Source organism: Silene latifolia, chromosome Y, assembly GCF_048544455.1.
Source record: "Silene latifolia isolate original U9 population chromosome Y, ASM4854445v1, whole genome shotgun sequence".
NCBI lineage: Eukaryota > Viridiplantae > Streptophyta > Magnoliopsida > Caryophyllales > Caryophyllaceae > Silene > Silene latifolia.
Window position 1 is genome coordinate 311352045 of NC_133538.1, and position 72089 is coordinate 311424133.

The 72089-nt window shown below is 42.2% G+C and overlaps 1 protein-coding gene across 3 annotated transcripts; it reads right to left on the reverse strand.

Moving 5' to 3' along the window:
* Window positions 1–10602: 10602 nt before the first annotated feature.
* On the reverse strand, window positions 10603–22092 carry LOC141633468 (1-phosphatidylinositol-3-phosphate 5-kinase FAB1B-like). Of its 3 annotated transcripts, none has more exons than XM_074445930.1 (12): window positions 21771–22092; window positions 20194–21083; window positions 19014–19763; window positions 18756–18909; window positions 18078–18422; window positions 15835–16683; window positions 15224–15555; window positions 14789–14912; window positions 14548–14712; window positions 12284–13777; window positions 11874–12140; window positions 10603–11228 (listed from the first exon to the last, which is right to left on the reverse strand). In XM_074445930.1, the coding sequence occupies exons 2-12, from the start codon at window positions 20796–20798 to the stop codon at window positions 10908–10910; spliced, it is 5406 nt and encodes a 1801-aa protein (XP_074302031.1). In that variant the 5' UTR covers window positions 20799–21083; window positions 21771–22092; the 3' UTR covers window positions 10603–10907. The 3 variants fall into 3 exon arrangements, with proteins under 3 accessions (XP_074302031.1, XP_074302033.1, XP_074302032.1); XM_074445932.1 differs by having other exon boundaries at window positions 20194–21166; window positions 21771–22048; XM_074445931.1 differs by lacking the exon at window positions 21771–22092 and having other exon boundaries at window positions 20194–21543.
* Between the last annotated feature and the right edge of the window lie 49997 nt (window positions 22093–72089).

Below are 72089 nucleotides of genomic sequence, written 5' to 3' on the forward strand. Positions count from 1 at the left end.
GAAAGAAAAACAAAACGAAATAAGCAACTCATCGAGGTGATTTAAGTCTATTTTAAAATTCATTTTAAACATGTAGACTCTCGCACTTGCATAATTGATCTCCCTCAAGAATGATACAAGTGATCCCAAGACTCAATTTCTGTAAATTGATAAGCCAACTGTTTAGCTAATTCTTCCGGAAGAACTCTTGGTCGATAGATTTCCGTAAATCCTATCTATAGTCCACCATAGTCACAGGATCGTACGAGTGACCATAGTGTTGAGATAAAATAGGTCAATCGGTTCCAACTTACCCGACGTAGAAGGGGTCATATTATGCCTACCGACGAAGAAGGGACTCATTGGAGTTTGACCTATAAAGACCGTTCTCAATTTTTGTTTATACGAGGAAGATCCCATCAACTAAATTATAATTCATATTAAGTGAACGAATAACTAGCGTCTGCGTGAATGAATTAATTTGGGTGATGGCTTATAAAAATCGTGTGACATACGAATGTCAATGAAAACTAACTCGTGACCTCTATATGTGTCAGTTTTCATGCAATAATTAGGTGGTTTGGTTTTTAGGCGGAATATGATGCATACTATCGTTACGGAAAATAAATAAAAGAATGCAATACGTAAATAAAATTTCCTAGTGTGGCCTATCCTAATAAAAAGAACAAAATACAACTTTGGAATCCACCGTTGGACCCAAGAAGCTTGTCTTGTTGTTCCATCTTGATCCAAGTAGCGGGAGTGAGCATCTGGTCTCCGTCTTTGGTCTTCTCAAAAATTACAATTAAAATTACAAAATATAAACCTAATTACATTCTAATAAAAACTGTAATTACAAGTGAAAAATCCAAAACGGAGATACGAGATCTCAAAATACAACCAAGACCGTGTTCCATCATTACGGTAACACGTTCTACTAAGGCCACACTAAGTTACAACCGTTTGCAAAATAAATAAATACGTAATAAAAGGCATTCAAGGCATTCAACAAAACGATAAATAAATGCATCAACTAAAAACAAATTCATTCGTGACATAATTCCGTAATTATGTTAAATTTATCCAAACCACCTTTTAATGATTAAAATTCATGTGATAAAACCGCTTCTATCATTTAATTTTAATCCATTACAATCCGTTACTTTAAATACGCTTTAAAATAACTTAATGGTACGTGTGTGAACCGTTTCACAATCATAGCGAGTGTACAATATCCGTATAATGTACATTTTTTAGCCAAAAGAAAATTTAAAGCAAAAGGAATAAATTTTCAAAGCTGTTAAAACGGAAATCCCTCGATCCAGGGACACAAGTGCTCGATCGAGGAACAAAAAGAGCTCGATCGACCTGAACTGCAAGTCGATCGAGAAGGTTGCCAAACAGAAAGTGCTCGATCGACTAAACTGGTGGTCGATCGAGTACCTTTATCAACAAATCTACTCGATCGAGTACGAGGACAACTCGATCGAAGTAGCAGGTTAAGAAAGGGTCGATCGAGTACAACGGGGACTCGATCGAGTAAAAACTAGACATGAAACTACTCGATCGATTAAAAACGTGGTCGATCGAGTGCAAAAGTCTCTGAAAACTTAAAACCCTCGTGAAAACAGTTTTGATGAAATAAAGCATTCGCAAAATTGATCAAAAACACATCAAAACAATTTTATAATTTGCCAAGACATGACATATTGTTATAATTTCCGTATAAAACAACAATATGTAAAAACAAATCGAAAACAAAAGATCAGCCGTGTGTAAACATGACACGGTTTAAAAAAAAAACAGAAAACAACTGAAATAAAATTCCAGCCGCACGGTTTTCTAGACAAAACATGATCGTCTCAAAACGTTTTATGAGAAACACATAGAAAATTTACGTGGCCTCGCTCTGATACCACTTGTGGGTATACATCCGTATAATACCCTTTAAATTTAGGACTATAACGTAAATTTAAACATGTGATTATGGTCATAAAACATAAATACAATAGAAACGATAAGGAACAAGAAATAACCTCGGGTCCTTTGATGCACGGCGTAAAGAACAGAAATCAAATGAGATTCCCTCCTAATTGTTGCACCCAAGACTTGTCCGAGATATGCCCTTGTGCTAGAACGTGTTCTCCGATTGCCTTGCAATATTGGGAGAACTTGTTGTGAGGTTTTCGAGATGTGAGATCTGAGTTTCAGAGAGAAAGTGTCTCCAAAACCCTAGTTTTCTGTAAAATGAATTGTCTAGGTCAAAAGGAGAGGGAGTCTCTCCTTTTGTTTGGTTCGGCTGGACCGACGGTTTGCATGGGGAAGTGGGCTTCCACTTCCTCTTAATTTTAGCTCGAAGTCCAGTTCGCCAAAATGCTAAAATGTATATGACGGGTTTGTATTATAAACTGTTATCGGTTATCGGAAATTAAGGCATCAGCTAATAATACAGGTTAGCTGAATTATTAATACGTGTCCGACAAAACAATATTGTATAATTATATTCAATATACATTTAATTAAATATAAAACGCTTATATTTAATTTTACGAATTAACTGGTTAATTCGCCTTAGCCCATGATATTTAATCCGTATTAAATATAATATCTCAACATCACATATTTGACTAATTACTAGTCAAATAACTCGGACTAACTGATTAGTCAGATTTGGCATCTACATGACTGTATTTTCATACCGTCACATCTCTCGAACGTATCCTATAGGTGTGACTTTTAGGGACCAGTTGATCACCGCCATCTGTATGACAATAACGTCAAACTTATCTAGCAAGCCAACCGTTATTGATAAACGTGGATCAACTGATAATAATACCAAAAGTATGCCCTTTGATCCTTTTAGAGGTTTATAAGTCCTTGCACTAACTGTTAAGGACACCAACCCCAACACTAACCGGGGAGGTCGGAGCTACCAAGGTGGAGGTAACTGCAATGGCGGTAATTCCTATCACAAACCAGCTACGAACAACAACAACAACAATCAGGGGTCGGGTGCTAAGCCGACCACATCAGTCAGTACTGTCCAGGGAGGTGGACGAAGACCAGTGGAAAGTTGTTCATGATGGACAAGAAAGCAGCTGAGGACGATGCACATGTTATCACTGGTACTTTTCTTGTTAACGGTATTCATACCTTTGTTTTGTTTGATTCGGGGGCGTCTCAGTCGTTTGTATCTTCGAGTCATGTTAAACGGTTGGGTTTGAGGGTATATGAGTCTGTAAGTGAGAAAGTTTTTATACCTTCGGGTGAGTCCGTATCATGTGGGAGGTTGTATAGGGATGTATCTATGATAGTTGGGCAAGTTGATCTACCTGTAGATATGCTAGAGTTTCCTTTTAATGGTTTTGAGATAATAGTCGAGATGGATTGGTTGGGAAAGTATAAAGCTAAGATAGACTGTCATCAAAAGAAAGTGTCTTTGAGAGGTCCTAAGGGCGTTAGTGTGTCTTATCGTGGGTTTGTGGTCAAACCCAAAGTTAAGTTGATTGCAGCTGTTACCTTGAAGTCCTATTTGAGGAAGGGATGCCCTTTGATCTTGTGCCATGTGAGAGATGACCGGATAGAGAGTCCGACGGTTGATAAGATACCAGTGGTGGGGGAGTTTGCAGATGTTTTTCCAGAGGAGATTCCGGGGTTACCACCGAAGAGGGAGATAGATTTCACGGTTGAGTTGAAACCGGGGACGGGGTCAATCTCTAAGGCACCATACCGGATGGGTCCTAAAGAGATGGAGGAGCTCAGGAAACAGTTAGATGATCTGATAGAGAAGGGATACATTAGACCTAGTGTATAACTGTGGGGAGCACCGGTTCTTTTTATGAAGAAGAAGGATGGGAGTTTGAGGTTGTGCATAGACTATAGGGAGCTGAACCGAGTGACGGTGAAGAACAAGTATCCTGATCTGTCGAGTGGGCCTTACTCTGTCGAGTAAGGGTGTTTTGCGATTTAAAACAGTTTCTGACCTGTTGGGTACTCGATCGAGTAACCTCGATACTCGATCGAGTAGGCGGCACTCGATCGAGTATGCCAGGTACTCGATCGAGTAGCCGGTTTACGGGGGGATGATTTGTCGGGTTTTGTTAATAATGCGATTTAATATATAATCACTTCCGTCACTTTCTTAAGACACTTTTACAAACCTAATTACTTTCAAAAGAGAAAACAATCTACGTTCTTCGCATCAATCGCATTGTTGGCGAATCCCGGAACTTGGAAGGTCGGAATTCGTCTTTCTTTATACCTTTTTAATCCTTGCGTCGAGGGTAAGATCTACGTACTGTTTTTATGGTATTTCGTTAAAGTTAGTTAAACCCTAATTTGGGGATTTGGGGGTTTTGTTGTATTTCTTGTTTGGTAGTAATTGTATGATTGTATGTTAGGAGGAGGATTCGTAGAAGAGGCCTTTTAATAACAGCTATTGAGATCGTCTGACTGTATTGCTTTCCAGGTAGGGTTTCCCTACTCAGTATTAGTCCCATAATGTGTTGGTGGTGATTTGTGTTTGTTGATTGTTATCATACGAGTATTGTGACGGTTGTTGGTGTTGATTGTTGTTTAGTAGTTGTGATTGTTTGCATCTGTCTGTGTTCTTCGGGGCGCGTCCCTGGCTGAGTGGAGTCACTTGCGGGAGTGGCTTCATGCCCATTATTCGCCTTATGTGGAACCCGCCACAGAAGGGATGTGCACATTAAGGAATTTGGGTTTATCGCTCAACGGAGATGAGCGGGGATTAGGTGGGAACGGCTGCGGTCCCCCACTGGCGGCGTGGAGTGACCTGTTGCGATGGGCACTCTGGCAGGGCTACACACTTTATTGTGTAGTCAGTATTGAGGAGTTGGGGATGGAGTTTGGAGTATATCTGTGACGATTGAGCTGTGTTGTTTGTTGTATTGTTGGTTATATAAATTGTGTGATTAGTACTGACCCCGTTTATTGTTTTAAAAATTGTGGTGATCAATTCGGGGATGGTGAGAAGTTATTGAGCAGGTATGAGTCGAGTTACATGGGATAGCTGGGATGTGCCACTTTCAGATGATAGAGTCTTCCGCTGTAGCCTGAGTAGTTGTTAAACATTTCATTAGTTGAGTAGACAGTTGGTTTTGAGAACATGTAACCGTATTTTGGTATTTGGTTTTGGATTGTAACCTTTCACTTAACTTTATACTATTTAAATACTGTTTCGTTATTGTCTTATGATTATCATTGTCTCGGGCAACCGAGATGGTAACATCTTTATACCTGAGTGGTCCTGGTAAGGCACTTGGAGTATGGGGGTGTTACAGTTTACGACAACATTATCGCAGTGCCTCAATGACACTACCTATGGTGGCCTGACATAGACAATTGAGTCAGACATACGCTGTCTTACCCCAAGTGAATACTTGCACCAAGAAGCGAGTTGTACTTTTGTTTCATATGAGACGGTTTTATGATAAGTATACCCCGTATCTTGTAATCTGCAGGTTTTCGAAGATCATGCAACAGACATAATTTGCTACAAGGATGACAGCGGGGAGATCATATGTGAAGGTTTAGATGAGGGTCCTCGACTTCTTCAGCCGCGTCCTGCAACACAATATGTTGGGTAAATTATCCAACACAAGTTACACAAAGAGTTTTAATTAGAAGTGTTACAATGAACATGTAACATTTTGTATTTATGTGATGTTAAATGAATGTTAATTCATTTGTTTAACATTGCGTGAAAAACATATGAATTGTGTTAATTCATGTGTTGGTAACGTGAAGTGATTTATGATGGTAAATTATACGTCACTATCACATGACTATATAAAGGATGGAAAATCCTTTGGAAAAATATCTCACAAAATGTAATCAAACAAGGTGACTTAGCTTGGTAGAAAGCAAGTCGGGGTTTGAGGGTGAGAGGCAGTATAACGGGTTTTATACAATAACTTAGGAGGTTACTCTAGAGGTAATATTGGTGGCATTTACTAATATTACTACAGGGCTAGAGGTTGTTATCTTATATTATTGTGGGTTCCGAATTAGTATTTAATTCGTGACGGTTACGTTGTACTGGTACTATATTATTATAGTGGATTCTAGTCGATTTGGCTAGTGGGTTTTACTTCCGTTTGGAAGATTTTGCCCTGGGTTTGACCCTAAATACTGTCTCATCTTATTATTGCTTACAATTATTTACTTTTACGGTTTAATTGTCAATTGGTTGCTTCCGTTGTGCGTGGGAGTTTGGCGCTAATTTCCCAACAGTGGTATCAGAGTCACTAGGCTCGGTCTGGTGGCTGGTTTAATTGGCAACGATGTCAAATATGGAGTCTCAATTTGCAGTATCAAAATTTGATGGTAAAAGTAGTTTCACCCTTTGGCAAAGAAGGATGAATGATCTCCTGGTACATCTTGGCTTGGCTAGAGCCTTAAAAGGAGATGATGGTAAGCCGGAGAAGATGAGTGATGACAACTGGGAAGAGGCTTGCACTAAGTGTGCAAGTACTATTAGGTTGTGCATCTCGGATTCTGTCATCAATTGTGTTCTTGATGACGACTCTCCATCAGTGATATGGGAAAAGTTGGAGAAGCTCTACATGGCGAAGAGTTTGACCAACAAGCTGTTGTTGAAGCGACGGTTATATAGGTTGAGGATGGACGAGGATGAAAATTTAATTGGACATGTGAATTTGTTCAATGGACTGTTAGACGAGTTGAAGAAGATCGAAGTAAAGCTTGAGGAGGAAGATAAGACGTTATTACTCCTCAATTCTCTCCCGGACACATATGAGACTTATGTGGATACTATTCTGTGCGGGAAAGACACCATCACGATGGAGCAAGCGCAGACAGCTTTACTGTCCTTTGATACGAGGAAGAAGGATAAGGCTGGAATACGGAGCGCGACAAAGGGTACAATTGCGATTCACGGGATGGGGAGAGGTCGATCGTTTAACAGGGAGGATGGATCGAAGCATGGCAGGTCTCGGTCAAGGAACGCTTCTAGGAATAATGATGTGAAGTGTTTCAAGTGTGGTGACCTTGGGCATATTAGGCGGTTCGGTCCTAACAAATGCGGGAATGAAGAAAACAAGGGCGACACCAACTTGGTTGCCGGTGAAGGAAGTAGTGGTTGTTTCCTTACCGATGATAGTGACATATTTGCGGTCACGGATGTGAACGACGTGTCTTCCAAGGAAGAATGGATATTAGATTCTGGTTGTGTCAACCACGTTTGCACCCGGAAAGATAATTTTGATGAGCTCCAAGAAGGCATGGCTAGGAAGTTGAGTTTGGCTGATAACTCAACAGTTAATGTCATGGGTGTTGGGGTGGTAAAATCAAATTGTCAAATGGGGTGGTGCACACTTTGGACAAGGTTGCCTATGTTCCAAAGTTGCGGCAGAATTTAATTTCACTTAGTCAACTAGACTACGAGAGTTATGGGTGTAAAGCTCATAGGGGAGTAATAAAAGTTACTAAGGATTCTATGGTCCTCATGAAGGGGGAGCTACGTCGTGGTTTATACCGTCTGGATGCATATGCAGTAAAAACCTCAAAGGATAGCTGGAAACGGAAAAATCGTGCACGTGTTTCGTTCGTGGAAGAGGCGACGAAGGTAGATTGTTTTCAGGTTGCAGACGGGCGCAAAGGTAAAATTCCTGCTGGTAGAAAGGTGGAGAGTAAGAGGTTTCTCTCCGGAGTCAAGTAACGTCATTGACTGGGTTTAGGCTGTACACGGTGCATTGGCCGTGATAGTGAGTTAGGGTGAGGACCGGATACTAACTCGTGTGTGCAGCTGGTGATTTCAAAAGGTCAATGGTTGATTCCTCGGTGGTGTTCACTTGTGTTGGAGGGGGAGATTTGTTGGGTAAATTATCCAACACAAGTTACACAAAGAGTTTTAATTAGAAGTGTTACAATGAACATGTAACATTTTGTATTTATGTGATGTTAAATGAATATTAATTCATTTGTTTAACATTGCGTGAAAAACATATGAATTGTGTTAATTCATGTGTTGATAACGTGAAGTGATTTATGATGGTAAATTATAACGTCACTATCACATGACTATATAAAGGATGGAAAATCCTTTGGAAAAATATCTCACAAAATGTAATCAAATAAGGTGACTTAGCTTGGTAGAAAGCAAGTCGGGGTTTGAGGGTGAGAGGCAGTATAACGGGTTTTATACAATAATTTAGGAGGTTACTCTAGGGGTAATATTGGTGGCATTTACTAATATTACTACAGGGCTAGAGGTTGTTATCTTATATTATTGTGGGTTCCGAATTAGTATTTAATTCGTGACGGTTACGTTGTACTGGTACTATATTATTATAGTAGATTCTAGTCGATTTGGCTAGTGGGTTTTACTTCCGTTTTGGAAGGTTTTACCCTGGGTTTGACCCTAAATACTGTCTCATCTTATTATTGCTTACAGTTATTTACTTTTACGGTTTAATTGTCAATTGGTTGCTTCCGTTGCGCGTGGGAGATTGGCGCTAATTTCCCAACACAATATCCTTATAGGCACGTTCATTTCGAGCCACGAGATCACTTCTTTTTTCGCCATTTTTTCATTAATTCTTATTATAGTTTGTTATATTGATGAAATTACAGGGATGGTGATATGGTCGATCGCCTTCAACAGAGATGGTTGCAAATTATTGATGGACAATCAACAAGCAGAGCCTTTATTATACTATTATAGTAAATCAAAACTATTAATTGGAAACTCTCTCTCTTTCTCACTCAAAAAACTCTTTCTAAAAAACCCTAACCTCCATCATATTATACAGGGGGCTCCCATCAATTATCAATCGATCGATGGTAAGCCCCAAAATTGTTTCAAATTTCAATCAATAGTATGCGTATCTATATTTTATTCAATAAAAGTCTTCCTTTTGGTGAGAATCGTTTTTCCGTCCCTTATTTCGGGGTTTTTCCATTTATTCATGAGGTTAGTTTCATCAATAATATAGTCAAGAGTAGTTCGTTGATGGTTTGCAGCGTGTTCTTTCAAAGGGTAAAAGTGATTTGTCAACGATCTTTGGAATCAGTCAGAGGTGAATTTTATCTCATAAATCAAACGAAGGATCCCCTCAAAAGCTACATGAAGATAGCGATAATAGGGCCAATAGAATTATGGAGATCTTTGTTTTGAGATCCCTAGTTTATAAGAAAGTTATTTTTCTTTGGTTTGCATTAGATTTGTTTTCGATTATAATTATTCTTTGTAAGTGCCGTATGGCGTTCTATTAATGAATTGTTCTTTTCTCTCAAAAAACTAGCAGAGCCTTTTTTATGGGTTTAATACATTAGAGCATCCTCAACCATGAGGAATAGAGTCCTTGAAAAATTGAGGAAGAGCAAAGTTGAGGAACTAAAACTCTCCAACCATGCATTTCATTCAGCGAATAATTGAGGAAGACAACGCACAGCGAAAATGCGCGGAAGTAAACACACAGCGTAAGGCCAAATTCTACTGCAAAATATATTATTTTTTACACAATTCTAGGTTTTCAAAGTGGGGGACCTACCTTTGTGGAGGATTATTTTAATTAAGTTAGTATTTTGTTAATTATTTTGTCCTCAAAATTTTATTTTCCCTAATAATTAATATGTAATTTGTTTTTTTCAAAAAAATAATTACACCGTAATTTCTATCTTTTTTTTCTCTACAAATAGGTAATAATATTCATATATATCCACACACTTTTCGTACTCTTTCTTCTTTGATTTTCTTACTCTTACATATTGTTTTTTTAATGGACGTTTTAAGAATTCACAATTTTTATCTCGAGTTTTTTTTGGATATAATCTCGTTCTTATTTTTGCCACGGATATTCTCTTAAATTAAACAAAGATAGGACATAGTAAATTACAAAACTAAAATACAACAAATAAAACGAAATGCATAATTAACATAAAGCAGAAAGTATGTCCTTTATGTTTTAGAAATTGTCTTAGGAAGTATGTTTTTTTTAACGAAAAAACAAGTTTTTCTTATAATAAAACCGAAGTCGTAAATTATCGAGTTGAAAACCCGGACAAATTATCTCAAATAGATTTTTATTATAAAAAATGTGTAGAGTATTTTAAAGTAAGAGAGATAAATGATGAAAGAGAGTGTGATGAGGAATAAGAGTAAATTATGGTTGGAGGAGGGTTTTGGTTGTAAATTGAAAAGTTGAGGAATGATGAGGTGGATGAGTAAGAAGTAATAAGAGAGAGTGGGATGAGGAGGAGAAATATTCATTGTTGAAGATGGTCTTACATTGACCTTAATCGGAAACTTTAATAATCATCTTGTAAAAATGTCTCTTCGTGATCGGTCAATATGATATGCAGTTTGTTAATGAACTTGACACTGGTTTAGTTGGTAAAGTCGCAGAGCATGACATTCAGGAGTTCAGTTTGAACTTCAAACCCGTCAGCATAAACTAACCTTGCGACTTTTACCTGAACAAAATGACCCAAGATTGCGAAGTGATAAAAAATGATTTAAACTTTCGAATTCTGCTCAACCAAGAAAAATCTCGAGATTCATTCACGTCTCGTGAAAGAACAAGATTATAACAGGAATTCCTTCTAAAAAAAACGAGACCAGAATTTCTTGTGAAAAAATTTTCCCAACTAAATACAGTATGCTTTTACCAAAAAAAATTCAAAAAGAAGCATTTACAAGAGTTGGGGTAGACAGTAAAAAAAAATATACACCCCCTTGGATTGAAACTCTCAAGGCTTCAATTTGGCTGAATCTTGGTAAATACTACGGAGTAATACCTAAAAATAATTAAATATAGCTCATCTATTTCCAATATAACTACAAATGAAGTTCACTACACAAAAGAATGGGATATAATGGAAAATTTGGGCAAAGAATAATAATAACTATGATGGGGTAAATTTCGGCTACGGCTACATATATATTATACTCCAATACTTTGAGCAGTTTCGTCACATATGTTCATTTGTGATTGGCTTGGTATGATGGTCGGTGGCGACCATTGATCGGGGACCATGAGAAAATAGGTAGTCATGGCCTTCCGGAATCTTTTCTTATATTGCTTTGGTGAAATTACGGTAGGAGACACGTTTTTCGGTCCACCAAGGATGCCGGAAGCCTTGACCCAGGTTTCGAGATGTTTGTCCCAGGTATATTGTCTCATGAAATCAATGATTCCGAGAACTAGTTCATGCTTCTCTTCATCAACACCGACCAGCAAAGAATAGTCCATGACATCTACTGACTGCAATGTATCACCAGTGTTTAGAAGACATGCATGTGGAGGGGTGGGCACCGGTCCAAAACCGGACCGGACCGGAACCGGAATCGACAAAATTCATGGACCGGACCGGATTACAAAAATTCCGGACCGGGACCGGACCGGACCGGTTGGACCGGAATTACCCACCTTTTCAAATTTCGGTCCAAAAATTCCGGTCCATTGGACCGGAATAAAAATACAATTTTAAGAAAAAAAATGCAAATAACAATAATTCCGGGCATTCCGGTCCAAACCGGTCCGGACCGAAAATACCGGTCCCCGACCGGACCGGACCGGAATCTTGGAAAATGGTGGACCGGAGACCGGACCGGAATTTTTAATTCCGGTTCCGGTCCACTAGATTCCGGTCCGGACCGGTCCATTTTTCCGGTCCGGACCGGATTATGCCCACCCCTTGTGATGTGGTTTGTATTTCTGAGCAATATAGAAAATGGATGCAATAATAGGTCAAAGGTCTCATTTCTAATCTATGTTATTTTAACGCAGGTGATACGGATACACATCGAGTATTGGTACGAATTTTATATCAATTGTAGCCGGAAAAAAAGACTTGAGAGTTTTGATGAATGCTGAGAAATTGATAGAGTTGAGAGTTAAGGAACTTACGGCAAGGAAAGAAGTATCGTTCCAAACAGCCCGTTCCAATAAGCGCTTTGCCTTGTTTCCGACAAAGATTGGAGATGTGGGCATTGCTTCAATCAGGTTTTGATCTAAAAGAACCTTATTAGCCCCGCTAGAGTCTGGATTATATCTTGATCTTGAAGATCCCTTTAGATCGTAAAGCCTAGTGACATTCCTTTTAAACAAAAGATTTTCCATAACCAACACATCCATCTTTGTTTCTTTTCCTCCTTTGGAATTCTTTGTCGTAACCTGAAAGTACACCATCAAAAGAAAAATTACACAGAAAAAAAAAAAAAAAAAAAAAAAAAAAAAAAAAAAAAGTGATAGTGGACGTTCATCAATTTCACAATAATGAATTTAGATGAAAAAATAATGAATCCAGCAAGAAATACCTGATAGATACCCAGGACTTTCGCTAGACAGGTCGGGCTCTTTGTGCTTATCGCCTCCATCAAGTACTTAAAGTACTCGGGAGCAAATTTAATAAATGATTCAAGCTCAGTCTTTGTAACCTGCTTGATGATAAACCTGTCATCTAATGTTTTTGCGAAGAAGACATTACTTTTACCACCCTGTGCCCCCCACTTCTTACATCGACTCAACGACCTAACAAAGTCCTGTTCCGATGGACAGCAAATCTTCCTCATGGAATCAAAGTGCTTGGCATAGTAGCAAGTAACGGTATACTTCACTTTATCAAGAGGACCATTATCAGTAAAAGAAACTCTTATATGCGATGATTTCGTGGATGATTGTGAATCTGACATAAAGGAACGGGGCCCTGACGATAAGACACTCTCATCGATTGAAAGACTTCTACATGCTTCGGACATTGACTCGTCAAATGAGAGAAAATGGTGAAAGCTTGCTGATTCATGTAACGGCAGTGAAAAAGCAGACTCAATGGCTTCTCTTGGTCTATCACCGTCCTCAAAAAACTGAACATGATAATCTTGTGAGATCAATGCATACGATATTATGCTAGTGGGCTCGTCGTCATGAATCGGAATAACTGTTTCATTTAAACCTTCAGGGAGAAGCCACTTGGCCCCACCTTGGAGCTCCAACTCCCTAACAGAGGACAAATACATGGGTTTGTAGCCACTAAAAGTATCAAGCTTTTCTTCGGTTCCAAGGAAGTTCTTATTCAGGGACCGATAGAAATTGACAAAGGGCATGCCCAACCAGCTTATGGCGTCTTCTGTGCTATCAGAGCCTTTTGAATTAACAGATGGTATTGGTGATGGCGATAGGGGTAACTTGACATTATCTATAGCCCGCTCATCAACCCGACTCTCCAGGGCCAACCTTTCGGACACTGCAGCCAATGAAGAATCAACTGAAATCGAGCCTGTCAACAGAAAGCTGTTATCTTTTGATATAACAGCCCCAGGTTGACTATTACCTGTCCATGCAGCATCGAGGGTATCTGTCAAATGGATGAACTGGCTATCAGATACCGCCCTTCGCACAGTAGAACCACATTCCAACGGGTCGGGTAGTTCAGAAACCTTAGTGCAAGAAGAGAGGTTACTTTGGTCTCCAATGCCGTGACTAAGGTCAGGACTTACACCTCGTATTTGATGAGTCACTTTTGACTCCCCTTCCTGCTCAGAACTTCGGAAGGATTTCAAGTCCACGACTAGAGATTCATCACAAGTAACAGCATTGTTTTTTGTGAGAACGTTTGTTCCGGGTACATCACCACTAGAAATGGGTTTCTCTTCAGAGCATGCCACAGAGCCAGTCACCTCGCCTTGGACATTGTTGTCATCCAAACTGGCAGCATGAACTAGGCGATGGTCCCACATGTAAGATTGGAAGAGGAGCTGCCTCCTTACCCGATTGATATCCAGAATATCTGTGGCTGATTTTTTTAGCAATTCCTGAGAGATGGAAATAATAGTTGATTATTGATGGTCAAAACTGAAGAAAAGGCAACTGACTCCACATTCCATGAGAAATTGGCTTAAGAAACAACACAGCTTCCCCACCGAAATTAACATATCGTTGCGTTCCAGCATGCAATAGATACATGAATACACATTTTGATACGGGATACATATGCATTCAACTAGTGGCAAATACAAACCAACAATTTTATAAATGGAGAAGGCATGATTTTCGATTGGACTCCCTTGCAATAGGATCGTTTTCATTTACAACAGAGCCAGAGACTATTTCTTCAACGATACTGTAATGAAATAGAGCAAATGGCTCACTAAACAAATTACGCTTCATTTTATTGTGAAGTAGTCGATATTTGTTCAATTCTCACAAGTTATGTTTAGGGGAAAAATCTCTTACAGTGAACAGAAGGGTAAGGCTGTTACATTTAACACCCTCCTACCACCACCCCCACCCTACCCAATCCCGCTATTTGGGAGAGCTGTCAGGGCATTGAGGTAATGTTGTTGTTTCCTTATAACATAAGTACAAATAAGAAACATGAAGAAATTCCATCAGCACAGAAAAAGTGAAACTTGGACTGATATTTAGTTAGGAGCAGGATGAAATTTGATGTCACAAAGCTACTCTCATCAAATGTAATTAAGTACTCCGTACTGAATTTGGACAGATCAAAGCATTCAACAAAGAATGCATCAAAATGGATGTAAAATATGCGGGTGATTCTGATTAAACTTTGGCATCGCACCTTATATTCAGCGACTTCATTATCTAGAACTCTTTTCAGTTCTGCAATGTGGTGTCTTGATTCAGAGGATGTCATACCAGCATGTGATCCACCATATTTTTTCTGAGAAATTTGTTTGATGGCATTGCCCACCTCAGAAAATAGAGCATCTGCCCGTTTAACAACCTGCCACATTAAATACTTTCAGTGCTCCAACAAATTTTAAAATATTGGCAAAAAACTATTAAAAGAAATTCTGAACCTCATTGGCTTCTTTCTGAATCCAATCTTGAATCTCGTAGCTAAAGTCAACTTTTGCAGGTGGAAGATAAACTGAATAAACATCAATTGATGCATAACGAAAGCAAGCCACCATTTTCCCGCACCTGTAGAGCGACAAATATTAGATGGACAACATAGCACAAAAACATGTGAAAGCCTTAACTTTGGACAATTGATTATCATAACGAATATCACCAAGTATAGTAGTGGCAGTAGTAAGAAGTGTCTCACCAATGAGCTTACTGAGTATGATAAATGATGCATCGAACAGCTCATTATCATTTTGATGAAATATACTCCGTATAAGATAGATTAGTATTCAGGTTATCAATGGATATCTACATGTGAGCAGGTGAAGGAAACAAAAGGCTTGCATACAGCAAAACAATTGTAGAGATATACGTCAAAGACATACCCATAGAACCGAAGACAATCCCTATGTAGAGAATGACCACAACTAGCAACCCTGCTTGCGGCTGCATGATTTGAAAAGCTAAGCTCCAAAAACTTGCCAAATGATAAACCCCAAGCAGCATCGGACATTACAACCCTTCGAGTTGCTGGGGGGAAACCATTAGTTCTGGGGCAACGTAAACACCTGTGCCACATCCATATCTTTCCTTCTCTTTCACCAGGCAAAAAAATCTCCAGTATTTTCTTCACTGAGATCGTGAGTGTGCCTTGGCGGTGAGTATAACATTGGACATGCGCCTCAGATGGCAACTCACAGGAACGGCATCTGTAGCCCTGTCAGAAACAGAACACCCTTGTTGTAAAATGCAGAACATCTACTCCCTCAGTGGTCCCTCTGTAGCCAATAATTTACGTTTGCTTTAAATCGTTTTTCATGTAAGCACAAGCAAGCGGGCTAGGGAGTCCCGCAATAATTTTCCACCTCACATAATATGGCTAAAAAGAAATAGTAAACTATTGGTGGCGATGGACCAAAATGAAATATGTAAACTATTGGCTCAGCCAGTAATCATTACGAACATTCACATGAATATGCAACGGTTCAGCGTTTACCTGGTCAAATAAATGGTCTTGAAGGAATCTCCCTAAGGGCTTATCAAAACTTCCATAGTATTTAATCCTAAAGAGATGGGATCTCTCGCACACCGTCCCTTTCCACACACATCGAGAAGATAATGAAACTAGAATGCTCTGACTGTCAGAAGGGGATGGAAGGAACTCCTCTTTTGAGGGCCCAGACTCATCTTGAATCAGAATTTTATCATCTTGTCGCTCTGAATAATCTGTTTTAGAGAGAACAGCATCACGGGCATTCTCAGAAAGATGTTCATTTTCCCTAGACTGGAATGGTTCAGAATAATCTCCTTTAGACTGATCGTGATCAGTGACTGCAGAAGCATCTATATTCATACTTTCTTCCATATACTTTTCGCTGTATACTCCCGATACAAAAGAAACATCATCACCGATAGGTTCTGAGCCACATCCACTGCCTGGATGTTTAAAGGTGAAACTGGTTGCAAGGCTGGAGCTAAAGGAGGGCCTTGCTTCTTGAAGAATGGCATCCACAGGTAATGACAGTGTTTTTACCAAATCCGTTTTTTGCTTATCAGAGCCTGTTGTTGACGCAGTCATTAAGGAGACAGGATCTCGGAAGTCTTGTTGTTTACCATCAGTAGGAACTGATAAACCAGGTATCATTGAAATGGATCGGTCAATAGTTACAGACTTATTTGGAAGAGCTACTGTTATTGATTCGTTAAATAGATTCTCTGGCAAGGAGGCTCCTTCATCTGCAAGAAAAGATGTCTCCAACGCCAAGTGATAGGCTGCAAAAATTCCATATTGGACTACATGCTTCACTTTCTTCAGTTCATCCCCATTCGCACCTCTAAGTAAAATCTAAAACAAAACATAAAAAGTGAGTTAATAATAAAAAAATAAAAAAATAAAAACTCCAATTCTTTTCAACAAGATAAATGGAGCAAGAGCAGTGGGAAATGGTAGTCATTAAAATTTATCCACGTGGTTGCAGCGAGCCTTCCCAGACCAATAATAGCCGGCACCTTCCAAGATCTAAAATTGACTTTTCACCGTCTACAGACTGTAGAAATAAAAGCCCTACTGAGTATAATACTGTACAACATTGACTTGGCTTGATATATCACAAGTACGGTCAGCCAAGACTACAGTTTGTGAGTTGCAATGGTAATACAGTCACAGTCATAGTAAGGCCAGTAGAACCTAGAATAAGCAGAGACTACTTTTAGTAGTTGTATCTTGATAATTTAGTCCGAGTTTTATCCGAATCTTGAGGATAATAAGCACTTTGATAGCAAACATTTTCAAATACTGGCTATCAAAACCGACTTGCTTCATGATCCTGAACTCTTTGGAGTATGTGTTGCAATCATTTCAAGATGTGATCCATTGTTTTCTACTTTCTGGTTGGTCATTGAAAGCCTTGATATTTATAAAAGTCTCAGATGAGTTCTTACATTTAATCATTCAGTATTGATGTCAGTGTTAAATGAGGTCCTATATATTGTGGTATTGGTCGCGATCGCAAATCACAATCACGCACTATGATGCAATGGTGCAATCAAGTGTCATGGTTTATCACAAGTTCACAACTTGTTACTGTATAAGTCATGTTAGCTGCATCGGTCTAGTATCAGCAACATTCGTCTAAAACCAGATTATCAATCAAATATCGGCTAAAAAACTGGCGATAGAAGGCAGCCTCTTTATACAATGCCTACAGAGATGACAACACTAACAAATACAAGTACAAATCTTTGAAAGAGGACATAAATTGATATACACACTGCTAATCAATGCTGCAGTCAAATTTTGTGAAACTAAGAAGCAGTCCTAGTATTTCCTAACAATGTATGTGGAAAGATACATTCTCAGTTGTTGTAGAACCCGACTAAGAATGACAATAAACCAATTAGAAGACTGTTATACTTAAGCGAGCAAAACATTGGTCACGCGAAGAGGAGTTAAGAAGAGTAGATCAGATATTTGAGGATTAAGCTTGGCCACTTTGTTAAGGCATCCGTGAAAAGTCAGATTTTGCTGTTCGCAGTTGAATGAGCACGAGCCCCGAGATCATTCATCAATCTATATTTACACATACCCAACTGCAGCTCTAGTTTTCATCAATAAAACTAGGCTTCTGTCTTTCTCAGAGGAAGTGTCTATCCAGAATCAAAATTTCTAACTTTGATTTCATGAAACACGATGACAGGAAAAAAATAAAAAACCATAAAATCATAGTTCAGGCGACTTACGGTACAACCGAGCGGCTTCGGACAATCTTCAAAATACATCAATGTCTTGGTCAACTTTTTGCCATTTTGACCAGCAGATCCATGGCCCTCGAAACATTTCTCCACATGAAAATGGTCACAATAGCCCATCTTTTGTGCCGAGAGGTGGTCGATAGAGGGAACTATTTGAGCTCCTGTACAACGAGCTATGCGCTCAAGAAGAGGTCTCTTGATGTTGAGGACAAGAGATATGTCCTTTGCAAGAATGTACTCTTGCGCATATCGGGAAACCGACTTCTCCACTAAGAGGAGATTAGGGCGGTGAGCATCTATCTTTGCCACTGCCATCTTTAAATGATCCATTTCCTGTTTAAAAGGGTAAGCTCAACATTATAGGATCACTAAGAGTATATCAAAATTTTCAAGAAACCATTATTTTGCCTCCGAGTCCTCCGTCCAAGCCAATAGTGTATTTTTTCTTTTGGGTCAGTTTCTTATGAAAACACATGCAAGTAGGCTATGGAATCTCACCCTCATTCTCCACCAGATAAAACATGTATAAAAACACAACGTAAACTATTGGGCAAGACAAACCAAAATGGAACATGCGATTGCAAACTATTGGCTGGGATCAAGGGATGGGACAGATACAGCCAATTTAGAGGACTGTAATAAAATAAAAATAAGGTGACCAAGTACCTGTTGTAAGAGAGTATCAAAACTTGACAAAAGATTAGAAACCCGCTGATATTCCAGGGCTCCGCTAAGGATCATAACACGAGGTTTCTCTATTCTTGTTGTCATTCGTCTATGAGCCACATTTTTCTTGCACACTATTCCTTTGATAACCACACTAACACAAACAATACCAAAGTTTCAGGAAAGGTAACAATTCTAGAAATGAGAGCAAAACTTTCTAAAGATTCTGACCACAATATAAATACACTAATGACTCACCTCTCTGAACGACGCCCACTGGCTAGGCACTTGACCTTGACATAGCCACCAGGATCCATACCCCCGCCTCTGCTTGTGTCAGGCTTCAGAAGTGTAGCAGCCTCCCAAGAAAGAGCAGTAATAATTTCTAACCAACTCTCTCTAACATCATCATCACTAACTGGAATGTTCTCAACCTGCAAAAGTTGAGAAACCAGGGCCCTAAAATGGCCATCAACAATGTTCTTCACAACCTTCTTCTGCTCGTCACCAGACCTGTCCTTACCATGATCGCTACTGCTACCAAAACTGCTAGAGGAGCGTAACTGGCCCCAACCTTCTGCTGCATCACCATCTTCATCATCGTCAAACAACCCACTTTCTCTGTCATCCTCTTCGTTTTCGGGTTCCGGTGGAAGCCACAGAAGTCCATTGTTCTCAAAATCAACGGGCTCAATATTAACGTCTTCTGCAGCACAATAAGATGAAGGTGCTTCAGATTCGTCATCAGCGTTGTGAACATCTGTCTTTTCAACCTGTTGGAGTGCATCATTCTGGGCATCATAATTGTCCTGGAAACCATAACTGCTCAAGCCTTTTGCATCAGCATTTTCCATATCAGGAACAAAATTATGTGACTCAAAGTTACTTTGCATGCCACTGAATTCAACAGGGTCATAGTAGTCATTAGCTTGAGAGCTACTTTTAGCTTTGGAATCTGATTGATATACACTATAGGCTTCATCATCGTCGTCGTCACTCCTGACATTGCTGAATACATCCATAATATCAGTGAAATTATGTCCGTAACATGAATAGAATTATGGTAGTTTCACACAGCTCAGGATAAGCTAACATGCAGGTCATCATACAGGAAACGGAAAGAGGATAGTAAGTTTTCAAGGGACTGTGTCATACTCCATACTAACAATAATCTGAGTGAAACCAAGTTTCCAACCATGTTATATAACCCCTACCCCTATGGCCCTATTACCATTAGCGCACCAACAAAGACAAAAGGAAGTCACTATCATTATAAGGGTCGGTTCAGTCTCATGATACATCAGACAGTCTCAAAAACGAATTTTTGTTAAGGAAAAGGTAAGCATCAAACAATTCCAAGCAAAGGCATGTGAATTACAAACAGAAACTCCAATAAAATATTGAAAAATTGCTTAACCCGAAAGGAGAAGAGATGAACCTGTTTGTGCCTGACCCATATTGATTTACAGATGAGTCATCAGCATATGTAACCAAAATATTGCTCTTTCCTGGTCCTTCCCCACCCTGAACATCCATAGAAGGATCCATCACTGCCGACTCATACGGACTAATGGAAAGATTCTCAGAGATTTGTTCACATAGACCAAACGACATTGAACAAATAGTAATAGTGCTACCATAAGCAGTGCAACTGGATTTTGAACTGGCGATGCTAGCCTCTGAGGGAGACCGACAAATACCATCAGTGGTACTATCTCCAACACGAGCTACACCTTGTTGCCATTGCTTAAAGCAGAAGTTGCAAACCCGAACCTTCTCCCATTCATCCCGTAAGTAACTCGAGTTATCAGTATTTGCTGGGACCCAATTGGCTGTACATTTTCCACAGAAGATCCGACCACAAAGTCGACAATGGTGTCTACGGTTGAATAAAGTAAACTGAGCATCACAATCATAGCATACCCTACAACTATCATCTGGCATCCAAAAATCCCTTGACACATTCGCAGATTCTGACCGCCATGGCATCCATGTTTTCAGAATGCCAAATAAATCGAAACTCTTATTATTTGCTTGGTCCATCAAATAACAATCCTCCTTCCCCACTCATTGTGCACTGTTCATTTGGCTGCACAATAACCTTAAGGTAACCTCACACCAAAATGCAAGCCCTTAAAGTAGGGGGGGGGGGGGGGGGGGGAGGAGTAACCCTAATTCCCTCGAAAAATTCCTAAACCTTAACAACAATAAATCCGATAAAGAATCTAACTTTCACAAATACGAGTCACACTTCCCGCATCAGAAAGGGCTGCTATCATCCTACAATTACACTCCACTAGCTTACTCCTTCATTCTTTTCCTCACAGCCTACAATTACAATGACAGAACAAAACAAATTCAAAACCCGAAATCCGAATCACTCAAATTAAATCAACTGAAACTTCAATCTCCTGCAATATCAGTATGAACCCAAAACTTAAGAAAACTGATCAAAGATTATCAGATTTCTGAAAAAGATAATCACTCAAAACTCAATTCACTAGTAAACTAAATTAACAATTAAACTTAAAATGATGATCACTCAAACTAATCCAATGAATAAAACACCCTAATTCACAAAAATATGAACTTCATATATAACAAACGAATTTAAAAAAAATAAAAAAACACGGTTTCTTGTAACAAACCAGGAAAATCCAACCTGTCATCAGAAATAAATAAAAATTGGATAAAAATCAAAAAATTTATCCAAAACAATCACTTAACAGAATTGAACAAATCAAATTTCGATAAAACTAAAATTGGGTATTCCTACTTTCTACAATTTAATCAAATTAACATCACCCACCAACATATACAGACATAAAATTTTGGACCCACATTGAAATTAAAATTCAAAAATGTACTCTTTCCGTCTTCATTTATAATCGAAGGTAAACAAATGTTCAGAACGGGGTTATCTATCTAGATTCTAAACATTAAAATTATAAAACCCAAATCATATCATATCATATCATATAATAATCAAAATCATATAAATATAAATTTCCATACCTTGAGATTTATATAATTTAATTTAAGTAACCCAACCATGCATGATCAACCCACGTAATAATAATATGAAATTTATAAACTTTTTAATAAAAATGTATGAATTTTAAAGAATTAAGTAAAGGGTAACAGAAAAAGGGAGAAAAAATTGATAAGCAAGTGTGAATCTGCGAATTTTATCTCCTTCATTACGTGATTGTGGGGTGATTTTGGGCTTCTTGTGATAATTCATGGAATTTTCTTAATTAATATTTGTTTATTTAATTTTAATTATTTTCCCCTCATTTTAAGCGTATGTATTGTGTGTATAATAATAAGCTTCCTCAAAGGTATAGGGTGGGGTGTTCAGAATAAACCGAACCGTAAAACCGAAAAATCGTCCATTTTTAAGGTTCGATTAACCGAACTGTTTCGACAAAGCGGATCTTTGAATCGAGCCGTTAACTTTATTATGGAAAAGGTTCGGTTAAGGTTCGCAATTTTAGATAACCGGTTAACCGCGAACCGAACCGTTTCACAAAAAAGTTAGCAAAAAATTGATTAATGCTAAAGTTTAGCTTATTAACTTTATTGTTGGGTATAATATATAATGAAAATTTAATTAAACTATTAGAAAAAATTCCCAAAAATTAAAGAAAACTGAAAAAAAAGTAATATAGAACGATTATAGGTTAACCGGTAACCGAACCGCTAATAACCGTTTAAAGTGGTTAACCGAACTGTTTATAACCGTTTCTAACGGTGCGGTTTAGTTTTGGAGTTTTGGCTAACCGAACCGTGTGCGAACCGAATAAATTAGAGGTTCGGTGAACCGAAACCGCGAATGAACACCCCTAGGTATAGGGGTGTTTGGTAAACAGCGAATTGGTAAATATTCAGCATATTTAAAACTTTTAGCATATTTTACTTATCAATCTACTAATTTAACTGTTTGGTAAATGACATATTGAAACAGTAGCTTGGAGCTCAATCTACTGTTTTCCAATATGCTGTTCCCCCAGCCTATTCACATTAGTAGATTATCAAAAATGAATCTGCCAACTCTTTACACATAGATACAACAATCTATTAACTTAAATCCGCTAATTACCAAACACTTCTACTGAATCTGCTAATTGAAATATACCAGTCAAACTTGTCAATCAAATCTGTCATTTATAATCTACTTAGCCAATCTGCTTCTGCTAATATTAATCTGCTGAGTATCAAACAGAATCTAAGTATAAATTGGTATTTTTGTACCCAAAAAAAATTACTCCGTATAACAAATTGGTATGCTTTTTGTACTTTTCATATTTTTAATTTTCAAGATCATATGTGATTAGGTTTTTTTAAATATTTTTTTTTGGTAACAAGGGAATCCGCAACCGCTATTTTTGGTGCGCTTAGGGTAATCCTCGGATATACGCAATAGCGTGCAAACCATGTATATCAGGTAAGTCCCCGAGAGTGACAGACTCGAAATCGAGAAGGCATGGACTCAGACTATAAATACATACTCCACAAGATTGCTCTTGAGGAGGCTTAAACCTCGGTCTCCTGCAAATTTCACCCAAATTTTAACCACTAGACTCCACCCTTGAGGGTTTCATTTTTATAATTCGTGAGGCTTGGATAAAATTCGCTCAATTCTATATTCACATATTTGATTAATTTTATTTTGGCAATTGATATTTGACATAAGTATATAGTATATTTATCATTAAGGTCCGGGTTTTTTCGGCTTAATTTTAACTTTCATTCAGCTCGCTTCAACTCACCTTAGCTCACTCTAGTTCAACTTATTTCAGCTTTATTTATCTCAATAAATTTCAATTCAATTTAGCTCGAATCAGCTTAGTTCAACTCATTTTAACTCAATTCAGTTCAGCCCAAAAGAACATGACCTAAATATACTTCATTGTTCCATTCATTTGATTACCTTTTATAATTTTTGTAAGGACTACTTTAACCAAAGATAAACAAATGATCGGGAGGAAGAGAGTAACATTGATTCTACTCCATAATAATAAACATTTTAAAGTTGAAAACACATGTTTAAATTAGATAAATTTGATTATTATATATTTTTCACTCATGAATATCAACCATTTTACTTTAAATTCGAGGTATATATATAGTTTTAGATACAAAACCGCCGTATATAAGAATTTCTGCGAAAGTGGTAATCACTCAAAAGTCAAAACCATTTCGTTGTCCCTTTAACATCTATGTAATAATGTGGTGGTAATTTAGATTATTTTTTATATATTCGGTTTCGAAATTCAACTATACAAGTATGTTTAATGCTCTTATACGCAAAATTAAGTGTCATTGGCAAACGTAACACTTCAATCGTTTGCTAAAATAGTAAAATAGGAGAGCTTGAAGATAAAGGCTCGTGGGTAAATGTCATTCTCCGATCATCCAATGTGGCTATTATGTGCGTTGCAATTTGACTAAAATGATGACCAAATAATGGATAAAATTTCATATTTAATGTAAAATATTGATGATATTATTTAGAAGATATATGAGATATCCTAGCCTTAATTGTAGTCGATATAGTTTACATATTGTGCATAAGATAATTTAGTTACCTTAATTATAGGCTTAGTCAAAGATATGATGAAACTAATCCTAGTATATATGCATAACCTTGTAATCGTGTATGGTATCAATAATAAGAACAACGTTCTCCATTCTCTCGTTCTCTGAAAATTCTCATGGTATCGTGAGCTAAAACGATCCAAACACAACCAAAATTTCAAAACGAAGATATAAAAACCCGTTGATTTCACCATGTCCGGTGATAAATTGAAAGGAGTGGAAGGTCCAAAGACCATCCCTGTTACCTCACCACTTTACTTACACCCTTCGGATAATCCAAATTTGAGTGTCACACAAATCGAGTTCGATGGCAGTAACTATGATTTATGGGCAGATGCTGTCAAAAACGGACTCGATGCCAAAAATAAATTGGCCTTTATTGAAGGAAAGGTCAAGAAACCGGATTGCAACGAAGGAGAAGAAAGCATCGAGGCTGTGGCATGGCGACAGTGCAACGCCATGATTAGGGCATGGCTGCGGAATGTAATTAATCCGAAATTACATGCAAGCATTACCTTTTCACAACCGGTAGATGAAATTTGGGAGGAATTGCGTGGTAGGTACTCGGCTGGAAACGCACCGAGAGTTCATCAATTAAAAAATGAACTCAACGAATGCAAGCAAGGGCGAGATACAGTAGTCGAGTATTACACACGACTCAAAACCATATGGGATGAATTGGAAAAATACAGCAAGATTAAAGGATGTACTTGTGGAGCAGCGGCTTCAATTACAAAGGAACGGGAAGAGGAGAAGGTCCATCAATTCTTAATGGGTTTGGATTCGAAACTATATGGTAACATACGAACCAACCTATTAATGGAGGATCCTATTGCTACCCTTACTCGTGCATATGCCCTCATACTAAGAGAAGAACGACATGCCTCCATGACCAAAGTCAAGGAGGAGAAAATAGAAGCGGCTATGGCGATAAGGAACTATGGAGGAAAAGGAAGAGGAGGACAGAACAAACCTGAGACCGAGGAGGACAGTTTACCACCACAATGTTCGCATTGCCGAAAATTCTACCACACCGAAGAAAATTGCTATGATAAACACGGGTATGAAGAAGTGAAGGCTCGTGAAAGAGGGCGTGGTAGGAGAGAGGAGGAAGCGGAGGCCGAGGAACAGTGTGGTCGTGGAAGAGGCAGAGGACGTGGACAAGGATACCATCAAGCAAATGCAGTGGGCAGCAGTTCCGAGTCCAAGCACGTCAATGGTTCGAACCCAAATCTGCCGTTTACAAATGATGAAATAGAGAAATTGAAGATCCTCTTGAGTGCAAGTCCAGAAAGCAACGAAAAATTGCAAGGTATGAAAATAATTATTGATGTTGAATGGTTGATTGATAGCGGAGCTTCCCACCATATGACAGGAAGACGAGAGTTGTTAGAAAACAGTTGGACAGAGGATGTGTCCATGGTCAGTTTGCCAGACGGAAGACGAGTGGAAGCTTGCATACATGGGGAAGTCAGACTCAGTGAAACGTTTACATTAAAAGATGTCCTATTTGTGCCCAATCTTACTTGTCATCTCATTTCTGTCCAACAACTAATAAATGAAAGTAATTGTGTAATAACGTTTTACTCGGATTATTGTGAAATGCAGGACCCGACTACGAGGATGATGATTGGACGGGGTGAGCATCGACAAGGGGTGTATTATTACAAGTCGAAGGAGACGGAAGTAGCACGAAAGGTGACCGTGACAAGGGAAGAAAGATTATGGCATAAGAGACTGGGACACCCGTCACAGAGTATATTTTCTCGTTTTTCGAATTTAGTAGGATACAATTTACATTGGAATTCAGACATTGTTTGTGATTCATGTTGTCGGGCAAAACAAACGAGAACCCCATTTAAAATAAATGACAAAAGGTGTGAGGTTTTATTTGGTTTAATTCATTGTGATATTTGGGGACCATATCGAGTAGCTAGTTTAACACGAGCACATTATTTTTTAACGATTGTTGATGACCATAGTCGAGGGGTTTGGGTTTACCTAATGAAAGACAAAAGCGAGGCAGGGGACCTAATGAAGACTTTTTGTCAGATGGTGAAAACCCAATTCGAGACTCGTGTTAAAATAATCCAAAGCGATAATTGGACCGAACTGTTGTCGGGGTGTATGCAACATTATTATGAGGAAAATGGGATAGTGTTTCGAACGAGTAATGTGGATACACCACAACAAAACGGTCGAGTCGAAAGAAAACATCGTCACATCTTAGAAAAGGCTCGGGCATTACGCTTCCAAGGAGGATTACCACAATATTTTTGGGGCGAATGTATAATGACTGCAGCTTACCTTATAAATCGAACACCTACACCATTACTTGATGGGAAGACGCCTTATGAGCTTTTGTATCGAAAAAAACCTGTTTTTGATAATGTCAAAGTCTTTGGCTGTTTGTGTTATGCACACAACAAAGATAGAACTCGAGATAAATTTGGGGAACGGGGAAAACGATGCATCTTTATAGGGTACCCACATAGTAAAAAAGGATGGAAGGTGTATGATTTGACTGAGAGACGAGTTTTTGTATCACGAGACATTATTTTTTACGAAAATGAATTTCCATTTTTAAATGCTGAAACTGAGGAAAACACACACCAAGCCAACCCAGACCGTCTAAATTGGACTCAAGAATTTGTCGATCACGAACAAAATAACGATACACCCGCATTAGTAAGGGGGAGCGTTGAAACAAAAGAGGACAGCTTGGTTTTATCGGGAACGGAGGATACTAATGGCGGTGTTACCAGTAGCAATGAGGAAGAAGAGAATGGAAATTTGGGAAATAGTGAAGAAATAGAAAATGCAGAAAATGCAGTAAGTGAAGATACACAAGCAGGCACCTCATGTGAAGAAGAAAAGATGGGACGAGGGGCAAGACAGAAATTCGAACCATCATGGAGAAAGGACTACTATTGTAAATCGACAAGAATAATTACACCCAAGTCGAAGGCTCATCACGGACAGAAAACATTCTCGTTGTCAGGTACGCGTTATCCTTTATCCAACTACGTTGTTACCAACTGTTTTTCGCAATCTCACAAGAGTTTTCTAGCCAAAATTGATGAACACAGAGAACCGAACTATTACCATGAGGCAGCGAGGAGTGAGCAATGGCGGGAAGCGATGAGAAAAGAGATTGATGCATTGGAGAAAAACGGCACTTGGAAGATTGTTCCTTTGCCGGAAGGGAAGAAACCGATAGGGTGCAAATGGGTATTCAAAATAAAGTACCTGGCAAACGGAACCATTGAGCGATATAAGGCGAGGCTCGTAGCACAAGGGTTTACTCAAGTTGAAGGGGTCGACTTCCACGAGACATATGCACCGGTGGCGAAAATGACAAGTGTTCGGTGTATGCTTGCTATAGCCGTGATGAAAGGATGGATGATAGAGCAGCTCGACGTAAATAATGCATTCCTACATGGGGATCTCGATGAAGAAGTCTACATGAAGATACCACAAGGGTTCGAAAGAAAGGGAGAAAATAAAGTTTGTAAACTAATGAAGTCTATCTATGGGTTGAAGCAAGGCTTCTCAAACCGGTTCGCAAAAGCTGTCAGAGGCGATGAAAAGGTATGGCTTCACACAATCCTTAGCAGACTATTCATTGTTTACATTCAACAGGGAAGGAGTATTTATTGGAGTACTAGTTTACGTCGACGATATGATTGTTGTTAGTAACAACACAGAAGCATGTGCTCGTTTTAAGATGTTTTTGGATAGAAAATTTGGCATCAAAGACTTGGGACGGTTGAAATATTTTTTGGGAATCGAGGTGGCTCATGGATCGAATGGGCTATTTCTTAACCAAAGAAAGTATGCCATGAACATCATAGAAGAAAGCGGGATGAAAGGAGCGAGAACGGTGTATACACCTATACAACCACGACATGGCTTAGCATTAGCAAAGGGGTACATTTTGAAGGATATAATGAAGTATCGCCGCTTAGTTGGGAGACTTGTTTATCTGACAATTACAAGGCCGGACCTTGTTTATGCGGTGCACATACTATCACAGTTTGTAAACGAACCAAGAAAGGAACATTGGGAAGCGGCTCTAAGGGTAGTTCGTTATATTAAGAGAAATCCGAGTAAGGGAATAACATTCAAGAAGGAAGGTGAATTTGATTAAGAGGGTATTGTGACTCGGACTATGCGAGTTGTCCGATCACACGGCGATCCTTAAGTGGCTATTTTGTTTCACTTGGTCAATCACCAATATCATGGAGGACAAAGAAGCAAGTAATGATTGCAAAGTCTACCGCGGAAGCAGAGTATAGGGCGATGGGAGCGGTCACCAGTGAACTCATATGGCTAAAGTCGTTACTTGCATCATTTGGGATTTTTCATACGAAATCGATGCATTTATATTGTGACAATCAAGCGGCCCTTCATATCGCTAGGAATCCAGTCTTTCATGACCGGACAAAGCACATAGAGATAGACTGTCACTTTGTACGACAACATTTAGTTGCCAACACGATCAACACTTTTCACATCCGAAGCAAGGAGCAAATCGCAGACTTATTCACGAAAGCACTAGGAGGAGAATTGTTTGATCACCTGCAGTTCAAGTTGGGACTCGGCTTACCGAGAGCTCCAACTTGAGGGGGAGTGTAAAATATTGATGATATTATTTAGAAGATATATGAGATATCCTAGCCTTAATTGTAGTCGATATAGTTTACATATTGTGCATAAGATAATTTAGTTACCTTAATTATAGGCTTAGTCAAAGATATGATGAAACTAATCCTAGTATATATGCATAACCTTGTAATCGTGTATGGTATCAATAATAAGAACAACGTTCTCCATTCTCTCGTTCTCTGAAAATTCTCATTTAATATTTGCGTAAATGACGAGACTCACGTAGATTTTACAATCTCATTATTGGGCGGCTAATTAGTTTTTATTTGTGACAATTAATATCTAGTAATAAAGTACGTAGATAAGACGAAGAAACGGCTAATAATTTGATATTAAGGGTGTGTTTAGATAGCAAAAGTGGAGAGAAAGGGAGGGGAGGGGGAAGGAGGGAAGAGAAAAGGAGGTAAGGGAAGGGGAGGGCAAGTGGGTGTTTGAATATAATTTCCTTCCAAATCTTGCCTATTGTGGAGAGATTTTGATTTACCTTGGAGAAGGGAAAATGAATCCCTCCAAATCTCTCCCCCTCCATTTTTCTCCACCCTTATTTTATATCCAAATAAGAAATTTTAAATCCCTACTTTTCCTCTCTTTCTTTTCCCTCCAAATCTCTCAATCCAAACATTGGATAGCAAAAGTAGAGGGAAAGGGAGGGGAGGGGGAATGAGGGAAAGGAAAGGGAGAGAAGGGAAGGGGAGGGGGAATGGGGTGTGGATGTTTGGATACAATTTCTCTCCAAATCTTGCCTATTGTGGAGAGACTTTGATTAGGCTCGGAGGAGGGAAATTGGATCCCTCCAAATCTCCCACCCCCCCACCCCACCATTTCCCTCCACTCTCACTTGCTATCCAAACAAGGGATTTTAAATCCTCTACTCTCCCTCCCTTTCTTTTCCCTCCAAATCCCCCAATCCAAACACACCCTAAGAGATGTTACAGAAAACAATGAGTTGAATAATAGTTATCGTGTTAAATGCGGTCATTTTTAATTTTCAGCTATTTTTTCAGTTAATTTTACTAAACAGAGTTTTAACTAAGGTAATGAGATGTGTCACATGAAATCTCATTAGCTCACACGAAGATTATATCAAAATCCACCTATTCATCTTATCGAACATTTTTTTTAGTTTGTAGAGTGATATGAGTTTGAAATTGGAAAACAAAACAGGGTGGTATTGATATACACCGAGCACTATTTTCTGATAGGCTAATATAGAGTGTTTGGTTTGTTATTGAGGTGAATTAGGAATTAAAACAAATATTCTAACCGTCTTTTGAAGAATTTTCAAAATTCCCTATTTACTAAATGAATAGGTCAATTTACATTTTTTCCCCCTAAAATATTACCTTTTAATTGGACTTTTAATTTTTGCATTCTACTATGGGCTAAGTCTAATGTAAAAAATGATTCCAAAAAAATATTATGTATAACGTTTTATTCTACTATGTGCTAAATGTAGATCATATCAACGATCTTACTCAAAAATAACGTAAAATTTGGTTGCTACATATATTATTTGATTGCCAGAAAATGTAGATCATATGCCATATTATTTGATTGCCAGGCTAATGATTTCAGCAAAATATAACTTATTATCTTGCCCAAGGATGATTATTTGATTGCATATATTATTCTGTAAATTATAGTTGCTGAAATCATTATATGATATCAGAAAATGTAGATCATATCAATGATCTTGCCCAAAAATAACGTAAACTTTGATTGTCAAAAAATAAGTATAAAATCCTCAATCATTGCCAAAAAAAGAATATACCATCAATCATTGCTATATTGCTACAAGTAAAAAATCCTCGATCACTGCCAAAAATTTGGGTTCATATATTACAAATCTCGAAATATATCTTTCACTAATCGAAATATATAAAATCATTGCCAAAAAGAATATACCGTGAATCATGCCTAATATTACACGTCAGATAATATATCTTCAAAAAATATCTTCAAATTACCATTACTCATAAGACCATCTTTCACTAATCTTATATGACTAAATATATTACAAATCTCGAAATCTTGATATTTTGCATATATTATTCTGCAAATTATAAGATATCAAAAAATCACTGACAAAATCCCCACTAAACTAAAAGAATAAGAGTTGCTCACAGTTTTCCCGCTCAATTGATTGACAAATATGGTGGACGTACATTAAAATTATGACTTTTAATTTATTGACTAAATATTGCATCCACCGAATAAAATATTACAATAAAATCAAATGCCAACTAAAATTAGGCTTAACACTGCCATTATTCACGCTTAATATACCCGTAGTATACTAACTTGTTCTTTTTTAAGTTGGTGGTTGGAGTTGATAAGGTTTCAATTTTATTTGCTCTTTTTTTTTTTCTAAAATAAATTGTCCTTTTTTTTTTAAGTTAATAAATACTCCGTACTTATTAATATGGGTTGTTCTTAATAAAGGATAAGAAGTAAGAATCAATAATTCTAATTTTTCCTATTAAAAATAAAAGAAAAAAGAATATAGGGGTAATACTATTTTTAATTATTTGTAAATCGTCCTTCTAGATGTGTCGTATATTGTTTATATACTAGGTTTAAACCCGTGAAAATTCACGGGTTTGCTATAAAAAAACTCACAATTAGCAATTATATGTAATTATGCAAAACATACAAATAACTAAAAAACATAATTCATTACTTTGTGACGAAGATAAGTCAAGTTTAAATATGTTTGTAACCGATATAAAATTTGTTATTTTGTAAATGTATCATTGTTTTAAATTATTTGATTAATTTTTAGTAATTATATTCTATTTGAACGTTAGGAGTAATCATTGCATATAATAGCACCAATTTTATTTTTGATCAAATACTTTATAATAAATATTTTATAACAAAAATTAAGTCTTTGTATATTATTATATATTCAAGATTGATAAAATTAGTTATATAGATGTATTGAGCCATACTGTTATTAACACCTTTAAAACATTTATATGTTCATTCAAAATGAATGATTTCCATTTTCCACTAATTACTCGTAGTTGATAAGCTCAGCCCACTTTATCCTGTATATGCTTTTGGAAATTATTACACCCGTGTAATTTGGAAAAAAAGTACTTTAAAAATGATTTTCAAAAAAGCTCCTATAAAATTTATATTTGGATTACTATTAGAGTTGTTCATAAGTTAACTATAAAATCAACTAAAATATTTTTAAAGAAGATAGGGAATGCAACCTATTTTATTTTAAATTCATTTTTATTATAGGAAGCTTTAAATTTGTTGCCATATTTGTGTTTTGAACTTAGTTGTTTCATTAATTGACATGTCATCTTGAGATCAAATTTTCTGATACCATGTCAGCGGCTTTGGCTTTTGCATTAGATAAATATATGATGTTTCTGTTATAAGGTTAATATGCGCTTTATAATAACAGAGTACTGACCCTATATTAGATTATGTTATTCCATCATAGTCAGCTATCATTATTTTTAATAATAAAAATAAGTTCACACAAAAATAAGTTAATTTAAGAGTCCTTTGAAAAGTAAACCTTTTTTTATATAATTTTACTAACATTATAATCAGTACATTACAACATACTATTATAACTACAACTCATTTATGTAAATTTTTTTTAATTTTTACAAGCTCAATTAATTTAACCCTCACAAATGCTGTGCCTTAACACGGGATCTCAACTAGTTATCTTATTGAGTCAAATATGCATCTTCTTTGTGTCACGATCAATTCATATTCATATATATGATGTTTATACTAATTCCGCAACTGTAGTTGGGATCATTGTTTTACCATGTCTGGTGGATAATTGCGGGGTTAGGGTGTGGCCGACTGGTCGTCGATTGCAAGGATCGTGGTTGAAAAGAAATCGAGAGAAGAGGCGGTCTTGGTCATTGTTATAACAGAAGCAAGAAAGAACAAATAAAGAACAATAAAAGACAAACGCACAGATTTACGTGGTTCACTAACGGTGTGTTAGCTACGTCCACAGGGCAGAAGGGAGAGAGTTTTATTGATATGTGAGGAGTTTTCAGATTACAGATTCAGACGGTATGATAAGCATAACTGCTAGGTAGAGGATTAGAGAGTTTATATAATACTCTCTAAACCTAATACAGAATGACCTAATAAAGGCCCAAGACAGACCTAGCCCAATAACAGATACGGATACCGTTTAAGTTATTCGAAGCGGCGGTTAACAGAATCAAGGCACAAACCCAACAGTCATAAAACAGTCGGGAATCAGGGTGGTGCTCGGAAGATGAGAAAATCAAGACCCTTAAGTAGTGAAACATTGATAGTCACTTTTGCGTAATAGAAATGAAAGCAAAACACAAAAGAACTACTTCTTCTGTTCCGGTCATTTGTTGTTCTATTCTATTTTGGAGTATCTAATGACTTTAGTCAATTGTTATCCTTTATATTTTAAGAATGAACTTGATGGACAATTTGATCATTTACACTCAATTTGGTTCACTTGTCATTTAGTAATTGACCCCCTCCTTTTTCCTTGGTCTTTCTGTCAAAATCAAAGAACAACAATTGACCGGAATTGAGTGAATACTAAATATGATGAAGGACAACCAACAACAAATTGCAAGACAAATTATAAAGCGCATGTGAATATTTGATAATCATAAGCATAAGCATAGTACTGTCAGGTTCTTATACAACACATTATTAATCAACAATAATTAACAACACAAAATCTCATTATAGACGGTATATATCCGTCTATAACTAAAGACGGACCAAATACAATACCACATTCCTAATAGGATAAACAACAAGTGGGGTGGTGGGGGCCAAAAATATCACCACTTTCAAACTATTTGACCCGTCTTTAGCTACAGACGGATAAGACTAGCTGAATTAACAATCAAGAAGAATTAAAATATTAAAATTAATTAGTATTCCAAATATAGATTCATATTTGGTTGGTATTTGCAAATTACCAGCAACAGTCCACAAGTGGGGATCCTCTGTCTCATTTGATGTCCCAATCTGTGTGTCACTTTAATCACCTTCTAACACATCAACAAATTAATATAATTATTGCAATATTTTATTTGCAACAAAGGATGTGTCAAAAGGTCAGTGAAGTGACACACACAATGGAACACAAAAGTGGGACATAAAATTCTTACTAAATAGTCCACATGCATGTATATTTGTACATACAATACGTCCATACCCCATGCTAGTTATTCAAATGATCCATTTAATTAATTTGCTGGAAAATGTTGAGCAAAGTATGATGTTTCAAGTATAACAATGTTGAGCTCCTAAACTAGGAGTACATGAAAGCACTCAAATGAATTGAATCACTCATATCCCCTTTCGGTCATAGGCAAATACCACGCGTTTTAATTCGGTTTCAAGTGTCGGATATGACCCGGTGATTGAGTATTGGTCTATTGGACATACATGGCTATTTTTAGCCTTTTAAGTTAAGTGTTGAATTGTCATGTTAGACATTGTTTAAAATACACTTGAGTAGTCCGGTAATTATGCCGGTAATTGTATAAGCAAACTCGAAAAAAGTACGAAATTTTTAATTAAAGCTTTGAAATTTTTATCTTCAACAGGGTGAGCGTTCCTATTACCCCTTTCCTAACTCCATCGTTGTTAGGCAAAGTAAAGTACTAAACTTCAATCAAGCTTTTTGGAAATCGAACACACTTGACTTTGTAATGTCTCCAACGACACTTTAACATCACATATAAACTTTTTAAGATAGAGCCATATTGCCATGTTATACACCAGAAACCAGAAAGATATACGAAGCCCATATTATTATTATTAGTGGTTTTTTTATAACTGCTACCATAAGTAAACCAATTTTTGAGAACTGCTACCAAGGTAATAAAAGTTTAAAAAATGCTACCATAATTCTTGCTTCGTTAAAAATACAGTACCAATTCATTAAACGAGTCTACTTGAATCAATCTAAGCCATTCATTTCAAATGTTTAGTTTAAGTTATATTTTCCATACCTATTATACCCTTCCCCCATCTTTATAACATACCCTCTTCTTCACTTCCTTACACTTTAATTACTTCAACAGTTCAACTCCATTAATTCTTCTTCAATTTCTCATTTGTTCTTCTCTAATTATAATTTCCTCAATTGAAGTTATTCATTGAATCTTTCTCTTTGAATCTATTATCAGGTAACAATTCCTTTCAATTCATTCATTCCCTCTCCTTCTACTCCATTAATTATTACTTTTAAATCTCGTTCTGAAATTAGAGTTTTCCAAAATCTGGGTTTATGTTAATTGAATTTCGCAGCAGCAACAATGTCTAGGGCTTCCTATTCTGAGTCCAATTACAGGGCTGTTAAGTGTAGATGTGGGGTTACAGTAGCCTTATTGAAGTCATGGACACAAGAGAACCCTGGAAGAAGATTCATTAAGTGCAAGTTTTCAAACCCTAATTCAACTCATGGATGTGGGTATTTTAGATGGTATGATGAAGAACAAATAGAGTGGCAAAGAAACACAATTAATCAGTTGATATTGGAGAAGAAGGCACTAAAATGTGATTTGATAATGATCAAGTGCGAGAATGCACACTTGTTGGAGCAGAATAAGAAGCTCAGGAAGCCACTGCCATTCTTAGGCAAATTAAGGCATATGATGATGAGGTTGTGGTTAATCGAAACAACAATATGAAGAGCAGTAGAACATTGTTGAAATGGATTGTTGTTGTTGTTTGCCTTTTAGTAGTTTTATTTAGCCTTCTATTGAAATTGTAAGCTTGTCAGTTAGATAGCTTATAAGGCAGATGGCTTCTAAGGCATATGTTAGTTGATAGGTTTAGCAGCTCAAATAAAATCATTTGAGCAATTTTCTAATGCAAAATGAAAAACCTATCAATAAAGAAGGGTTGCATTTTCTGTTCAAATGTTGTTAAAAATAGACATGTTGATTCAATTTTTTTCTTCTTTTGATTTCCTTGTTCAAGTAACAATAAACTGGAAAAGAGACAATTAAACCAAGTAACATTGAAATAGATTGTTAAATTGTCTTACAAACCCATGATGAAATAAACACTTAATTGTTTGACATAATTGTTCAACAAAAACCAAAACATAACTAAAAGCATTACAAGTCCATCATCAGTCCTCAAAAGTTAGCTTCTTCTTTGAATTTGCAGCATGTGCTCCATGATTGGCACTAGCTTGACCCTTGGACACTTGGTTGCTGGCTAAATGAAGGGCCAGACAGTGCATCCACCACTACAGCATCTTGTAGCTTCTTTGCCTTTCTTCTTGAAACACCATCCCTTACCTTGGCACTCCAGGCTGATTTACTCATCCCTCTTGTTGCTGTCACCTTCTCTTTTTTCTTGACTCATTGGAGGATTCTTACAAGTCTTCATATTATGGCCATTCAAGCCACACTTGCCACAAGTTTTAATCTGCCTCATTTTTTTGGGCTGTCCACTAGTTCCCTCTCCTACCTCTCTTCTCCTCTTTTTTAGCTTAGGTCTGCCAGGCAGCTTCTTGAATGGTGGTGGTGTAGGAGATGTGAGCCCAACTTTCTCCTAGTCTTCATATCCAGGCATGGTTGCTATGGGATGCTGAAATGCTCTCAAATAGGTGGCTTTGGTGTAAGCCTCATCAACATAGTCTAGGACCTCATGTCTTTGGTCTGTTATGCACATCATTGCATGTGGACATGAAATTCCTGTTAGCTCCCAAGTCTTACAAGTACCTGTCCTATTTGTGAGATTAACAGCCTTTTGCTTCCCTCTATGAAGCACCTCAAACTCTTCACCAAATGCAGGGATTAAAGTGCAAAACCTGGTTTTACTATCAACCCACTTCAAATACTTTGTTACAAAGGGCATTACCCTATCCTCAAACCCAGCAGCTCATGTCCTTTTATCATAATGCCTTTTCATGACATATCTTCTTATCCATTCCATAAGGCTGATAATAGGCTTATCTCTGGCTTCTTTTAAAGCTACATTGAATGACTCACATATGTTGTTCAACAACATGTTGGACTTGCTTGTTGTTGAGAATGCATGTCTTGAACAGTGCTTGGCTGGTATGGCAGATAGGTATGCATGTGCATCCTTGTTCAACAACTTGAATCCTTCCATTTCTTTATGGAACTCACCCCTTGAACATGCCCTAGATGCAGCCCAAAATGACTCCTTCATCAGTGTACCAGGTCATTGCAACTTAAAATTAGCCCATATGTGTCTTGCACAAAACCTTATTTCTGCCTTTGAAGTGACAGTATTGAAAGCCTCCAACAACTTCTGTCCAAAATACAAAGCATTGTCAAAAAAACAAAAAATGTAGAAAATTGCATAGAATAAGGTAGTTACATATTAAAGTGTGCACACCTTTTGTCTGTCTGACATTATAGTCAGCCCTTCTCCATCCACCTTCTCTATATCTTCCATCAATAAGCTCAAGAACCAAGTCCAAGTCTGGGTATTTTCAACCTCAACCACAGCCCATGCCACAGGATAGATGTTATTTCCATCCATACTGACAGCAACTAAACACATGTCTGGGTATGGGCCCTTAAGATGACAGCCATCAACACCAATCAGTGGCCTACAACCAGCCAAAAAATTCACCTTGCAAGCCTTCAAACACACATACATTCTTTGAAACTAGAGGGGATTTTCGACATTGTCCACAACAACAATGACTGTTGTTCTTGGATTATAGGTGATCAAGGCATGTGCATAATCCCACACTCTACCATATTCATCAGCCCCGTCACCATTAATCATTAGTTTTGCCCTAGCCCTAGTTAACCATGCTTGGGAATAAATAATTTTCACCCCCATTGTCCTATACACATTTTTCACAAATTTAGACAAATCCCAACCAGGATTTTCTCTCCAATCCTCAAGATATTTTTCAGCTAAATATTCTGAAGAGAGTTTCCTAGTAACTCCTTTAAATAAACATTTATGGGTCAAGTTCATTGTTCTAATCACCATAAACTCCTTATTATCTGATGATGTGGCATATACTCTAAATGGACACAGAAAATTGTGACACACACACACACACCTAATCTTACTTCTTACCTTGTCCCATGGACATTTACATTTGTATTTACTGTAGACTGTTACTTTTACTTTACCATTATGTAAAAAATAATAGTCATACCTATTTTCAATGGCATGAGCCCTCAGTGCTTGCCTCCAGGGGCGTCTCAGGCCCAGGGCAGCCCAGTGCGCCCGAACTAAGCCTCCAAAATTTGGGCCCAAGTTCTCGTTATCCTTTCCTATGTAAAAAAAAAAGAAAAAAAAACTAACAAACCTAATACTGATAACGTTTGAGTCAACAATCAAGATATCAGTATAATTAATCCTTCAATCACTCCTTATATTTCTCCTTCCCAATATATAGATTGATATTTCCCCCAAATAATCAAACGTTCAAAATCTCTAAATCTTTGATTATATATTCTTGAATCTTCACACAATTATGGCACTGATTTACAATCACTTCTCATCCCTCAATTTTTCCTTCAATCAAATTAGTAATTACTCATCGTTGTTCATCAATTTCAAGGCGAAAGGTTTACACAGACGAAATAATCTAAAGATAAGGTATTAATTCCTCCCTAACTTTATGAATTTTAGTTTTAATTCATTTGTAATTCATAATTAATTTAGTTAATTCTTTAAATGGGTCTGAAAAATTATCGACGACGACGGAGTTTAAATATCTGGCCAAAATCTACCCTTCAATTGTTCATTGTTGCAATATTGACCACTGACCGTCTAAATCATCCAAAGTAATTAGGCATATTTGATATTTCAGTTTATCAAAATTTCACGCCTAACTCTTCTTTTTTCATTAATTGGGGATCAATCATATGACTAAATTATTTATGATGTTTTTATTGAAGGTTCTCCTAATCAAATCTACAAGTTTTATTGATGGAAATCGATTCAAACCGTGGAGTATAGAACACCTGTACATCGATTTCAAGACTACTGTATCAGGTTGTTTCTTTACCTTCTATTAATTTTTAATATGCCACCGAGAAAGTTTGATTCCGAATCTGAAAAACGTAAAAAAAGGAAGCGAATAGAAGAGTTAACTCGATCCCACACCGGAGCCCTTGATAATTTTTTTGTGAAAGAGTCAAGTACTCCGACAGAAAATGCTATTGATGATGATAATTTGGTTATTGTTAACAAAACGGCTGCAAATTGTGCCCACAAAGATGACTCTTGTAATGTTGTGGTTGCAAATGATAATATTGTCAATGACGATGATACTACTACTAACAATAATGATGGTGATTACAATGAAAATAATAATGATAATGATAATAATAATGGCAATAGGATTGATGATGCTACTGTGGACGAAGTTGTTGGTATAAATGTTGATAATGTTGAGAGTGTTTTAGATATTTTTGATCCGAGAAATTGGAATGCGCTTGACAATGATACTGTTCCGGGTGTGATTCCGGAGCAGGATTTGTGACCACGTAAGCTTGTAGAATGATATCTTTGCTTGACTCTTCCTTTCGCTCTTTCCTGTTTAAGATGAACAAACTGAGGGCTCGGCTTGGTACCGAGCGTACTCACTCCGACGCTCAAGTCAGTAAACTTAAAGAGATTAAGTTGTGTGTTACTTGGCAAAGTATGTTGTAGAGAGATAAGGGAGTTTATACCAGATTAATAGTGAGTTTTAGGATGAATTGTGGATCGTTTTCTCAATGAGGATTGAGGAGTATTTATAGACTTTCACCTTTTGTCACGTAGTGGCCAAGTGGCCAAGTGGCTAGCAGGTGGAAAGACTGTTCTACCCTCGGCCGAGGGACCCATGGCAGGCCGGCTGGCTGTTTGACTCCATGCCGAAAGGATTTGGATGTGAGTACGCGGATATGCTTCTACCGGCTAGTTGCCGAGCCGAGACCCAAGTGACAGCCGACAGTCGCGTCGGTTAGGTCATCTAATACGTTGACTTGCTGCCTTTTGTCTTTGACCTTGCTCAATATGTTGACTCGGTCAGCGGGTGCAGAATATGCCCCATCAATTTGCCCCCAGCGTAGTCTATGCCGTGGTATGGACCTTCGATGAGTGTTGAGCGTATTCTGCGCAAGTTGAACTTCTTCCCCAGCTTCTTGTTCCTCGGCTTGGTTCTGTTCAGGCCGTACCATATCCCCCCTCCACATGGATGTGTAATGGACATCCTATGTGGAAAAGAAAATGGCGCTGGCCGAGACCAAGGTTGAGAGTGCCGTTTGTACTTTTGATTGCCCGGCGTCTTTGTCTTTGCTTTGTTGATCAGCTGGCCGTTAACAAGCAGATACCAAGGAGCGTGTCGAAGAAGTTTGGTAACTGTATGTCGATTGACATTCCGTGGCTGCATGCTTGAAACGTGGCTTGGCATTGATTGGTGAACGTTTCATGGGCTTTGCCCTGATTGGTCCGCTTCATGGGCTTTGCTCTATAAATAGAGCAGTGTGCCCCGTTTTTTGGCCATCAAACTTCATTTTCTCAAAAAATTTCCCCTCTCTTAGTTTTTCGAAGAAATTTCTCTCTAGTCTTCAAAGCGTTACTCGGCGTAGCACTTTTTCCAAGGTAAACAAACAAATTTTTCCAACTTTTAATTGTTAAGTTTTTGTTGTTACCATGTCTTCTGTTGATGCTCAACCTAGTACCTCTGCGCCGGGGGGTGAACCGTCGCGTCCTGATGAAGAGGAGCCACTGGTTGTCACCCCGATAGGGTTTGGGGGTCCCAAGCCGCCTTCTCCTGAAATTGATGAGCAATTTTTGGAGGGTTTTGATGATGACGATGATGAGGCGACCCCTTCTGTCGTAAAGAGGCCGCATTTCTCGTGGCACGGCGACGCCTGTTCGATCAATCCTGATCGTGCTTGGACGAACAAGTTCGCTAGTTGTTCCGGTTCTGACCTTTTTGAAGATCATTACTCCTTCGGCAGGGGGTATAAAATAATTGTTCCTGAGGGTGATCAGGCCGTCTGTTGCCCTCCCGAGGGTTGTATCGGCGTATACATCAGACACCTGGAGTATGGGCTCCGGTTTCCTCGAATGAATACGTTCTTTCGCCATAATTAAAGCCATGAATGTCGCCGTGGCCCAACTGCATCCGTTGGCCATCAGGACGATTATTGGCTTTGTATGGTTATGTCTTTTTAAAGGGGAGGCCCCAACGGTGAACCTATTCCGCCGGCTCCACCATCTTCGGCAGACTACCCTAGGTGGCACGGGGTGGTATAGCGTACAGACCGAGGCGGGTTATGTTACCGTTTCCAAGTGACATCTTGCAAGGACTGGAAGGGGCGGTGGGTATACGTCGAGGTTCCGGAGGACTATCCGCTGCCCCGGTCCTTTCAGAGCCGCGTCAATTTGCGGTGTGAGAATCAAGGGGAGCATAACAAATATGTCTCCCGGAATAAGCTTAAGATGGACGCCATGAAGGTCTATCTTAATGAGGACGAAACGCGGGCAATGAGGCTGTTTGAGGCTGAGAAGGATGGCACGCCGAAGGGATGGACGCCCCCGACTCGGATCGTTCTTCGGGATGAGCCGCTGCTCGCCACGTCGGCCTCATACCGGCCCTCGGCCCAGGGTGAGTGGGGTCGGTATGAGGCCCATCTTTGCTTTTTATGTTTCGTATTTGAACCTTGGTTTATTTCTTTTGCTTAACTCGCTTCGTTTCTTTTGCAGACCGATTTGGCCGGGCGCTGTCTCCGTCCTCAAGAGGTTGGGACTTGACGAGAACGGGAGAGTTGTTGAGCTGCATCCTAAGGCCGCGCCACGTGATCGCAGACCGGCCCCTCACGAACTTATGGAGCAGCAGTTGAAGGCATTGGATGTGGCGGCGGCTCAAGCGCAGATTGTCGGTAACGTGCCGTGCCGGAGACCAAAGACAACGTCTACGGCGGCAACGGCGTCAACTCCAGCTCAATCTTCAATCCCCGTAATCCAAAAGGAGCAGGTGGTCGTCGATGTTGAAGAGGAGGTCACCGTTGTGGAGGGTCCTCCCCCTTCAAATAAGAGAAAAGAGGCAACGCCTGCCGCTGCTGCTGTTACCGAGGCCGGGAAAGGAAAGGGACAGTAGGCCCCTCGCCCAAGAAGGCCAGGACTGGTACGGATCTTACCCATGGCTCGAATTTAGCAGGGTCATTGGGCATTCCTGATGACAGGCTCTCTGACATGTCAATGAATGTTGACATGGATGCTTTGTCTGGATTTTTGGTAGATCAGCCGCCGTCAGCTGTCGTTCTCACTGAACGGCAATTGGAGAAGCAGCCTGTGCAGGCGGGCGTTAGAAATGTCACCGTCGACTCCTCATCCCAGAAGGTTTCCCTCGCTCAGCTTGTGGCGGAAGGCAGAAGGTTGTGCAAGAGGCTGGGGAAGTGGACTGAACTAGCCGCCAATCATATTATGAAGCAAGAAGAGGTCATGGCTCAAGCTGGCCCTGTGCTTGAACGGCTTAGGATCGAGCTTGCTGCTTCTAAGAAGGAGGCCGAGAATTCGAAGAAAGACTTCCAGGCCGCCATGAAGGACCTCCTTGCTGAGCGAAAGCTTAAGGAGGAAGCTGATAAGGCGGTCCTAGCCGAGAGAGCCAAGGCTAAGGCTGCGGAGGCTGACGTCGCCAAGCTGCGGGAGGAGAAAGACAAATTTGAGGGCGGCTATAAGGTCGTGGTTGAGCAGAAGGAGAGATGGAAGACTCTGCATTCGGCTGAGGCGAAGGAGCATAAAAACACCAAGGCCATCCTTGTTCAGAGGGAAAAGGACATTGAGACGCTGAAGACCGTCATCATCCCTGACATGTGTGCCCAGTACCGGGACCAAGCTGAAGATGCTACCAGGGATGTGATCAAAGAGCTCCTTCCGAAGGCAACTTCCCGTGGCAAGAGTTTGGCTCGGATGAGAAGGTCTTCTTTGTGGAGGCCAAGGTTGCGGATGAGGCGAAGGCGGCGAAGGCTGCTCAGGAAGCCGAGGAGAAGGCGGCCCGGGATGCTAAGGTGAAGGAGGCCAGAGAGGAGGCTGAGAGGGCAAAGGCAAGTGAAGCTGCCAAGCTCTCCTCTGCGCCGTCCACCGTCGGTGATGCTGCTATTGCTGCCGGTGGCGAGAAGCAACAAGCATAGGGAGACGGGCGGTCGTCACCAAATTCACCCGGCCCTTCTGACAGTTTCAGCTGTTCGGGGGCCAACTATTAAGCCTTTCCTCCCTGCCATCCTTTTTGGCGCTTCAAGTCTTATGTTTGTAACCTTTTGTTGTACCTTCTCTTTTTTTGATAAACTTTGGCAGGTTGTGTTTAGGCTATCCCTATGGGGACGGCCGTCGACTTTGTTTTTGCCTCACCTGTAAACATTTTTCAATAAAGTTTGTTTATTTTGCCTCCATTAAGTTGTCTTCTTACGTTTCAACATATTGAGCGCTTTTTCGTTTTTACTTTCGGCTTGGCCGAGGCAGTTAGAAGGTGCATCTCAATTGTACTTAAACGTTTTTAAACATGTTGGCATGTCGATCGCTTCCTCCTCCACTCCCGGTCTTAGCCGAGGCGGTCAGATTTGCGCTTCCCAACCGCCGTTGTGAACATGTTAGCGTATCGGTCGTTGTGTCCCCGTCACTCCCGGCTTTGGCCGAGGCAATCGAGGTTACGGCTCGACAGCGTTCGTATCTGTAGACATATTGATCGCTTCCTCTGCCACTCCCGGATTGGCCGAGGCGGTCAGATTTGCGTTTCTCAACTGTACTTATACGTTCCTAAGCATGTTGGTCGCTTTCGCGAGTATCAACCGCATTTGTAGTGACTGCCCGGTTGGCGTCTACTAAACATGTTGGTCGCTTTCGCGAGTATCAACTGCCATTCTACACCCTCCATTTCCTCAACCACCTTGTACGGGATGCCAAGAGAGCCAGAAACACCGATGCCGACCGGCCAAGTCACTGTCATGGGACATGTGGTCGATGCGGCCAAATTAAAGCTATTCCTGGACCTGATGGGTGGTACGGTTACTCTGTCACGGCGATGTGGGTGGTGGCGCCTCCACAGGTGACCAGGGCCCACAAAGTGACTTCGAACAACTTGACCGGAGTAATACAAGGACCTGGGCATGCAAGGACGTCGGCGGAGCCCGTGGTGCCAGTGGCAGACCAAAGTCCATCCCCCACTCGCAGGAGGACAGCGTCGCCGCGGCAACAACGAGGCCACCCCCGAAGAAATGAAGAAAGAAGTCCGACTCTCCAAAGTCGGACAACAAGAAGCCCTTCCCGCCACGGGGAGAGAAGCTGGACTAAGGTTGCGAGGAGCCGATCGCCGCGTGTCATTCGACACGTGGTCGACGACCCCTCGGTGCCTATGTCCTCGAAGTCCGTGTGCCGACCAAGCCGAAGCGCCGCCCTATCATACAAAGGGGATAGCGACCCAACCGACCATGCTGAGGCTTTCGAGTCGTACATGTCGGTGTGGGAGCAACCCGACGAGGTGTGGTGCCGAGTCTTCCCAACGACCCTGCATGGGATGGCACAGAGTTGGTACAAGAGGCTACCTAATGGCTCGGTATACTGCTATGCCGACCTGAGAGACAACTTCATAGCCCAGTACGCCTGTAACAAGAGAAGGGCCGTGGAAACCTCGGATCTCCTAACTATCCGGCAGGGGGAGGATGAGTCCCTCCGAAGCTATGTGAAGAGGTTCGACGCTAAGGTTTAGCAGATTCGTGAGCTGAACACTGAACTGGCGGCCTTCGCACTGATGAAAGGCCTGCCGAAAGGCGACTTCAAAAATAAGCTCATCAAGTGCGAGGACCTCAACCTAGACTCCGCTAGAAAGATGGCCGACCGAGCCTTAAAGGTGGAGGACTACCACAAGACCTGGGTAGGCCACAGCGAAGCTGGGCACCCAGAGAGGAGGAGCCGCCGGGACAACGTAGATGAAAGACGCCGTGACATGAATAGGTCACGGCCTGAAAGATTTAACAGGAAAGAGAACTCGGCGTGCGCCGGGGGGAGTTCGGGACCATACACCCAAAAGCGGTACAGCGGTCTCACCCCCTGGTCAAATCACCGGCCGAGGTCTTTGCCCTAAGCAAGAATGAGGGGCAGAAGTGGGCCAGGCCCCCCAAGGCGAGGGGGGACGGTGACACCAACCAGTTTTGTGACTACCACGGCCAAACCGGCCATAAGACCGACAACTGTCGGTATTTGAGGAACGCCATCGAGGAGCTAATCCGAAAAGGGGCCCTCAGCAAGTATGTAGCTGGAGGCCCGGAAACAAGCTCCGACGGGCGAGCGTAAAATCGTATTCCAACAAGATGGGAGTGATCCAGGTTGTCATCGGAGGAAACGAGAACGGTGGGTCAGCTAATGGGCACAAACGGCACCTGAATGAGCTATACCAAGTCATCAACTTTGTGCCCAAAACAGCGATCCCCGCTTCCACCGTCCCCGATATAACCATCGGAAAAAAGGACTACGAAGGAGTCATCGCCCCGCACAGCAACCCGCTCGTAGTCCACCTAGACATAGCCAACCACTTGGTGAAGAGGTGCCTGATTGACACAGGTGCCTACACAAACATCATGTTCAGGTAATGCTTTCTCAATCTCGGTCTGAAGATTGAAGACCTTAGCCCCTGCACCAACCCGTCTGTACACTTCTGGGGCCGACTGGTACCTTCGGGGTCAATGGGATCGCCGGTGATGTTCGGCCAAGCAGATGCGGCCAAAAATGTTTGGTCTGAGTTCGTGGTTATTGATGGTTCGTCCGCCTACAATGTCCTAATAGGCCGGGTCACTTTGAGCGAGGCAGATGCTGTGATGTCCATCCGGGCCCTGACATTGATGTATGTCTCGGACCGGGGGGAAGCACAAAAGCTCGTCTCAAAGGATGAGAGAGCTGAAATTGTCAATGTCCAAGTATCTTCCAGAGGGTGCAACATGCAATCCCTCAAAGTGGCGAAAAAATCAGAGAAAGGGAAGAGCCCATCCTTACAGCAGGAGGGTGATCCGATGCACACCAACGCCGGCATGGTCGAAGGAGCCGAGACCGAGGAAGTGGAAATTGACCCAGGGCGCACCGTAACTGTCGGTGTCGGCCTGGAGCCAAAATTTAGAGCCGATCTCCTAGACCTGCTGAGGAAGAACAAAGATGTCTTCGCATACTCAGCAGCCGAGATGCAAGGCGTGAGCCGGGAGGTGATCGTTCACAAGCTGAACGTACTCTCCACCGCTCGCCCTGTCAAGCAGAAAATGAGGAACTCCTCAGCCGAGAAAGATGAGGCTATCAAAGCTGAGGTAGATAAACTATTAGAGGCGGGCTTTATCATGCCTTGTACTTACCCTGAGTGGCTAGCAAATGTTGTAATGGTAAAGAAGTCATCAGGGGGTGGAGGATGTGTGTTGATTTTACAAATCTTAATAAAGCATGCCCTAAAGATTGTTATCCCTTGCCTCGAATAGATAGTTTAATTGACGCAACGGCAGGCTACACTATGGCTGAGCCTGCTAGACGGCTTCTCGGGATACCATCAGGTATTCATGGCCGAGGACGACATGCCTAAGTGCGCATTCATCACCATACACGGCACATACATGTATAAAATGATGCCGTTCGGTTTGAAAAACGCTGGCGCAACTTATACTAGGCTGGTGGACAAAGTGTTTCAAGATCAAAAAGGGCGAAACATCGAGGCTTACGTCGACGATGCTATTGTAAAAAGCAAGTCTGACAGCGAGCACTTGGCCGACTTGAGCGAGACATTTTGTTCACTAAGGAAATATAGAATGAAGCTTAACCCAAAGAAATGCAACTTCGGTGTCCGGGCCGGCAAGTTCCTCGGCGAGCTTGTCAGCGCCAGGGGAATTGATGCTAACCCAGAGAAAGTCCAAGCAATACTAGACCTGCCGGAGCCGAGGAATCGAAAAGAGGTTATGATGCTGACCGGGAGGATGGCGGCTCTCGCCCGCTTCATCTCTCGGTCGGCCGACAAGAGCACCCCATTCTTTAAAGTGTTGAAGGGGAATAAAGACTTTTTTGGGGGAGGAACAGAGTGCGGCTTTTCAGCAAATCGAAAGCCCACCTACTAACTCTCCCGACCCCGTCCGTGCCGACTGGGGAGACGCTATATCTATACTTAGCGATTACCTCGGCCACGGTCAAGGCCGTAATTGTCGGGAAGAAAATAAAAGAACACCCAATCTACTTTATCGCCCATACACCGCTCGTCCGAAAGAAATTACCCACTGATTGAAAAAGTGGCCTTCGCCGTCGTCGTCGCCGCAAGCAAGTTAAAACCCTACTTCGACGCACATCCCGTGACGGTCTTAACCGACCAGCCATTGGAGAAAGCCTTAGAAAAATTCGAAAAATCCGGCTGACTTATCAAATGGGCAATGGAGCTATCCCGCCGGCATTCGTACAAGCCGAGGCCTTCGATAAAGGGGCGGCGCTTGCAGACTTCCGGCCGAGTGCACTTATCAAGAAGAATCACATCCCGGTGTGTGGGAAGTATACACCGACAGGTCCTCCACGGCAAACAGCTCAGGAGCCGGCATCCTTATCATCAGCCCTAACGGGGACGAGTTTGAGTACGCCTTGAAGTTTACCTTTTCGGCCTCAAATAACGAATCCGAATATGAGGCGGTGATAACTGGAGTCGAGTTAGCCATAGCTGCCGGGGCGGAGCATGTTGTGGTGAAAACAGATTCACTCTTAGTCACTAATCAAATCAGAGGAGAGTATGAGGCTCGAGACGACGGGATGGTGAGATACCTGGAAAGGGTAAAAGCCGACACCGCAAAATTGAAATCTTTCCAAATACAAAGTTGCATCCCTGTGTCCGAGAACAACCGAGCCGACGCTCTCTCAAAACTTGCCGGTTCAAGCATCAAGAATGTCGGTCGAACCGTCTTTGGTGGATATCAGAATGCTAAAAGCATCACCGAGACCGTCGGCGTGGTGGGCGACATCGAAGCCGAGACGACGTGGATGACTCCGATAATGAAATACAAACTAACAAAAGAGTTACCGGAGGACCGCAGTCTCTCTCAGAAGATAAGAAGGATCGCCGCAAGGTACTTGGTGTTCGAAGGAGAATTATACAGAAGGTCCGTGATAAGGCCACTCTTGAAATATGTCGGCCCAGCCGACGTGGAGCTAATACTGACAGAGATTCACGAAGGCATCTGTGGACATCACATGGGGGCAAGAACGCTAGCCCACAAAGCTCTCCGAGCCGGCTACTTCTGGCCTACCATGCTTGAGGATTCCAGAGCAAAAACCAAGAAGTGCAAGAATTGTCAGATGCATGCTCCGGTGATACATGCTCCTTCCCGAGACCTGCAATCGGTGCTTAGTCCCCTTCCATTTGCATAGTGGGGGATGGATTTATTAGGACCATTTCCGACGGCCTCCGGAGGAAGAAAGTACCTGATTGTCGCCGTCGACTACTTCACCAAATGGGTCGAAGCTGTCGCGGTACCTGCCAAGACCACGGCGGCCGTAAGAAAGGTGATTTGTGAGAACGTCATAACTCGATTTGGGTTGCCCCAAGTCATTGTATTTGACCACGGCCGAGAGTTTTGGAGTGACATGGTGATGAATTGGTTGGAGGAGCTCGGTATCAAATTCGCATACTCCTCCGTCTGCCACCCTCAGAGCAATGGACAGGCGGAGGCGGCTAATAAAACAATCCTGAACGGGCTAAAAAAGAAGGTTGAAGATCTAAAGGGAAGATGGGCTGATGAGCTACCCGGCGTCCAGTGGTCCCTTCGAACCACGGAGAAAGAAGCAACGGGGTACAGTCCATTCCACCTAGTCTATGGATCGAGGCGTCCCCGCTAATTGAAGCGGTGCCGACATTCAGAACGCAAACTTTTGACCCAGTCGAAAATGAGGAAGGCCTGAGAGCCTCCCTAGACCTGGTCGAAGAAAGTCGAGACACGGCACGGCTTAACTTGGCAGTATATCAAAACCGAATGAGAAGAGCATACAACCGTAGTGTCCACAAAAGAGACTTAAGAGTAGGAGATCTAGTCCTAAGAAAGTCGGCCGCAACCAACAAAGGAAACATCCATGGTAAAATGACGGCCAACTGGGAAGGACCCTACAAGGTGGTTGAAGAAATGAGGCCGGGCACATACCGGCTGACAGAAATGGAGGGTGTTCCTCTAATGAGCCATTGGAACACAGACAACCTTAGGAAGTATTTTGTATAGCGGCGGAGGTATCCAAGACCGTTGTAGGCACCCCAACGCATGATTATATCTTATGAAGAATAATCCAAGTTTTCCATCAAAATCCTCGTCCCCTCCGTAGTCGTAACAAGGTAGACGCCGCGGCCAAAGCCGGGCAGTCACGAGTAGACGCCACGTCTAAAGCCGGGCAGTCACTACAATGGCAGTTAATACTCGCGAAAGTGACCAACATGCTTAGTAGACGCCAACCGGGCAGTCACTACAAATGCGGTTGATACTCGCGAAAGCAACCAACATGCTTAGGAACGTATAAGTACAGTTGAGAAACGCAAATCTGACCGCCTCGGCCAATCCGGGAGTAGCAGAGGAAGCGATCAATATGTCTACAGATACGAACGCTGTCGAGCCGTAACCTCGATTGCCTCGGCCAAAGCCGGGAGTGACGGGGACACAACGACCGATACGCTAACATGTTCACAACGGCGGTTGGGAAGCGCAAATCTGACCGCCTCGGCTAAGACCGGGAGTGGAGGAGGAAGCGATCGACATGACAACATGTTTAAAAACGTTTAAGTACAATTGAGATACGCCTTCTAACTGCCTCGGCCAAGCCGAAAGTAAAAACGAAAAAGCGCTCAATATGTTGAAACGTAAGAAGACAACTTAATGGAGGCAAAATAAACAAACTTTATTGAAAAATGTTTACAGGTGAGGCAAAAACAAAGTCGACGGCCGTCCCCATAGGGATAGCCTAAACACAACCTACCAAAGTTTATCAAAAAAAGAGAAGGTACAACAAAAGGTTACAAACATAAGACTTGAAGCGCCAAAAAGGATGGCAGGGAGGAAAGGCTTAATAGTTGGCCCCCGAACAGCTGAAACTGTCAGAAGGGCCGGGTGAATTTGGTGACGACCGCCCGTCTCCCTATGCTTGTTGCTGCTCGCCACCGGCAGCAGTAGCAGCATCACTGACGGTGGACGGCGCAGAGGAGAGCTTGGCAGCTTCACTTGCCTTTGCCCTCTCAGCCTCCTCTCTGGCCTCCTTCACCTTAGCATCCCGGGTCGCCTTCTCCTCGGCTTCCTGAGCAGCCTTCGCCGCCTTCGCCTCATCCGCAGCCTTGGCCTCCACAGCAGCAGCCTTCCCATCCAGAAGCCGGTCAAACTCTTGCCACGGGAAGTTGCCTTCTGGAAGGAGCTCTTTCATCACATCCCTGGTAGCATCTTCAGCTTGGTCCCGGCACTGGGCACACATGTCAGGGATGATGACGGTCTTCAACGTCTCAATGTCCTTTTCCCTCTGAACAAGGATGGCCTTGGTGTTTTTATGCTCCTTCGCCTCAGCCGAATGCAGAGTCTTCTATCTCTCCTTCCGCTCAACCACGACCTTATAGCCGCCCTCAAATTTGTCTTTCTCCTCCCGCAGCTTGGCGACGTCAGCCTCCACAGCCTCAGCCTTGGCTCTCTCGGCTAGGACCGCCTTATCAGCTTCCTCCTTAAGCTTTCGCTCAGCAAGGAGGTCCTTCATGGCGGCCTGGAAGTCTTTCTTCGACTTCTCGGCCTCCTTCTTAGAAGCAGCAAGCTCGATCCTAAGCCGTTCAAGCACAGGGCCAGCTTGAGCCATGACCTCTTCTTGCTCCATAATATGATTGGCGGCTAGTTCAGTCCACTTCCCCAGCCTCTTGGACAACCTTCTACCTTCCGCCACAAGCTGAGCGGGGGAAACCTTCTGGGATGAGGAGTCGACGGTGACATTTCTAACGCCCCCCCGCACAGTCGCTTCTCCAATCGCTTCGGTGAGAAGAGAACGACAATGACGGCTGATCTACAAAAAATCCAGATAAAGCATCCATGTCAACATTCATTGACATGTCAGAGAGCCTGTCATCAGGAATGCCCAATGACCCTGCTAAATCCGAGCCATGGGTAAGATCCGTACTCGATCCCTGGCCTTCTTGGGCGAGGGCCTACTGGTCCCTTTCCTTTCCGGCCTCGGTAAAAAGAATGGCGGCAAAGGCGTTGCCTCTTTTCTCTTATTTGAAGGGGGAGGACCCTCCACAACGGTGACCTCCTCTTCAACATCGACGACCACCTGCTCCTTTTGGATTACGGGGATTGAAGATTGAGCTGGAGTTGACGCCGTTGCCGCCGTAGACGTTGTCTTTGGTCTCCGGCGCGCACGTTCACGCAATCTGCGCTGAGCCGCCGCCACATCCAATGCCTTCAATGCTTGCTCCATAAGTTCGTGAGGGGCCGGTCTGCGATCACGTGGCGCGGCCTTAGGATGCAGCTCAACAACTCTCCCGTTCTCGTCAAGTCCCAACCTCTTGAGGATGGAGACAGCGCGATTCCGGCCAAATCGGTCGCAAAAGAAACGAAGCAGAGTTAAGCAAAAGAAATAAACCAAGGTTTAAATACAGAAACATAAAAAGCAAAGATGGGCCTCATACCGACCCCACTCACCCTGGCTGAGGGCCGGTATGAGGCCGACGTGGCAGAGCAGCTCATCCTGAAGAACGATCTGCGTCGGGGGAATCCATCCCTGGGGATATGGTACGACCTGAACAGAACCAAGCCGAGGAACAAGAAGCCGGGGAAGAAGTTCAACTTGCGCAGAATATGCTCAACACTCATCGAAGGTCCATACCACGGCATAGACTACGCTGGGGGCAAATTGATGGGGCATATTCTGCACCCGCTGACCGAGTCAACATATTGACCAAGGTCAAAGACAAAAGGCAGCAAGTCAACGTATTAGACAGCCTAACCGACGCAGCCTGTCGGCCTGTCACTTGGGTCCCGGCTCGGCAACTAGCCAGCCGAGAAGCATATCCGCGTACTCACATCCAGTCCCCTCGGCATGGAGTCAAACAGGCCAGCCGGCCTGCCATGGGTCCCTCGGCCGAGGGTAGAACAGTCTATCCACCTGCTAGCCACTTGGCCACTTGTCCAGTACGTGACAAAAGGTGAAAGTCTATAAATACTCCTCAATCCTCATTGAGAAAACGATCCACAATTCATCCTAAAACTCACTATTAATCTGGTATAAACTCCCTTATCTCTCTACAACATACTTTGCCAAGTAACACACAACTTAATCTCTTTAAGTTTACTGACTTGAGCGTCGGAGTGAGTACGCTCGGTACCAAGCCGAGCCCTCAGTTTGTTCATCTTAAACAGGAAAGAGTGAAAGGAAGAGTCAAGCAAAGACATCATTCTACAAGCTTACGTGGTCACAAATCCTGCTCCGGAATCACACCCGGAACAATTGGCGCCGTCTGTGGGAACTCCATACTAAAAGCTGGTCACCTACCTTACAAAAAAAAAAAAACCAAAAACCATTCAAAGAGCTAAGAAGATGTCAAAACAACAAGAAGTAATTGTGAGTGACAAAACCGCATTCTACCAGGATGACGCGTTCCCTAGTTCTGAGATTGGGCAGTCCCCCACCGGCCGAGTCATTGAGCCGGTGAAGTACGGGATGCCAAGAGAGCCAGAAACACCGATGCCGACCGGCCAAGTCACTGTCATGGGACATGTGGTCGATGCGGCCAAATTGAAGCTATTCCTGGACCTGATGGGTGGTACGCCGGTTACTCCTGTCACGGCGACAGGGGCGGCAACGCCTCCACAGGTGACCAGGGCCCACAAAGGGACTCCGAACAACTTGACCGGAGTAATACAAGGAGCTGGGCATGCAAGGACGCCGGCGGAGCCCGTGGTGCCAGTGGCAGACCAAAGTCCATCCCCCACTCGCGGGAGGACAGCGTCGCCGCGGCAACAACGAGGCCACCCCCGAAGAAATGAAGAAAGAAGTCCGACTCTCCAAAGTCGGACAACAAGAAGCCCTTCCCGCCACGGGGAGAGAAGCCGGACTAAGGTTGCGAGGAGCCGATCGCCGCGTGTCATTCGACACGTGGTCGACACCCCTCGTGCCTATGTCCTCGAAGTCCCGTGCCGACCAAGCCGAAGCTGCCGCCCCTATCATACAAAGGGGATAGCGACCCAACCGACCATGCTGAGGCTTTCGAGTCGTACATGTCGGTGTAGGAGCAACCCGACGAGGTGTGGTGCCGAGTCTTCCCAACGACCCTGCATGTGATGGCACAGAGTTGGTACAAGGGGCTACCTAATGGCTCGGTATACTGCTATGCCGACCTGAGAGACAACTTCATAGCCCAGTACGCCTGTAACAAGAGAAGGGCCGTGGAAACCTCAGATCTCCTAACTATCCGGCAGGGGGAGGATGAGTCCCTCTGAAGCTATGTGAAGAGGTTCGACGCTAAGGTTCAGCAGATTCGTGAGCTGAACACCGAACTGGCGGCCTTCGCACTGATGAAAGGCCTGCCGAAAGGCGACTTCAAAAATAAGCTCATCAAGTGCGAGGACCTCAACCTAGACTCCGCCAGAAAGATGGCCGACCGAGCCGTAAAGGTGGAGGACTACCACAAGACCTGGGTAGGCCACAACGAAGCTGGGCACCCAGAGAGGAGGAGCCGCCGGGACAACGTAGATGAAGGACGCCGTGACATGAATAGGTCACGGCCTGAAAGATTTAACAGGAAACAGCACTCGGCGGGCGCCGGGGGGAGTTCGGGACCATACACCCAGAAGCGGTACAGCGGTCTCACCCCCCTGGTCAAATCACCGGCCGAGGTCTTTGCCCTAAGCAAGAATGAGGGGCAGAAGTGGGCCAGGCCCCCCAAGGCGAGGGGGGACGGTGACACCAACCAGTTTTGTGACTACCACGGCCAAACCGGCCATAAGACCGACAACTGTCGGCATTTGAGGAACGCCATCGAGGAGCTAATCCGAAAAGGGGCCCTCAGCAAGTATGTAGCTGGAGGCCCGAAAACAAGCTCCGACGGGGCGAACAGAAAATCAGTATTCCAGCGCATGGGAGTGATCCAGGTTGTCATCGGAGGAAACGAGAATGGTGGGTCAGCTAATGGGCACAAACGGCACCTTAATGAGCTATACCAATCCATCAACTTTGTGCCCAAAACAGCGATCCCCGCTTCCACCGTCCCCGATATAACCATCGGAAAGAAGGACTACGAAGGAGTCATCGCCCCGCACAGCGACCCGCTCGTAGTCCACCTAGACATAGCCAACCACTTGGTGAAGAGGTGCCTGATTGACACAGGCGCCTACACAAACATCATGTTCAGGGAATGCTTTCTCAATCTCGGTCTGAAGATTGAAGATCTTAGCCCCTGCACCAACCCGCTGTACAGCTTCTCTGGGCCGGCCTGGTACCCACGGGGTCAATCGATCGCCGGTGATGTTCGGCCAAGCGAGATGCGGCCAAAAATGTTTGGTCTGAGTTCGTGGTTATTGATGGTTCGTCCGCCTACAATGTCCTAATAGGCCGGGTCACTTTGAGCGAGGCAGATGCTGTGATGTCCATCCGGGCCCTGACATTGATGTATGTCTCGGACCGGGGGGAAGCACAAAAGCTCGTCTCAAAGGACGAGAGAGATGAAATTGTCAATGTCCAAGTATCTGCCAGAGGGTGCAACATGCAATCCCTCAAAGTGGCGAAAAAATCAGATAAAGGGAAGAGCCCATCCTTACAGCAGGAGGGTGATCCGATGCACACCAACGTCGGCATGGTCGAAGGAGCCGAGACCGAGGGAGTGGAAATTGACCCAGGGCGCACCGTAATCGCTGTCGGTGTCGGCACGGAGCCAAAGTTCGAGCCGATCTCCTAGACCGCCGAGGAAGAACAAAGATGTCTTCGCATACTCAGCAGCCGAGATGCCAGGCGTGAGCCGGGAGGTGATCGTTCACAAGCTGAACGTACTCTCCACCGCTCGCCCTGTCAAGTAGAAGATGAGGAACTCCTCAACCGAGAAATATGAGGCCATCAAAGCTGAGGTAGATAAACTATTAGAGGCGGGCTTTATCATGCCTTGTACTTACCCTGAGTGGCTAACAAATGTTGTAATGGTAAAGAAGTCATCAGGGGGGTGGAGGATGTGTGTTGATTTTACAAATCTTAATAAAGCATGCCCTAAAGATTGCTATCCCTTGCCTCGAATAGATAGTTTAATTGACACAACGGCAAAGCTACACTATTCGAGCTGCTAGATGCCTTCTCGGGATACCATCAGGTATTCATGGCCGAGGAAGACATGCCTAAGTGCGCATTCATCACCATACACGGCACATACATGTATAAAATGATGCCGTTCGGTTTGAAAAACGTTGGCGCAACTTACACTAGGCTGGTGGACAAAGTGTTTCAAGATAAAAAAGGGCGAAACATCGAGGCTTACGTCGACGATACTATTGTAAAAAGCAAGTCTGACAGCGAGCACTTGGTCGACTTGAGAGAGACATTTTGTTCACTAAGGAAATATAGAATGAAGCTTAACCCAAAGAAATGCAACTTCGGTGTTCGGGCCGGCAAGTTCCTCGGCGTGCCTGTCAGCGCCAGGGGAATTGATGCCAATCCAGAGAAAGTCCAAGCAATACTAGACCTGCCGGACCCGAGGAATCGAAAAGAGGTTATGATGCCGACCGGGAGGATGGCGGCTCTCGCCCGCTTCATCTCTCGGTCGGCCGACAAGAGCACCCCATTCTTTAAAGTGTTGAAGGGGAATAAAGACTTTTGTCTGGGGGGAGGAGTGCGGCTTTCAAGCAACCGAAAGCCCACCTACTAACTCTCCCGACCGTCTGTGCCGACGCCCGGGGGAGACGCTATATCTATACTTAGCCGTTAACTCGGCCACGGTCGATCCGTAATTGTCGTGGAAGAAAATAAGCAAAGAACACCCAATCTACTTTATCGCCCATACACCACGCCCGCCGAAAGAAATTACCCACTGATTGAAAAAGCGGCCTTCGCCGCAAGGAAGTTAAAACCCTACTTCGACGCACATCCCGTGACGGTCTTAACCGACCAGCCATTGGAGAAAGCCTTAGAAAAATTCGAAAAATACGGCCGACTTATCAAATGGGCAGTGGAGCTATCCGGCTTCGGCATTCAGTACAAGCCGAGGCCTTCGATAAAGGGGCAGGCGCTTGTAGACTTCCTGGCCGAGTGCACTTATCAAGAAGAATCACATCCTGGTGTGTGGGAAGTATACACCGACGGGTCCTCCACGGCAAACAGCTCAGGAGCCGGCATCCTTATCATCAGCCCTAACGGGGACGAGTTTGAGTACGCCTTGAAGTTTACCTTCTCGGCCTCAAATAACGAATCCGAATATGAGGCAGTGATAACTGGAGTCGAGTTAGCCAGAGCTGCCGGGACGGAGCATGTTGTGGTGAAAACAGATTCACTCTTAGTCACTAATCAAATCAGAGGAGAGTATGAGGCTCGAGACGACGGGATGGTGAGATACCTGGAAAGGGTAAAAACCGACACTGCAAAATTGAAATCTTTCCAAATACAGTGCATCCCCAGGGATAGCCTAAACACAACCTGCCAAAGTTTATCAAAAAAAGAGAAGGTACAACAAAAGGTTACAAACATAAGACTTGAAGCGCCAAAAAGGATGGCAGGGAGGAAAGGCTTAATAGTTGGCCCCCGAACAGCTGAAGCTGTCAGAAGGGCCGGGTGAATTTGGTGACGACCGCCCGTCTCCCTATGCTTGTTGCTACTCGCCACCGGCAACAGTAGCAGCATCACTGACGGTGGACGGCGCAGAGGAGAGCTTGGCAGCTTCACTTGCCTTTGCCCTCTCAGCCTCCTCTCTGGCCTCCTTCACCTTAGCATCCCGGGCCGCCTTCTCCTCGGCTTCCTGAGCAGCCTTCGCCGCCTTCGCCTCATCCGCAGCCTTGGCCTCCACAGCAGCAGCCTTCTCATCCAGAAGCCGGTCAAACTCTTGCCACGGGAAGTTGCCTTCTGGAAGGAGCTCTTTGATCACATCCCTGGTAGCATCTTCAGCTTGGTCCCGGTACTGGGCACACATGTCAGGGATGATGACGGTCTTCAGCGTCTCAATGTCCTTTTCCCTCTGAACAAGGATGGCCTTGGTGTTTTTATGCTCCTTCGCCTCAGCCGAATGCAGAGTCTTCCATCTCTCCTTCTGCTCAACCACGACCTTATAGCCGCCCCCAAATTTGTCTTTCTCCTCCCGCAGCTTGGCGACGTCAGCCTCCGCAGCCTCAGCCTTGGCTCTCTCGGCTAGCACTGCCTTATCAGCTTCCTCCTTAAGCTTTCGCTCAGCAAGGAGGTCCTTCATGGCTGCCTGGAAGTCTTTCTTCGACTTCTCGGCCTCCTTCTTAGAAGAAGCAAGCTCGATCCTAAGCCGTTCAAGCACAGGGCCAGCTTGAGCCATGACCTCTTCTTGCTCCATAATATGATTGGCGGCTAGTTCAGTCCACTTCCCTAGCCTCTTGGACAACCTTCTGCCTTCCACCACAAGCTGAGCGAGGGAAACCTTCTGGGATGAGGAGTCAACAGTGACATTTCTAACGCCCGCCTGCACAGGCTGCTTCTCCAATTGCCGTTTAGTGAGAACGACAGCTGACGGCGGCTGATCTACAAAAAATCCAGACAAAGCATCCATGTCAACATTCATTGACATGTCAGAGAGCCTGTCATCAGGAATGCCCAATGACCCTGCTAAATCCGAGCCATGGGTAAGATCCGTACCAGTCCTGGCCTTCTTGGGCAGAGGGCCGGTTGGTCCCTTTCCTTTCCCGGCCTCGGTAACAGCAGCAGCGGCAGGCGTTGCCTCTTTTCTCTTATTTGAAGGGGGAGGACCCTCCACAACGGTGACCTCCTCTTCAACATCGACGACCACCTGCTCCTTTTGGATTACGAGGATTGACGATTGAGCTGGAGTTGACGCCGTTGACGTTGTCTTTGGTCTCCGGCGCGGCACGTTACCGGCAATCTGCGCTTGAGCCGCCGCTACATCCAATGCCTTCAACTGCTGCTCCATAGGTTCGTGAGGCGCCGGTCTGCGATCACGTGGCGCGGCCTTAGGATGCAGCTCAATAACTCTCCCGTTCTCGTCAAGTCCCAACCTCTTGAGGACGGAGACAGGGCAGTTCCGGGCCAAATCGGTCTGCAAAAGAAACGAAGCAGGAGTTAAGCAAAAGAAATATACCAAGGTTCAAATACAGAAACATAAAAAGCAAAGATGGGCCTCATACCGACCCCACTCACCCTGGCTGAGGGCCGGTATGAGGCCGACGTGGCAGAGCAGCTGATGTATCACTTTCATATATACTTTTATAGCTCCCTTTATACCATTTTACATACCGTTTTGTGCCTATTATACCTTTTATATGCTTTATTTCAATGAATCGTCGATACTGCCGCTATTTTGTGTTTTGATGCAGAAATGACTCGTTATGAGTATGATCAAGCTAAGATTAGCATGGCGGAGACGGCATAGAAGAATACACGAAGCATGGCACGGGAAACGAGGAATCACGAAGACTAGAAGTGAAAGAAGAGAAGAAATGACCTGTGTAGCAAGTTCCTCGATCGAGTCACTGCTGACTCGATCGAGCAGCTGTCCTCGATCGAGTCACCTCTGACTCGATCGAGGATCCTCTCTGGCGGGCTTATTTCCGGAATTTCCTAAAACGTTAATCTTTTGTTATAAATTAAAGACTCGTGTTTTATTGTTAGACTACGTTATATTTTTTGCTTGGATATTGCTGGAAAACTCTCTTAGAACCCTAATCTTTCCTTTGTATGGTACTAATCTTTCCTCATTAATTAAATCATTATTGTTTTATGTTCTTCAATTATTGTTTTATGCTTTTAATCATGCTTTCATCTTTAATCATATTCATTGTTGTTATTATAATTATGAGTAGCTAATCCCCTCATCTAGGATGAAGGGGATCTAGGTTAATTAAAAGGGAAAATCAATTAGTTGCTATTGATATCGTTTAAGTTGTTGTTTGATTATTGTAATTCTTCTAGTTAATCAACTTGAGCCCTGAGTTATTAATTAGTGTAGCGAATCGATCCTATCGCCGACCGGGTTAGAATTGATATAGGCTGCGATAATCAAATAGAAAGTATCTAATCATAGCGACCGCATGTTAGAATCGATCTAAAGGGCATAATGGAGTCGACCGATCTTATGACCTTAAACAACTTGATAGATATAGTAATTGATTGATAATCCCCGACTGATTGACCTAGTGAACCTAATTCCAAGACTTTTAATAATATTGTCAAACCTTCATTTAATTACTTGCAGTTAGTTTAATAGAATCAAAACAAACAAACCCCAGAAATCGGTTACTTCTAGACAGCTTAAATACTCTTAGACTTAGCTTTCACCGCCTCCCTGTGGATTCGATACCTGTCTTATCACTAGCTATTCTTGTTAGTCCTGAGATAGTTTTACTTTGATTTGGTAATACGACTTTAGCCACATCAAATTTGGCGCCGTTCTTAAAGGGAGGCAACAATTGTTTAGTCTTTTTGTGTTTATTTTGTCTTTTTGTCTCGGGGAACCCAGTTCCTTGAGACCGTTCTCACACTTTCTTGTTAGTTCTGTTTATGCCCAGGTCTAATAGATCCGAGATTATTCCTTTTGATCCTGAACCTGAGAAGACTTTTCGCTACAGACGGAAATTTAATCAAGAAGTGGGTCAAGTAGAAGACTTGAGTATACTTGACGTCGAAACGACGAGCTCCACAGAGTCAGCCGGTCGGTCTTACGAAGAGGAGGAGGAAGAAATTCCTATTCCTGATATTCCTATTCCTGATATTCCCGAAACTATCATCATGCCTACCCTAGCCAGTCATTCTGAGCCAACCTTGGCTTCTATTCCACAAGGATTCAAGCTGCCCACTACTACCAATGGAACATTCGAGATTCGGCCATCTTACATCAACTTGGTGGAACGAAACATGTTTGGAGGGACAGCTGCTGAGGACCCTGCGACGCATATGGAAAAGTTTGTCACTTACTGCTGTTCTATTCCATTATCAGCTGGAGTGACACAAGATCAAGTTAAGCAGGTGCTCTTTCCTTTCTCTCTGAAAGATGGAGCTGCTGAGTGGTTAAGAGATATGGATATGGATACTGAGGGAGTTACAGACTGGAATTCCTTGGCCCTTGCTTTCTACAAGAGGTACTTCCCGCCTCAGAAGACTAATGCTTTGAGGAATCAAATTACTAGTTTCAAGCAAGGAGCTACTGAAGATTTGAATGAAGCTTGGACTCGTTTCAAGCGTTTAGTTCGATCAGTTCCCCATCATAGTTTCCCAAAGTGGTTCCTTTGCAACCAGTTTTATAACGGGTTGTTTGACGATCATCGTGCCCTTTTGGATTCATCTGCGAATGGGAGGTTTCAAGATAACACCAATGATGGTGACGCGTGGAAGTTGATTGATCAGATTGCTACCCATACCGCAAGGTATGGAAATCCTAGGGGAAGCACACGCAGTACTGGAGTTGATAGTGCTCTGGCGGCACAGCTGGAGACTATTTCAGCCCAAATTGCTGAGATAAAGACTACCCAATCATTGGGTAGCAAAGAGAGAGTTCATGCTATGAGTCAGCAGGTAGAGGAGCCTTGTGCTAGATGCGGTTTGGATGGTCATGGTGCAGCTGATTGTATGAGCACATTGGAGCAGGTTAATGCCTTTCAGGCTTACAGACAAGGTGCACAAGGTACACCTTTCTCTAATTTTTACAATGAAAGAACGAAGGAGCATCCGTTCCTTCAATGGTCTAGCCAGAATGTGCAAAACCCGCAGCAGTCACAACCGCAAAAGAATCCTTATATCCCTCCTAACAATCGCGGTAATCAACAACAAGGGGGATATCAAAGGCAAAATCAAGGAGGCCAGCAGTTCAACAATCAATATCGTGACCTCCTCAAAGCAAACTCCTCAACAAATTCCTCAACAAGCTCCGAATAATGATATGGCAGAGTTGCGCAATCTTTTGCAACAAACTTTGTCGATGCAGCAGAAGCAGACGGCTCAAATTTCTGAGCTGATTGCCCATAACAAGATGTTAGATAATCAAGTGGCTCAGATGGCCCTTCAAAACCCATCAAAACAGGCCGTAGGTCTTCCTCCTCAAGGTAAGCAAGCTCATGAGCAAGCTAATGTTATTCAACTGAGGAGCGGTACTTCTTATGTGAATCCCGACCTATAAAGCCTTGAGAGAGATGTGCCCATTATTGTTGATGAGGTCCCTTACATGCATCCCAAAGGATTGGGTAATTTGGAGCTTAGTGATGATGAGAAAGAGCCTGACGAAGTTGAAACACGAGCTGACGATAAAAGTAAAAAAGACAAAGCAGCTAAACCTATAAAGGTTCCTCGATCGAGTCAGAGGCGACTTGATCGAGGATCCAGCCAGCTCGATCGAGTCACCCCTGACTCGATCGAGGATCCCAAATTGTCAGCAGACGGTGTTTCAAAAGTTGTTTCTAAAGAGAAGCAAGCCGAGCCCATAACCATTGCACTACCTTTTCCTCACCGACAACAAAAATCCAAGCTGGATAAGCAGTTCGGTAAGTTTATGGAGGTCGTGAAGAACCTACAGGTAAGTATCCCTTTTACTGAATTAATTACTCAAGTGCCGGCTTATGCAAAATTCATGAAGGAGATTTTGACAAGGAAGAGATCCTTTGACGCGGTGGAAACTATTGCTTACACTCAGAAGTGCAGTGCCATGTTGCCAATTTACTCACCACCGAAATTAAAGGATCCAGGAAGTTTCTATCCCTTGTCAAATTGGTCATCTTTCTATTAGTAAAGCTCTTTGTGATTTGGGAGCTAGTGTCAGTGTTATGCCGTATTCTATCTGTAAAAAGTTAAATATGGGTCCGTTGACAGTTACTAATATGACACTTCAGATGGCAGATAGAACTGTTAAGCACCCATTGGGGGTGTTAGAGGACGTTCCCGTTCGAATAGGGAAGTTTTTCATCCCTGTTGATTTTGTTGTCATGGACATGGCTGAAGACAACCAAATCCCTATCATCTTGGGCAGACCGTTCTTACATACTGCGGGGGCGGTCATAGATGTTAGGCAAGGGAGATTGACCTTAGCTGTGGGGGATGATATGATTGTTTTTAACTTAGAAAAAGCATTGAAAAACCCCATGATAGAAGAAACTTGTCATAGTATAGATGTTGTTGATTTTACTATTGATGAGTGTCTTCCTATGTGTTTCGACAGGGATCCTCTGGAGATTGCCCTTGTCACGGATCCAGCTGATCAGACGAGTTCATGGAGTCCAGAAGTTCATCAGATTGAGAGGCTTCTGACTGGAGAGGAATGCCCACATCAGAGGGTATACAGTTTGGGTGTCACACCTAAGGTAACTGAGGTAAAGAAACCTGAATTAAAACCTCTTCCCTCTCATCTCAAATATGAATTTCTTGATGATCGTGAAATGAACCCAAAGTGATCGTCAATGCTAGCCTAATCAAGGTCAACTATCTGCTTTGTTGACTGTTTTGAGAACTCATAAAAAGGCAATTGGGTATAGCATTGATGATCTCAAAGGTATTAGTCCTGACTTTTGTATGCATAGAATTCATTTGGAAGAGGGCCACAAGCCCTCTGCGCAAGGTCAGAGACGACTAAACCCTCCAATGCAGGAGGTGGTAAGAAAAGAGGTACAGAAATTGCTTGATGCTGGTATTATTTTCTCTATTTCTGATTCTAAATGGGTCAGTCCTGTCCAAGTTGTACCTAAGAAGGGAGGTACTACGGTAGTAAAGAATGATAAAAATGAATTGATTGCTACTAGACTTGTTACAGGGTGGAGGATGTGCATTGACTATAGGAAGTTGAACACGGCCACTAAAAAGGACCATTTCCCACTTCCTTACATTGACCAAATGTTAGAGAGATTAGCATGTTATAGTTATTTCTGTTACCTAGATGGCTACTCCGGTTTCTTTCAGATACCCATTCATCCTGAGGATCAGGAAAAGACCACTTTCACTTGTCCATATGGTGTATTTGCTTATAGGAGGATGCCCTTTGGTTTATGTAATGCTCTGCTACCTTTCGGCGTTGTATGATGGCCATATTTTCCGATTACATAGAGTCTATCATGGAGGTCTTTATGGATGATTTCGGTGTATATGGTACTGATTTTGATATTTGCTTGAGAAACTTGACTAAAATTTTGCAGCGCTGTGAGGAGAGCAACCTTGTTCTCAACTGGGAGAAGTGCCACTTCATGGTTACTGAAGGGGTGGTACTCGGTCATTTGGTGTCAGGTAAGGGCATTCAAGTGGGTAGAGCTAAGGTTGAGGTAATTGAGCAAATCTCGTACCCGGTTAATGTTAAAAGTGTGCGTAGTTTTCTTGGTCATGCAGGGTTCTATCGCCGCTTTATAAAGGATTTTTCTAAAATTGCTCAACCTCTAACTCAGCTTCTTCATAAAGATGCTCCTTTTGTGTTTACTGACAAGTGTGTTCAAGCCTTTGACAGGATCAAACAAGCACTTATCTCAGCTCCTATTATCCGATCTCCGGATTGGAGCCTTCCGTGTTACATGCCATTTACTATGCAAGCAAGACTCTCGACGATGCACAAATCAACTATGCTACTACAGAGAAGGAGCTTCTTGCAGTTGTCTATTCTTTAGACAAATTTAGAGCTTATCTTGTTGGTTCTAAAGTTATTGTTCACACTGACCATGCAGATTTAAAGTATCTTTTAACCAAACAAGAGGCTAAACCTAGACTTATTAGATGGATTTTATTATTGCAAGAATTTGATTTAGAAATCCGTGATAAGTCTGGTGCTGAAAATGTTGTTGCAGATCATTTGTCCAGATTGAGATTCTCAGGAAGAGAGATTTTGCCCATCGATGATTCTTTTCCAGACGACCATCTTCTATCTGTAGCTACAAATACCCCATGGTTTACAGATTATGCCAATTATTTGGTAGGAGGTACACTTCCTCTTGACTTATCTTATCAGCAGAAGAAGAGGTTCATGCATGATGTGAAGAGGTACTTCTGGGACAATCCCTATCTGTTCCGAGAGTGTGCCGACGGTATATACAGACGATGTATCCCAGAGGGTGAGGTACGTGCCATCCTTTCTCATTGTCACTCTTCTTCTTATGGAGGTCATCATGGTCCTTCTAGGACATTTGCTAAGGTAATGCAATCGGGTTTTTATTGGCCTATTATCCTTAAGGATGCTACTAACTTTGTCCGTTCTTGTGATGCTTGTCAAAGAACTGGCAATATCTCGCAAAGGCATGAGATGCCTCAAACAGGAATCTCCGAAGTAGAGATTTTTTATGTTTAGGGCATTGATTACCAAGGGTCGTTCCCTACATCTTTTGGGAACCAATACATATTAGTAGCTGTAGATTATGTTTCTAAATGGGTGGAGGCAATTGCCACCCCCACTTGTGATATTAAATCTGTTGTTAAGCTGTTTCAGAAGACTATCTTTCCACGGTTTGGAGTGCCTCGCGCAGTGATCAGGGATGGAGGCAAGCATTTCAATGAGTGTCATCTCAATTCTCTCATGAAGAAGTATGGCGTTACACACCGAAGAGGACTGGCTTATCATCCTCAAACCAGTGGACAAGTAGAAGTTTCCAACAGAGAGCTGAAACAGATCTTGGAAAAGGTAGTAAGCAAGAACAGAAAGGACTGGAGTCGGAAGCTCGATGATACCTTGTGGGCTTACCGTACTGCTTTCAAAACGCCGATTGGAACCTCACCTTACCGACTTGTCTATGGCAAGTCTTGTCATTTACCTGTGGAGCTTGAGTATAGGGCTATGTGGGCCATTAAAGAGCTGAATATGGATCCCTCACTGGCGGGTGAGAAAAGACTGATGCAGTTGAATGAGCTAGATGAATTTCGACTGCATGTCTATGATAGTGCTCAAGTTTATAAGGAGCGAACGAAGAAGTGGCATGACAAGCATATCTTGCAAAGAGAATTTCATGTTGGTGAGAAAGTTCTCTTGTTTAACTCTCGTTTGCGCTTTTTTCCAGGTAAATTGAAGAGTAGATGGTCTGGACCGTTCATCATCGATGTGAACAAATTTGGGTCAGTTACACTGCATTCTGACACAGGAAAGACCTTCAAAGTGAATGGGCAACGCTTGAAGACGTACTATGAAGGTGCTTTTGTGGGGGTAATAGAGGCTCTTGACCTCTTCCCCATTGATTCTTCTTGCTGATGAAGAATTACGGTCGTGCGGGACCGCAAAAACCAGCGCTACCGAGAGGCAGCTCGGATTTTGTAAATCATTAGTTTGTAATTAGGATTTAAATTCACGTATTGCTTTTGCTTTTATGTTCCTTGAACTTTGAGAGATGAGGAGAGGGTACTTGATATGCTTTCAAGTGTCTTTTGCAGGAATTTTGACGGGATTCGAAGTTATGAGTAACAAATGACGAAGAAAGGAGCCCATACCTACTTCCTCGATCGAGTCAGCTGCGACTCGATCGAGGAACCTATCAGCTCGATCGAGTCAGAAGCGACTCGATCGAGGAACCTGCCAAGAATTTCAAAAAGTTTAAAACGAAAGTTGGGTAGTCCTGAAATTGGTTCCTCGATCGAGTCAGCTGCGACTCGATCAAGGATCCAATTTAGACCGGGTTCTGCGTTTTACTTTCACCGGTTTTATGCTTTTGTTACCCTAATTTCTTTCAACTTCCTTCTTCTTTTCGTGCTCTATTCCTGCATTCTACCTCCTCTACTACTCTTTCTCTCTATATCCTTCATCAATCATCATCAAAACTCACTTAAAACTTGTGCTTACTTGCTTATTACTTGTTTGAATCATTCTCTTGTGCTTATTTTCTCAATTGCATTGCTTAAATTGCTCAGGTAAGTCACGTCTTTGCCCTTATGTGTCTCGAAAATTCTAAATTTTCTTGTTTAATTCTTGAGTTTATTGTATTAAATCTTCCATTCCTAGTATACAATTGCTATTTCCTTGCTTTCTAGCCCCTTAATTGTTGAAATTCATGCCTAATTTGCTAATTTGGGAATTAGGGTTCTTCAAAATCCGGGTAGAAATTTTGCATTAAATTGGTTAAAATTGTATTCTATTGCTTGGAATCTTCCATATTTGATACATACTCATGTTCCCCTAAGTTTTTGGATGCTTTCATTGTCATTTGGAGTCTTAAAAATTGATTTTTCGGACCTATTATTGCCAAAAACGGGACTGTTTTTATGCCCTTGTTGAAGTGTAATTTTCTACTTGCTCTTATGTAGATAATGTCGACTTCCGGGCAAGGAAATAAGCGGACTAGAGAAAGGAGAGCCCCGGTTCAGCAACCCGAGGTGATTCCTGAAGAGATTGTGTCTTCGGAGGATGATTTGTCTCCCTTAGACGATTATCCATTTATCGAATTTCGTGACAAAGCACAGAAGGACAGGTTTGAGTATATGTTAACTAAGTCTATGAGTGCCACTCGATGTGTTGATAGGAAAATTTTGCGCACTTTGAAGATAGACGACATTATGTTTGGCATGTTTAATGAAATCGGGTTGCAGGGTCTTTTCACGCTCCACGAGTTATCTTACCCTGCCCTAACTCTCGAATTTCTGAGCTCTTTTACTTATTTCCCCAGTGATCACCTAATCAGATTTCGTTTGCTTAATGTTGAACGGTCTTTAACCTTTGGCCGTCTTTCTAAAATCCTGGGATTGGATAAGCATACTGAAGGGGACTTGTATGGTGTTGGTGGGTTGTCTGCTGTGCGTTATTTTCCATTGTTTACTGGTTATATGGATGCGGACGTCAGTGCTATGGCTTTGTTAGATGTCTAACACGTTTGTTTTTGTATGTTTTTGAGGTATTTGAGCTATTTGTTGTATGGCCGGTCTGACAAGAGCAAGACCTCCACTATTGAGGTCTTAATACTTGCTAGTTACTTGAATCCTTATAGGGAGGAGACATTCCAATTCTCTCCCCCTGCTCTTGTGTGTTCGGCATTTGATAGGATGATTGGGAGGTACGGGAACCTTGACTGTGGTGCTCTTGTCACCAAGATTGCTAGGGCTGTTTGTGACTTTGAGGGTGATGACCCATATGAGCCCATGGCTGACTTTGAGCCACTTGTTGATGATGACCACCTTCGCTATGACATTTCTTATCTTGATATTAAGAATGGGAAGGACCATTACTGGAGGGTCCGAGGTGAGTCATACATGCTTCTTCCTTGCGCCCGTTTGCCTGCTGTTGACCCCCTCGAGGAGAGTACGGCTGTGGAGCGACCCCCACCCGTTACTTATCTGATTCCTGAGGACCTTTTGGTTACTTTTCCTGGGTCTAGTACTACTACCACCACCGGCGGGCGCCGGAGGCGTCGTGCACCCACTACCCATCTGCCAGGCTCCTTCCAGCCCGCTCCTCCTCCACCTCCTTCAGCCTATCCCACTTCAGGCTATGCTCCAGGCTACCATTTTGACCCCGTCGTTAAACGGGAAGTGAGGATGCATACGGGCATCAACACTGCTTTGACAGAAAGGAGGATGTGGGAACAGATGGAGGCTATGTCTTTAGCTTCCGGGGGGCAGTATCGCGGTGTGTCACCTTCTTACTACACTACTCCTGGTGACGACAGCCGTGTGTTCCATCTTTACGGAGTGACTCCTACGGAGTTTGGACAGTTTAGCACCGAGTTTGGTGCATTAGGCCGTCCCTTCTACACTCCAGGCCGTCCCCCTCAGCCTACTTCTGTTTTTGCGGAGGACACCGGCATCCCTTGTTCCCCAGAAGCCCGTTTGGCCGGTTTGCGTTCTTGCTTCTACTTCCCGGCTGCTTGCTCATCGGAGGCACTCGTGGTCGAGGCTGTGTTCGGAGAGCCACTCGTGGTAGAGGCCGCGGCCGCAGTGCCGTTCCTGATCCTGAGCTTATGTCCTTATATGCTGATATTGATGATTTTGATGATACTGCTGGAGCCCAGTAGTGACAGTTGGTCAGTACATCTCTCTCTTTCCAGCTGGTTTGGGGGAGGCTACTGCATTACAGCTGGTATTATCTTTCTTTTTGTTTTTGTTGCATTTCCTTTTTTACCCTCTTCCCTTTGTTAGTAGTGTCCCATAGGTTGCTGGATTTCGGTGTGATTGCTATGCCGTAGGCGTCACAATGAGGACATTGTGACATTTAGGTTTGGGGGAGTGTGTTTATTTCTGTTGTGTGCTTTTATTTATTGTTGTGTGAAACAGAAATCAGAAAATTCAAAAAAATTGAAAAAATTATAAAATACAAAAACATGTTTTTATTTACTTTTCTTTATTTTGAGCCGAGTCTTGGTGAATTGTATAGCAATGATGATAACTTGCTTTGTCTTTGCATTTGAGTCTCATTTAGTTGTTCATGTACATTGTTTTGACCTGTTAGCTATGATGACCAAAGCTCTTTACTCAAGTCTTGACCGTCACAATATGCCTTATGCCGAGTAGACTTGACTTTATTTTGTTGGTAAACCACTTAAATTTCTGAGGTCTTTAGAGCTTCCTAGGCCGGGAACATTAATAAACCGGTCTCATTGTTATTTAGGCTAATGAGTGTGGTCTCCTTGTGGTATATGTAATATCAAACTGCATAAGTGTGACATTAGTTTCTTAGCTTTTGCGCGTTCATTCGATTAAGTACATGTGGATAGGCGATTCTTATCGTTCAAATAAGCCTTACATCACCCAGTTTTGTTAGCCCGTTTGAACCATGTAGCCATTTTATATCCTATTTCTTAGCTACATTCTAGAATTTGCCTACCTTTTTCGGGACAGTCGCAGTTGCTTGAGTCCTTATTGTTATAGCTACTTTGGTTGGGTTGGGACTTTTATTGTCATGTGGGTAGTAGCTATCTTTTTGGTAGCAATTGTGTGACCCCTTATGTTGAAAAAGAGAAGTATTATGAAGCAGCGAGAAAAAAAAAAAAGAAAAAAAAAAGTCTCGAAAAGAAAAAAAAAAAGAAGAAAGAAAAGAAAAAGAGATGGAAAAGAAAAAGTTTCGAAAAAAAAAAGATGAAAAAAAGAAGAAAAAATGTATGCTTCATTCAGTTTTGTTAGGAGGTCGTGTGTGGTAATTACTGGAGTCTAATGCACATTTGGAGAGCCTTTACATTTCTCTCATATGTCGTCAAAGTTGAGATTATTTCTCCAGCTGGATGTTTGTTTTATTTCTTATTAGATTTAGCTATTGCTCTAGTGCTGCGACTACCGTCTGAGCCTCACATATCCATACGTGCTTTTGCACAAGCCACTTCTATACCCATGCCACTTTACCACCATTCTGTCCTTGATACATGTACTTGGTCTGTTTCGTGAATGCGTATTAGTTGGAGAATCTTTTATCACATTAGATTGCATGCATATCTCATAAGTTGAGTGAGAGTCTTACTTCTTTCTATCTTACATATATCTCACCCATTATGAGTGCATGAGTGAAACCGCGAGAATCCAACAAAATGGTCTTGCAAGGTTGAAAAGTATTTGGTTGAGTCTCGGTATCATGTCACATCTTGATTAAGAGCTGCGTTAGTCTATTACCCGTGCTTTTGAATTTGTTTTATTAGCACAATTTTGGTCATTACTTTGTTCTAGATATGGACAAATTTGAGTCTTGTATGTGCCTAGACATTTGCTCGAGTTATTCATTCACCATATGTTTGTTGTTCTTTGTTTGGTCTTACTGCTTTGCTTGAGGACAAGCAAAGGTTTGGTTTGGGGAGTTTGATGTATCACTTTCATATATACTTTTATAGCTCCCTTTATACCATTTTACATACCGTTTCGTGCCTATTATACCTTTTATATGCTTTATTTCAATGAATCGTCGAAATCTGCCGCTATTTTGTGTTTTGATGCGAAATGACTCGTTATGAGTATGATCAAGCTAAGATTAGCATGGCGGAGACGGCATAGAAGAATACACGAAGCATGGCACGGAAAACGAGGAATCACAAAGACTAGAAGTGAAAGAAGAGAAGAAATGACTGTGTAGCAAGTTCCTCGATCGAGTCATGCCGACTCGATCGAGCAGTATCCTCGATCGAGTCACCTCGACTCGATCGAGGATCCTCTCCAGCGGGCTTATTTCGGAATTTCCTAAAACGTTAATCTTTTGTTATAAATTAAAGACTCGTGTTTTATTGTTAGACTACGTTATATTTTTTGCTTGGATATTGCTGGAAAACTCTCTTAGAACCCTAATCTTTCCTTTGTATGGTACTAATCTTTCCTCATTAATTAAATCATTATTGTTTTATGTTCTTCAATTATTGTTTTATGCTTTTAATCATGCTTTCATCTTTAATCATATTCATTGTTGTTATTATAATTATGAGTAGCTAATCCCCTCATCTAGGATGAAGGGGATCTAGGTTAATTAAAAGGGAAAATCAATTAGTTGCTATTGATATCGTTTAAGTTGTTGTTTGATTATTGTAATTCTTCTAGTTAATCAACTTGAGGCCTGAGTTATTAATTAGTGTAGCGAATCGATCCTATCGCCGACCGGGTTAGAATTGATATAGGCTGCGATAATCAAATAGAAAGTATCTAATCATAGCGACCGCATGTTAGAATCGATCTAAAGGGCATAATGGAGTCGACCGATCTTATGACCTTAAACAACTTGATAGATATAGTAATTGATTGATAATCCCCGACTGATTGACCTAGTGAACCTAATTCCTAGACATTTAATAATATTGTCAAACCTTCATTTAATTACTTGCAGTTAGTTTAATAGAATCAAAACAAACAAACCCCAGAAATCGGTTACTTCTAGACAGCTTAAATACTCTTAGACGTAGCTTTCACCGACTCCCTGTGGATTCGATACCTGTCTTATCACTAGCTATTCTTGTTAGTCCTGAGATAGTTTTACTTTGATTTGGTAATACGACTTTAGCCACATCAGCAGCTCATCCTGAAGAACGATCTGCGTCGGGGGCATCCATCCCTTCAGCGTGCCATCCTTCTCAGCCTCAAACAGCCTCATTGCTCGCGTTTCGTCCTCATTAAGATAGAACTTCATGGCGTCCATCTTAAGCTTATTCCGGGAGACATATTTGTCATGCTCCCCTTGATTCTCACACCGCAAATTGACGCGGCTCTGAAAGGACCGGGGCAGCGGATAGTCCTCCGGAACCTCGACGTATACCCACCGCCCCTTCCAGTCCTTGCAAGATGTCAACTTGGAAACGGTAACATAACCCGCCTCGGTCTGTACGCTATACCACCCCGTGCCACCTAGGGTAGTCTGCCGAAGATGGTGGAGCCGGCGGAATAGGTTCACCATTGGGGCCTCCCCTTTAAAAAGACATAACCATACAAAGCCAATAATCGTCCTAATGGCCAGCGGATGCAGTTGGGCCACGGCGACATTCATGGCTTTAATTATGGCAGCAACGTATTCATTCAGAGGAAACCGGAGCCCATGCTCCAGGTGTCTGATGTATACGCCTATACAACCCTCGGGAGGGCAACAGACGGCATGATCACCCTCAGGAACAATTATTTTATACCCCCTGCCGAAGGAGTAATGATCTTCAAAAAGGTCAGAACCGGAACAACTAGCGAACTTGTTCGTCCAAGCACGATCAGGATTGATCGAACAGGCGTCGCCGTGCCACGAGAAATGCGGCCTCTTTATGACAGAAGGGGTCGCCTCATCATCGTCATCATCAAAACCCTCCAAAAATTGCTCATCAATTTCAGGAGAAGGCGGCTTGGGACCCCCAAACCCTATCGGGGTGACAACCAGTGGCTCCTCTTCATCAGAACGCGACGGTTCGCCCCCCGGCACAGAGGTACTGGGTTGAGCATCAGCAGAAGACATGGTAACAACAAAAACTTAACAATTAAAAGTTGGAAAAATTTGTTTGTTTACCTTGGAAAAAGTGCTACGCCGAGTAACGCTTTGAAGACTAGAGAGAAATTTCTTCGAAAAACTAAGAGAGGGGAATTTTTTTGAGA

Excerpts from the sequence above, each read along its gene's own strand:
- LOC141633468 (XM_074445930.1), bottom strand. The coding sequence starts at position 20,798 with ATGGACCAAGCAAATAATAAGAGTTTCGATTTATTTGGCATTCTGAAA. Across the intron at positions 14,913-15,223 it reads GATTGTCTTCGGTTCTATGG|GTGCGGGAAAATGGTGGCTT; the intron begins GTATGTCTTTGA and ends GTCGCTCTACAG. Across the intron at positions 13,778-14,547 it reads ATGAAGTCGCTGAATATAAG|GAATTGCTAAAAAAATCAGC; the intron begins GTGCGATGCCAA and ends TCCATCTCTCAG.